Source organism: Miscanthus floridulus, chromosome 17, assembly GCF_019320115.1.
Source record: "Miscanthus floridulus cultivar M001 chromosome 17, ASM1932011v1, whole genome shotgun sequence".
Classification (NCBI taxonomy): Eukaryota; Viridiplantae; Streptophyta; class Magnoliopsida; order Poales; family Poaceae; genus Miscanthus; species Miscanthus floridulus.
The window spans coordinates 95,127,077-95,197,983 of record NC_089596.1 but is presented as its reverse complement, the minus strand read 5'-3'; the positions used below and the strand labels follow the sequence as shown (position 1 = coordinate 95,197,983).

Genomic DNA, 70,907 nt, shown 5'->3' with positions numbered 1-70,907 from the left:
TTCTATGATTTACTGTGATTTTTCAAAGATTCACCGAAAATAAAAAAGGAAATTCAAACCCACCATTACTGTAGCAGACCTGCTGTTACTGTAGCAAACCCGTTGTCAAAAACCGCCTGGGGGGTAAAATAGACGGTTTTAGAAAATTCAGGGGGTAAAACAGACGGTTTCATAGTTGGGGGTGAATTAGACCATGTATGAAAGGTGGGGGGTTAAGTAGACTTTTTTCTGTTAAGATAGTTGGGATGAACAGTAAAAACTATTTTTCTTTAAGAGATGGCATCGGTGCATCTACTCACGCTGCTCCTCATTTTGCCGGCGCTGGCATCGGTGGTTGTTGTGTAGCGAGTGACGCTCCAATAATCTCTCTCTTCTTTTAGCATCACTTAAACGATATGCCTGGGAGGGTGAGTATCTCTAAGAGTTTCTTAATTTTTTTCTCCTAAAAACTTGTAGTTTGGCAACTCCTAAAAAGATATTAGAAAAGAAAAAGATAGTCATCTCCAAGAGTTTCTAATAAATATCATCTAAAAAATCAAATTTGAGGCCCACATCATCTCCACGCTGGTTCATGGCCGCTATCGGCTCAGAGGTGGGCACGAAGTGGGTCTCCATGCCGGTGTTGGCGAACCCCACGCCCGCCTCCGTCCTATCCAGGCCTTCGCCTCAGCGTCCCCCACACCGGAGCTGCTCGGCAAGTCCGTGCTCCACCGCATCTCCGAGAAGCTCCGTAGCCTCAGCTACCTCGAGACTGGATCCGAGACCCCCACTCCGGCCCCGAACAAGAGCAGGGACGCACACCCTCCCCCGGCAAGATATTCGTGCCCACCCCGGCCCAGCTCCCGCGCCACCGCGTCGGCTCCACCCTCGACCCGAGCTGGGCCACAGGCGACGGTGAGGCTAGCTCCGCGGCGCGGCAGCGGCGGAGGGGCCACGGGCAGGATGCATCGGGGTCAGCTTCGGCGCCGCCGTCCACGACGGAGCTGGCACTGCTGCAGGACGAGCTGCGGCGGCTGCAGGAGATCGTGCCAGGCGCGTCCGCCATGAAGGCCAAGTCCAGCAGCAAGAAGGATCAGTACCTGCTCAAGCGCCGGGACGTGCCCGAGGCCTCCTCCTCCACCGCCCACCGCCAGCCGCAGCTCCCGGACGCGCCGCCGCCCGTGCCGGAGTCGCAAGCGCGAGCGGGAGAAAGGTGCCAATATGGGAGCAGCGCGTAAAGTTACGTGCGACGGGAGCAGCACGTAAAGTTACGCGGAAGGGGGAGGAATTTCCCAAGTCCTAAAAGATTAGGAGTAAATATTAGGAGTTGTTGGAGAGGGTTTTTTCTCAATCTTTCTAAAAAACAAGGATTGGGAGGATGTTTAGGGAACTCTTAGAGATGCTCTAAGAGCATCTCCAAGAGTTTGTCAAATTTTACTTGGCAAATCTTGTGATTTGCCAACTCCCAAAATTATACGTCAAGTAAAAAAACAATCCATCTCCAAGAGTTTGGCATTTTTGACTTGTAAAATAAAAAAAAAACTCGTTAACAAAACGAAGAGGCCCGCTAAGCGAACGAAGAGCCCCGCTAAGCGAACGAAGAGCCCCGGATGCCAAGCCGTATACGCGCGCGTATATTTGCGCGCGCGGAGGGAAGATTTGCCAAGTTGCTATTGATGCCAAGTTATTTTGCCAAACTGTTGGAGACTATTTTTTCTTGTTTTGCCAAAATTATATGGATGCTAAGTTAAGATAGCAAATTCTTGGAGATGCTCTAAGTATCTAATCAAGTGCTCATAGGACTTATGGCAATGTTTCCAACATCCTCCTTATAATGACCTATTAGGTTCTTGAGAAGGAAAATAATAAAAAAAACTTGTATATATATGTCAAGCACAGCTAATGCACGGTCAACCAAATATTAGACTAGCCACGTGCACACTCCAAAAACAGAAACATTTTTATTTTTTGCCATTCTCCACATTCACAATCTAATTTGAGAAATAATAGGACAGAGCTGCTTACAGTCACTGTTGCTCCATTACTAATGAGTTAAAGAGTCCATAGAGCCATAATCCAGCTCAAAAATTGATTTTGAAACTATTTGGCCATTTGCACCCCCTCGATTTTTTACTAACAAAGATGTGTACATGATGAAGGACGCTCTATAACAACTTGGTGCAGTGGGCCAATGAGTTTCAACTTTCAAGCCATGTCGTGCTTTGCTGTGTTACAACTATGCATCTAAAAACTCAAAAGGAAATTAAAGAATGAGCTTCAAAGTATCTAACCAAGTGCTCATAGGACTTATGACAATGTTCCCAACATCCTTCTTAGACTGACCTATTGGGTACTTGAGAAGAAAAAGAATAAAAACTAGAATTATATATGTTGGTCAGTTGTGCATTAGACTAGTCATGCACATATCCCAAAAATGGAAACAATTTTATTTTTGGCCATCCTCTCTCTCTCTCTCTCTCTCTCTCTCTCTCTCTCTCTCTCTCTCTCTCTCTCTCTCTCTCTCTCGTCGCAGTTGGCCTCACCACCCTTGTTGGGACCACTACCAACCCTAATCCTAACGATCTTTGTCAACTTTCGACATAAGTGCCTCCCCCCCCCCCCCCCCCCATCTCGCATCCGGACTCCAGCAATGAAACATCGTCTCCACAATCAGCCATAATAACAACATCTATCTCCACCCTCTCAAGCCGATGCCCCTACCATCGCCACCGTCGAACCGAGCTCTCCTACCACCTACGGATATGTCCTCGCCACTTGCCCCACTATCATCTCGACACCCACCACCACTGGTTTACCGGCCTCCCCAAAGTTCCACTTACCATAAAAAAAATAGAACAACCCTAACTCGAGATCTGAAACCCTCACCACTAACCTTGCTCGGGGTCGCTGGTCATTGGATCTCTCACTTGAGGTCACTGGATCCGCTTGAATCGTTGGAGGAGACCTTGGAAGCCATGGATCTAAGATAGAGAAAGACGAGGTGGGTGGAGGACAAGAGGAGGACAAGGCGTGCAGTCGCTGAGTGTGAATATAAAGACCACCCATGAGCCACCGACGAGGTGGGCCCACATGTGTGCGTGCGTTAGTCGCACGCACCGTCTAAACAAGCCTTTACCATATATGTCAGCTTGAAGTATTTCAAGGATGATAAAAATCATTGTTTTCAAGGAAGTGCTTAAGCTTTCGAGGAAGCGAATTAGGTTTAGGCCCTGCTTGAAAGAGTTCATCTTCACAAAACGGCTTCGGCTTCTAGGGAATATTATGTGTTGTAGTAAGGTATCGTTTTTCTCCTCTTTCATTATTGAACTAGGAACCGATAAAACCATCAGGCTTCTCCATAGGAGCCAGAGCCCAAAGAAACATTGCCAAACAGAGTCTTAGACAAAAGAAACCTTACCTACAAAGAGATTAAAATTCAAAATATCATAAAAAGTATCGCATGACGGATCAATGTTTGTCTTGTATTATATTGTAGAAAATATTTTTTTGTTAATTACTCAATACTATAGGTTGGTGCTATAGAATATTGTATATGATTATCGTTCTATTTTTCTAGACCATTAGGGACTTAGGGCCAATTTTGGTGTTTAGAACAGGGCCTTAACTTTTGCCTGCACGGCCCTGATCTTAGTATATCTTACCATGAAGAGGTATGCAATCAAATTCGAGACTGAGGTTAAAACTTCCCTGTGCAAACAAACGTCATCACGACCACTATCAAATTCTGATGGATTATTAATCATGTCTCGACAAATATGAAAAGCACAGAATTTAAAACATAGATGATGGGTTTATTTATGCTTCCGACATGAGAAATAAAGTAGAACTGTGTTAACAAAAAAAATGTAGATATATATAAGCAAATAGAGTAAATAAGTATGTCCGCTGAAATAGCGCAGCAATACCCATGGAAAGGATCTGCATACATGCTTTCCTTTGAGCAGGGGCATGGGATAACCAAAGCGGAAGTAGATTTATATGACCTGTCCAAAACCACGAGACCAGCTGCCAGACATCACGATCAAGTGACAAGAATCTTGTGGATGGATTGCATGCACCGCGTAAGACTCTGCAGACTCTATGGGTGCAAACGGTTTGGTGGTATGCTTCAGGATCCACTCATGTCCACCGACCACGGACCACCGTAGTCCTCAAGAGCCCAAATCGATAGACGACAATCATCTGCATCCCTGAGCACAGCATAGAAGCAGACCTAAGACAGCCCGATGAACTCAAAATTCCACGGAGCAGGGATCGGTCTCCATGTCTTGCCGTCCATGTCCACCGTGACTATCGAAGGTGAAGAACCATTAAAGAAGGCGGCTCTTGTCTGGGGTGGGGGGGTAACTTCTGGGTCCAATCTCCACATCGGTTCCATGTCCGGCAAATCGATCCAGTTTTCGGTGGTAGGGTTGTAGACGAAATAGCGAGATCCATGTCCATTGTGAAAGTAGTGGTGGCTATCGAATAGGAGAAGACCATTGCAGCTGTCGACGATGTCAATCCCTACGCTTTCGAGTGGCAAGAAAGAGAAGAGAGGGCCCTCCATGAGCGGAAATCTTCTTCCCAATGCTGACGAAGCGGAAGTGGGCGGCAAAGTGTCTGCCAAAGAAGAGGCCGGAAAGAGTCTGGCGGATCATCACCTGTTCGCTCGATCGTCTCTGTAGCTTATAAGTCTGGCTGATGTTGTTTTGTTGTGAGAGAAAAACACCGTATCATGGCTGATACGATCAAGCATACAGGGTGATGCATATGGGGACAAGAGCAGAGGGCAAGCCATGACCGGGAGACACTTGAAGCCGCAGAGCGACCTGTAGAGAACCCGCGCAAGAGTCTCCGAGATGTGATCGTCGGTGAGCGGCGGCCCTGGCGCCCACCGCGGCGGCTGCAGCGGATGTTGCGAGCCGAGACGGATGATGGTATATATATGGAGAGAGTTTAATTACATGATTGGGCCAAGCCCGTGCACAAGTCGTAATCCTAACAAACTCTATCGTCGTCGTGATATATACTCAACTATCCAGTGAGTACAATGAGCAATTCTGCACAGCAAGTCAGCAGCACAAGTCCGACTACCTGCTGCACAGATAGCATGTACTGCTAATCCGCCGTTTGTGTTTTTGCAGAGTGTGCGTGCCGCACACAAGTCAGGCTGTGCTTACAAGAGGAGCACAACACGTACTGCTAATCAAACAGACAAGCACAAGCACAGGGGCCAAGGCCACACAAGCTACCGACTTCTTCAGGGCAAATTGCAAATTACTGCATACAGACATCTAAAAGACATTCAGAACAATAAATCTGTAGATGTAAGAAAATGCATAGAGTAACCAAATTTTGCTCATGGAAAATAAATAGAGTACCAAAGTAGGTTCATTCCAATAGTTAGGCAGTAGAGTACAGGTACACATCGAAACTCGGAAGGCTTGCATACATCCAGTTCACTTATATATCTCTGTGATGTGATGATAACTTTAATGCCCTTCTAACGGCCAATCTGAGAAGCAAGGCACGTAAGGGTGTGCGGATAGATTGCTCTCTCCAAGAGTCCAGATAGAGAAAGACGAGGTGGGTGGAGGACGAGATCAGGACAAGGCGTGCGGTGGCTGAGTGTGAATATAAAGACCACCCATGAGCCACGGACAAGGCGGGGCCACATGTGTGTCGTGCGTCAAGCCTACGCACTGCCTAAGCAAGCCTTTACCATATATGTCATCTTGAAGTATTTCGAGGATGATAAAAAATCATTGTTTTCGTTAATTAACCGAGCTGGTTTATTAATTAAAAATTCAAATGAGCCGAGCCACTAACGAGCGAATCAAGCAAGCTAACGAGTTACAAGTTTTTCGTCAGGGCTATGCTTGAGGCAAGCAACTGAGGACTAGGACTAGACTTAAGAGGTACACATTGTTACATATTTTCGACCATAGGCAAGGCGCTCGCTCTCAACCAGACGCCGACGCCCTTGCCCCGTGGTGGGAAACAGCTCACTGAGTGCCTCACGTTTGACAGAAGAGAGTGGCGAACGGATGGTTTCGTGGAATCTAACCGATGTACCGGCAAGCGACTGTTGCGTTGGAGATTGTGCTATGCACTATAGTAAGGAGTCAATTTTTCACGCTCTTCCAGAAATGGACTAAGGCCCCGTTTAGTTCCCAAAAAATTTTGCATAGTAACCGTCACATCAAATCTTGCGGCACATGTATGGAGTAATAAATGTAGACGAAAAAAAAACTAATTACACAGTTGGTCAAGAAATCGCGAGACGAAACTTTTGAACCTAATTAGTCCATAATTAGACACTAATTACCAAATACAAACGAAATGCTACATTGAGCCAAAATCCAAAATTTTTTGAATCTAAACGCACCCTAAAACTGATAAAACCATAATTCTTACTTCACCAGGCTCCTCCGTAGGAGCCGGAACCAAAAGAAACCTTGCTAAACAAAGTCTTTGGCAAAAGAAACCTTGCTTACAAACAAATCAAAATTCAAAATCTCATAAAAAGTATCGCATGACAGAACAATGTTAGGCCTTGGAGGTCTGCTATTATATATGATTATTATTGGTCCCAACAAAAACTATACCATGTTTTTTTAGAGAATATATATATGACGTAATTCGCCCTATGTATAAGAAAATACAGTGGCGCCTCGGAACGCTTGCTGGTGCTCGCAGCCGCAAGCATCGTAGTCTCCCATGCCCTATTTTTATCAACGACAACGGAGGATCAATAGGCCTTGGCTTGGCTTCGGATTAGCGAATTATGGAGCAATTATTTCTGGTGTTTCACTGGAAAGAATGGGCTATGGTGTTTATCTGTCTCCACCATGTTACACAATATGTACTACAGAATGACACCTCTAGGTCGCTGCTACAATTACAGAGAATAAATTGTGGACGCCCTACTAAGTTAGCTACACGTAAAATCTGGGGCGATTGACTCCTAATGTTTCATCTTGGAGATCTCACTGAAATACACCTTCCGCACAAGGCGAGCCTTGATAAAGCTCGCGATCTTCGTGTCCTCATCTTCAGTGCAGACAGCTGCAGGGGAAATGATTGTGCCGGTCAGCAAGAGTGGAAAATGTCAGCACAAACACAAGAAAGGAAAATTATATGTCACGCAAGGGGTCCGACACCCTATTTAGCTAAAAGATCATGTTGTAATGTTTCAAAAAATCATCACAAAATCATGTATGTATTACGCCTAAAGTTAAGTGTAGCCACGACAATTCAGTTTGAAATTCATCTTTGATGTTGAGATTAAAAAAAAAAGTGTTACTGTCAGCATACGATGAACAGTGCCAGGTTGACTGCTTGTCTATTTTGTTTCTTGACATCTAGGATGAATTTCAAACTGAATTGTCGCAGCTTATTTAACTTTATGTGTGCTAAATCCATGATTTTTATGATATTTTTACATTGCAACATGGTATTTTAGCTAACAAGGATGCCAGTGTCCCTGGGCACTAAAAATCTGCACTCCACAAGAAAAACATGTTGACAATGTTTACAAATAATCCATGGCATACAACGTTTGCAGTCTAACTAAAAGAGATACAACTGCTTACAGTTACTGCAGTCTAACGAAAAAATAATCTTGACTATTTGGCTCAGGTTTTTCATATGTATCAGAAGATCGACAATAGAGAAAGAATATACATGAACAATGAATACAATAATACTCTTCAAGAACAGTTAGAGCAGCAGGGACCAGCCAACAAGTATCAAACCACCCCGCATTTTTTTTGGCCATATAGCCAATTAACCATGTGACTTGTGACCATATTTTTTCATTTTATTATCATGGCACCCGATTAAGATATGATAAACGACACCTGGTCACTGGTTCTTTAAGGAGAGGAAAATAATAAAAAGATATGTTGGCCTAAGGATGGCTACAAAATCATTACCTTCCGTCTAGAAGTGCTTGAAGCTTTCCAACAAAGCAAACTGGATCTAGGCTCCAATCTCCTGCAAACAGATCAACATTCAAAAATTTCGTCAGAAGTCATCTTCTGATGATTGAAAACTATGTTGCTTCACATACATAATTTGGGTGCAGAATAGTAGCACTTGATAGTATTCCACATGGCATGGATATGTTTGCACATACAATGACTCTTGTGACATTATTCCACATAGCATGGATCAAAGTTAGGCCTCACTGGTCTAATACTTATCACTGACTGTGTGGTATTTGTGGCCATTTTCATTTGCAAACTTGCATTACACACGTACTAGATACCAACCACAAGTGCAGTGGATGGATATCTATACCTACAAATAGCATAAGAGAGTTGAACAAACATGAATACTTACAAATTATCTTGCTCCAGCTTTTCTGCAATTGATATAGCTTTGTGTCTAGACCAGCCACCTTGTTGGGAACAAGCATCTGCCTGGTTAATAACATGAGCAAGAGATACCTTGCCTCTCACAATGTTCTTTTGTCGACCATCTCCATTATTCACCATTTTTCCTCCTTGAGAAATTTCTTGATTCTGTGATGACAAACCTTCTCCCGAGACAGTCTCTTGTCTTCTGTTTGCCATAACAATGCCACTATCTGGTTCAGCACGCCAATCCATTTGAGATCCAATTTCAATAATTTCGCCTTCGGTCAATATATGTGGATCAGATTGCATCCAGCGTGTCTGATTTGAGCTACCAACCTGGACCACACTATCTTTCTGAAGCCTTCTAGTTAAGTTCTCGCCTCCCGAAGAAACTGAACTATGTTTAGTAAAAGACCTCCTTAATACCATATTTGAGGAACCATCCTCAGGGTAGGGAGTAATAACTGGAGCATGGCCTGCTGCCAGATCATCCTTTGATTCATATCGGATTTCAAGTATTATGGTAGAAGAAAGAACAGATTCAAATGCCTGCAGAATTTGGCCCCTATACTTCTCGGCTTTAGACTTATTTACTCGAGAGCTGAATATTAATTGTACAGTTGGAGCTGCATGACGACATGAAAGCAAATGTCAGAAGACATCTTTGAAATGTTACAGTCATAGAGGGCTAACTTTTTTAGTCAGTCTTAGTGTCTTACCTGTGCCTAGGCTGACGGATATCAGTCGACCCTCTCTAGCTAACAATCTTCTTAATGAATCTGACTGAACATTCTCTAGCACAGCCTGCCAAATCATTTCACTGTCAGTTTTGCCATACCTAGATCCTTCATTTACTCTGGTAGCACCTGTTGGCGATACATGGCTGTCTGGAGTATGTTCCCCAGGTCTCCTTCCAGCATGGCAATTGTTTGCCATGTTGTTGCTGGAACCAGCCACTAGATTAGCATCTCTGTACTGCTGATTTCCAAGGTCAGATGCTCTTGCCAAGCCATGGGCACCAGCGTATATATCACTATGATCCATAGCAGAGTTCCTTGCTATGTCTCCCTCGGGGCGGGTAAACAGACCCTGATTAAGACTTGTACTCGGGGATGAACTCGGCAATACATATTGTTTATCAGGTGCAAGCTGAAGAAGAGCAGCTGTAAGCCATGTCATCTTGTCATTAGAGACCCTCAACTGTTTTTCAGCTTCAGAGAGTGTTTTCAAGGCTTGGCGTAGCTTTTCCATATCATCCTTTGATACTGAAATCAGAATATAAATCTTTTCACAATGATGTGGGGGATACAAATATTTACACTGGAAAGACTGATTGTAAGAAAGGAGAAACTTGATAGACAAAACTAGTGCAGCAGTGTTACTAACACTGTATTTCATTCTTGTTGCAAAGAAGACATTTAACTAAACAGGTAAATTGGGGAAATATATTCTTAAACAAATAAACAATCTATTAGTAGTACTAGAAAAGGTTGGAGTATGAATTTGTTAATGAGCAATAGCAATGTTGCTTACAGGTTGGACGTTTGAAGAATTTTCTCCGAACTCTTTCTCGTGTGAATATATAGGTGCCAGCAAGGATGTCAGTGATTATTGTAGCAAGTTGAGACATCAGGGCCAGTGGCTCAACACCTGTTTCTGTGATATCTCGCAAGGTTTTCACTGTGTTCACTGTGTCAGCAGATAGTGCTAAATCAAGCAAATCAACCAATTTATCATCAGAAACCAAGCCAACCTGTGGAAAAGGAAACAATGTATTGCTTGCTGCTGTCAGGTAAATTTCAAATGAAGAATTCAAGATTGCATTATAATGCTTCCTGTTGTGACCCTGGTTTTTCTTCTATACGGGTGAGAACCCTTTATATAATCTTAAATGCATTCCTGGCAGTTATTCTGAAAAATGCAGAAAGACAGTTTTTTCACTTTTGGGCCATTTGGATCCTTTCATTTTGGAGGAATAGGAATCTACTTAATGGACTAGACTATTTGGCTAGGAATTTGACATTCCACAACTTTCCAAAGTTCAGATATAAGCCTATCTTAAATTCATAGGGTGGAAGATGGAAATTGATTATATAGATCACCGTGCAAGGTTTCTACTCTACAACTTATAGCACGCTCTTTGGCTCGCTCTCCTAAAACAGAAATGCAGCACATAGGTATCTCCCTCATATGATCATTAGCTTAATTGAGCTGCGCCTAAATTATGATTATTAGAATGGATTTCAATTCCAAGGACCCAAACATGGCCTTAGTAAATTTGTCAAAATAGTCATGCACTCAAGCATGTCAAGCGGGTATGTGGGCCAATACCTCAAGTACATTCAAAACTATATCAAGCTATAGTTACCCCTAATTAAAGATTGTTGGGTTGTTTAGTAATTTAAAGTTCTTCCATGTTATAAATGTTTAGCAATGAAGCAAAAAAAAAGAATTTCAGGGAACAAAGAAGTATACCAAGCTATAGTTACCCCTAATTAAAGACTGTTGTTGGATAACTTACAAGTTCTTGAACAACTGACATCGAAATTCTCTGCCCAAGCAAGCTGAGTTGATCGAGAGTCATCTCGGCATCCCTCAGTGACCCATCTGACCGGGAAGCAATAAGTTTCAATGCATCTCTATCAACATCCAGGCCTTCACTAGTAGAAATCCATTGCAAAGTGTTGATAATGTCGCACTCCTTTAGTTTGGGGAAAATGAACTTTTGGCACCTCGACACGATTATATGAGGGAGATCAAGATTGGGGCTGATGAGAACAAAAACCACACGCCTAGGTGCACGTTCGACGACCTTGGATATGACACTCCATGTATCAGGCGGCAATGTGTTGCAGTCATCAATTATAAACACCCTGTGCTGGGATGGCACCGGCGAGAGCATCACATTGTCAAGGATATCCACAATGCTATCAAGGTCTATATTACCAACTGGACCAATCTCCAACAAGCTCCTACTCTTGCCCAGATTGTGTGCAATACAAGAGGCACATGAATCACAGGGCCTCGGGTGCTCAGCTGAATGGCAATTCAAAGCCTTTGCAAATACCCTGGCACACGAGGTCTTGCCTGTGCCATGTGGCCCATAGAAGACATACACCAGCCCAATCTTCTTCCTCAGAATGGCATTGGACAGCGCCTGCACGACCAAGCTCTGCCCGACGACGTCTTTGAAAGTCCTTGGAGCATACTTCTGTGTCAAGCTCCGGTGTCTGACACGGTGCGAGCCCCGTGACTTCTGCCCCGACCGTGCCTCGGACGCGAGGTCAGAGTCCAGCTCGCTACTCTTGGAGAAAATCCCGAGCTCCCCAGAGAAGCTACTAGAAATGTCGACGGCGTTGCGTATGCCGTCGACAAGCAGAGGCAGAGAGTCGGAGTCTGAACTGCTCGAGGAAGTGAGCCTCGCGGTGACCGGGAAATGCGGGTGCGAACGCGACCCGTTGGCGTGACCGCACGAGGCGGCGGAGGTGGCGGCTTCGGACCTCCGCGCCGCCGACGTCGACTTGGGGTCCGACAGGCCGCACGAGAGGCTCCGGCCGGCCATATCGAGGATGGACTTGCCGCGGTGGTGGATGCGCGACCAGTTCCACGGGATGCCGCACACGTTGCGCGACTCCTGCGACACCTGCTGATGCTGCTGCATCAGCTCGTCGCCGTCGGCTGCTCCGCCGGCGCCGAAGAGGTACCTATTGCCGCAGACGGCCTCCTGGGAGCTGGAGTTGACGGAGACGCGGGGCGCGGCGGCGCGGCGATCTAAGGCGGCCGCGGGTTGCGCGGCGGCGGCGCGGCGGGCGGCCCCTCGCTTGAACCGGCGCCGGGGCCGGCGGCCCGGCTTGGGCTGCGGGTTCTCCGTGAGCTGGTCGAGGAGCGTCTTGAGCGCGCCGCCGCCGCGGGGGTGGTCGGGGTCGTCGGCGTCCGGGTCGGCGGCGACCCTGTTGTTGTTGTTGGAGGGGGCCGAGTCGACGGAGCGGCGGGTGGAGGGGTCCCGCAGCGAGCGCGAACGCTGCAGGGCCAGGAGGTCCCGCATCAGCGCGGCCGACGCCGACGCCGAGGACCCCGTCGGGCTGCGCCTCCGCCCGGACACGCCGTGCGGGCCGTGGTGGTGGCGCAGGTGGATGCAGTTGGTCAGGTGCGCATGGCCGCGGAGGTGGTCCCCGCCGCCTGCTGGCGCCGGCATTGCGCTGGTTCAAACTCTCCCCCCGCCCCTCCCTCCGTCTCCGGCTAAACCGTCATCTCGGTTGGGGACCCGTGTCGGGTAATCGTTTCGCGACAGGCGAGGGGGCAGAGGCGAGGAGAGGAGGCCGAGATGGGGGGAGTGGACAGTGGAGTGGAGCCGTGGTGGTGGTGGTGATCAAGTTGTGGGGGAAGCGTAAGGTGGGCGCGGCCTCCCTCGGGACGGGCTGTGCATGCCAGGCGGCGACGTCGCGTCCGCGGCGTAGGCGTCAGTCGAGGGACAGCACGGCTGCCACGGCCGACCTGGCCCCTGGGGATGGCAGGGCCCCGGGCCGTTTGCCCGCTGGGTCTTTGGGAGGGCAGGGCTCGGCCACGATTGGGACTCGGGAGAGGCTAGAAACTCTGGCACTCCTGCCTTCTGAAATCTGGAGGGTTCTCTGCTTGCAAGCGTGGTGCTAGGCTGCTAGGGCTCACAACTCACATGTGACAAACTGAGGGTTCCTGGCACGTTTCCATGCTTCCCACTTCCGAGTATCATGAGAGCAACCACAATGTATATGGACTAAGTAGTCCATATGGGCAGCTTTTATGTAAGTGGACTATAGCTATTGTTGTCTCCACAATGTTTCATCCAACAAGTAGTCCATAAGGTGGGTCCCACATGAGATAAAAAATTATTTCTCTTTACAATCCTGTGTAGAATCAAGAAAGAGAGATGGAGGAGTGAGAAAAAGTAATATTTTTTATTTCTTATGGGTAGTCCATAAGCTTATGGGTACCTTTTGCTATGGACTACCCTATAGACTGGTCTTACAATGTTCCAGCTACCTGATAGCAAATATTTTAATCCTATGGACTACCTTATGGCAAACATTGCGGTTGCTCTCAGTGGGCGTAATGAGTGGTGCAGTTAGCTCTGTCTTTTGTCCATCCTGATCCATGCATGTAGCAGGAGCAAAACCGAATTGATGCGGCTCCAAAAAGGAACGGTGTCCTGCGGGCATGCCTTTATTTGATTCTACTGTGTGATTGTTTTTGTTTCCAAAGTTTGTCTCGTGCAACACTTGTTTAATTGCCTCTTTCTCTGACCCCTCACATGGCAGGGGTATGGGCTGAAACCAGCATTTTATATCAGCGAATCACGAAGACTACAGACGCCGTTCAAAGTTTCACGAAGAAGATCGCAGATCCCTTTTAGGCTTTGTTGGGTTAGTCCGGATTTAGCCAGAAATCATTCCAGCTCATCAAATGTTATACAAATTAGACAAGTATCTGACTAGGATTTGTTCCAGGCCACTAATCCCTGCGAAACCGAACACGCCCTTAGGGCACGTTCGATTTGCACGGGCCAAGCATCACCAAGAACGGTTCCGGTCAGGATTGGGCCTAACTGAACGGGCCCTTACAGAGTTCCAGGGACCAATTCCTCAATCCATTCTGCATTCATTCTATGTACGTACTTTGTTAATTCTTGCGTTTGGTGTCTTCTCCTAACTTGCCTCTGCCGTGTCTACGCTCTTGTGATGCCATATACGGTCACGCCATTAACTTGCTGCATCTTAACCAACCAGAGAGAGAACCAGCAGCGTCAGCGTCACCGTACGATTAATGGTCTGTTCCCCATCACTGTGCTTGGGCAGCAGCCGCGCACAGTACCGCACGGCGCAGGGGACTGTAGACTGTAGTGTACGGGCAGGACGACGACCCCCATGTCTCGCACGCGGGGCCTCGGCCCGCAGATCTTCGTCGTACCCGTCCTCGCCCACGTGTCCGGTGTCTCCTTCCTCCCACGGGAATCGAACGGTCCCCGGGAGATGCTCTCCGCTTCCGGCGGCGAAACCGTCCCATCGCCGCCCCCACCCAACGTTCCTAAAGAATGCCGACGGTCCCACGGGGCAGTGAGCGCATACGTTGCCGGTGGGCGCCGCGGAGTGACAGCGTTGTGCTACAGTAACATAGGCTAATGATAGATTAATTAGATTTAAAAATTCGTTTTAAAAATTAGCCTCCACCTATATAATTAATTTATAATCCATCTATATTTAATACTCTTTATAAATATTCGAACACCCGGCGTGGCACGCGCGTCCATCCGGAGACGGCGACGGGCGACAGCGAGGGGGCGCAGCCCACGTGTCGCGGGGCAGAACGGCTAGGAGGGGAGGGAAACGCTAGACCCACGCGACGTGGCTCACATCTTGTTTAGTTCGAAAAAGTTTTCCAAAAAAGTGTTATGGTAGCTATCTCATCGAATTTTGCTATACAGTCATGGAGCTTTAAATGTAGATAAAAAAACTAATTGCATAGTTTAATTGGAAATCGCGAGACAAACATTTTGAGCCTAATTAGTCCATAATTGAATACTAATTATCAAATAAAAACGAAAATACTATAGTATCCAAATTTTCAAATTTCACCCAACAACACTTTGGTCTTTGCGATAGTGGTACTATAGGTCTCTGACGAGTGACGAAGTGCTACGGCATACCATACCATAGGCCCATAGCCCAGGCGGCCAGGCCCCAGTAGCCCCAGCGTGATTTGCGTCCGCCACTCCGCTGGCACAGCACAGCGTGATCAATCAATCGTGTCGGGCCGTTGGGGGCGTGCAGCAAAAATTTCTGCAGGGGGCCAAGAGGATAGCGAAACGGTAGGATTCTGGCAGGAGCAGGAAAGGCCAGAGAGTGGGGTAGTAGCCTGCTCCCAGCCGGCTCTGCACGTCGTCTGGCATCGCTGGAATGGCGCAGACAACGAGGGACGTCACCACGCCGCTCTGGCCTCTGGCGCTCTCTCTCGCTCCGAGGGTGTTTGGTTCTAGGCCACCAGCTGCCACGCCACAGCTTGTGGCAGCCACACTTATTACTTTGCTGTGGCACGGCCTGTTTGATTAGGCCCGTTTAGATCCAAAAATTTTTGGATTCCGGTTACTGTAGCATTTGTTTGTATTTAGCAATTAGTGTCTAATTATGGTCTAATTAGGTTCAAAAGTTTCATCTCACGATTTTCTCACCCAACTATGCAATTAGTTTTTTTTCGTCTACATTTAGTACTCCATACATGTGCCGCAAGATTCGATGTGACAGGTACTGCGCAAAATTTTTTGGAATCTAAACAGGCCCTTAGTCCCTCGGAATCTTGCCTGGCGCAAGTGCGGCTCCCAGGCCGTCGAGCACCTAGAATGGCTGCCTAGGCGCGAGTATACTTGGACAAGCAGTTCGAGGCACGACGGCACGGCACGAAACCTGCTTTTTTAGTCCGACACGAGCACAGCACGGCCCGGTGACATGCGGGTCCGGGCTGGCCCGGCCCGAGGCAGCAGGCCATGCCTGGGCCGCTGCTCAGGCCCGTGGGCTGGCACGGCACGGCACGGCCTGAGTCAGCCGGCCCGGCAGCGGCCTGATGCAAGCCATGGCCTGCTAAAAGGCCCATCGCCCTAACCCTAACTCCCTGTCCCCGCACCCGCGTGGCCACGCACACGCCCCTCCTCTCCCCCACACCGTCACGCCCCTCCCCTCCTCTCCCCCACGTGGCCACGCCCCTCCTCTCCCCCACGCCGTCGTGCGGCCGCACCCGCACCCCTCCTATCTTCTAGCGTTTCCCATCGAATCCGGTGTGGCCACCGGGGTGTGCCCGTCGATCGTCGCAGTCGCCTCGCCTCGACCCACGCCCGTCCTCGTCGAGCCCCATGACGATGGAGTCCACGGCCGGATCTCGGGCGTGCGGTGGAGTCCACAGCCAGATCTCTGACGCGCGGTGGAATCCACGGCCAGATCTCGGGTGCACGGTGGAATCAGCGGCCGGATCTCACCCGCCCCACCTCCGCTTATGCACCGGTGGAGGAGAAGATGGACGGTGCTGGCAAAGAAGTGGAGGGGCACCGGCGGCCGCTGGAGGAGGTGATGGAGCAACAACGACGTGGTGGGGCGACTGGAAGTCGCCTCGAGCTGTCTATACTTGGCCATCGGGCGCCGCCATCGCCTCCCGCAGTCTCGCTTCGGGAACGAGCGCGCTGGCCCCAACCTCTGCCCCGACGCCAGATCCGGCCACGAGCTCTGCCCCGACACCAGATCCGGCCATGAGCTCCACCCCAACGCTAGATCCAGCCACGAGCTCCAGCTGCTCGCTCACGCTTCCTCCCCTTTCCCCTCTCTCTGGCTGCTCGCAATTCTTCATGGGCCCCGGGCTGGCCCGGCACGCTGAATGGTCATGCTTCTCGGGCCGGCCCGGTACAAAAACAGCCCACAGGCCCATGCTTGGGCTGATGGCAAGGCACGAGGCCCGCAGTGACACGGCACAGGAGGCACGGCGTGCCGTGCCGGCCCGACATCCTTCGGGCCGTGCCTGGCCCATGCCCGGGCCATGCTGAGCCGGCCCGGCCCGATGGCCAAGTATAGGCGCGAGGTTGCCTGGAAGGCCTCAATCCAAATAGGGCCTCCAGGCTACAGGCTGGCATCCAAACAGCCTCCACAGCGAAACTGTGGAATGCCAGTGTAATAGAACCGACCAATTATACGAGATTAAGTAAGAAAATCATCCGCCAGAGCAGACGATTTAGCAAACTTAAGCCCGTATAACCCGGTAGTCCGTGAAATCACGAAGGATTTCAAACCAACTTACATCCCAGCCAAGATCGTAATAAGTTTAGCGGTCACCATCACATATTACATAAAAGTTCACATCACAAATACATCAGAGTTTAAATATAGTTATTACAAAACGAGTTCAAATAGAAGTAGCGGAAGCCATTTGTTTAAAACCTCACACACTCACACGAAGTTCAAATACAGTGCCAGTTAATGATCATCTCCAACAAAAGCATCAGACGAGACGTAAGGAATGACCATGCCCATGGTCCTAAGCATCACCCATCGCAGGATAAAGGCAGTTGATACAATAGCCGTAATACATCTGCCTATCTACAACAAGTGGGAATAAAACCCTGAGTACGAGAAGGTACTCAGCTAGACTTACCCGACATAACAAAAAATAAGTGACACCAAGGATTATGAAGGCTTTATAGTAGTGTAGCTGACTCATTTGCAAAAGAAGCATTTTTAGCATTTCAAGAACCTTTCCAAAAGCATTATTGTTAAGTTAATTATTATTAACCTGTCGACTACATTTGCACCTATACTAGAGCAAACATGTGATTAAGCCAATAATGATAACCAATGATCATTAACAACTTCCATATTGTTATATTCATTATAACTGTCCAAGTGTTACATCAACATTACTACGATGAAGTCACTCAAGTCAAGTGCTCACTATCCAGGAGCGATGGCGATTCGAATCGATTCCTAACCAGCTGGTGATTTATTCCTTACACAAACCTCACTCACCCGCTAAAGTGAGGTATTGATCACCGAGTCAACTATCCAGATATCTCGAGTTTGCCAGGAACCACATGTACCCGGGGGCCAACCGACTGCACTTTGGTCTTATCATCTCGCCCTCGTGTCCTACCACACCTGCTCCGACATAGTGCGCTGCGGGCAATCTACTCGGCCTGAATAATCTCCCAGCTTCGTGGTCGGAAGGTACTTTATCCGGCCAGCTAAATGTAAGGCATGCGTTCAACATGACTCGAGGCCCAACAACGGTCGGTCCTTAATCGACACAGACGAAAAGCACTACAGTTCAAAACTCTGTAAGTCTCCGTCCGGTCTCAACTTCATTTAACACTTAGTTATACCATGACTACACAGTTATCCAAGCAGATCCAGGTAACCACCTATAGCTCGCAGGTGACAGGAAATCACTCGACTTCTATCGGTCTAAGCCAGCTAAGCATTGACTCGACTACGGATACCAGGGTAACAAGGATATAGTATAACAAAGGTAGACAAGGTATAATGCAGCAACGGTTGCAAACAACTCCTGAACGTAATGCATCAATTAAAGTAAAGCATTTAATTAATAATTGCAAACCGGGGAGAAAATGCTCCGGGGCTTGCCTCTCTCGAAGGAGCTCGGGCGGTGATCGGGGCACTCCGGAAGTTCCTCAATGTCCTCCTCGTCGGCTTCGGGCACTTCCTGCGGCTGCACCTCGAGCTGCTCCTCGGGCTCCTCGGGTATAACGACTGAGTTCTTGGTTTGTGATCCTGTATGATGCAATGTGCGTAACTGCTTATGTAATCGGTGCATCGGATGAGATGAATACAATGGATATGCTTGAATGTAAGGTAGTCAACATCATCCAAGAACATATACTACAAGCACATGTCATTTACTGCATTCTCTTCTATTACTAATATGCTAAGTCAACACATCTTATTAAATGCTTCAAAGATACACCAAAGCTTCACTAATTTCTTAATCACACATAAAGCAACACTTGATTAAACCCTAATTAATAATAGGTTTGAATAGCAACATCTATTTTTATTGCTTAGAAAAATCTTAGAAAATTATCATAGCACAGTACTACCCTAAGTAGTCTACCATCAGATTTTTATGGTATTTGAATGAGTGGATTAGCCTACACAAAAATAACAAGCTATGGCCTGATTATGAACATGAAAATACTTTGTACTATGAAAAGTGTCAAACAACAGAGTTAATATTTTTCCTATGATCTTCATAGCATACAATCACTGTACAAAAATTATCACATGCATGTTTTATACAATCTTTGCTCTCTAGCAAAAATAACAAAAATCAGCCATTAAAGGCACTTGAACTACACCTCATAATTTTTCTACAGTACATGCATGACACATATTTTCCCTAGGAAGTACATTACACAAAAAGAGTAACAAACTTGGAAATCATATTTTTCTGATATATATAGGATTTACTAACCATTTTACAAGATATCAGCAATATCAAGAATTAATTAAAGCTCTACAGAAAAGTATCTCAAAAATGACATGCAATATTTTTATCATGTAGATCTGGTGACAAGGAACCTAACAAAATTTGTTTCAACAGATTTGGAGAAAATTTGAGTATACAAACATTTTTCAAATCATTTCTCTTTCCAAATAATAAAAGAAAACTAAAAACGAAATTTTCCTATTACTACTGGGCCGGCCCGTGGAAACCAACTGGCCCACGGCCACATTCGGCCTGCTCAGACCCGAGCGAAGGGGAGGGCGGTGGCCTGGCTCGGGGCTTCGGCCCAAGCCAGCCTGGCCTAGCTCGGCCGGTGAAAGGACCTAGGATGCCGCCTAGAGGGGGGTGAATAGACGTTTCTGAAAATTAACACCTTTTAATGCGGAAACAATTAGAAATGAGAGTTTCCAAAATGGAAACTCCAAATTAAGAGTACTACCACCCCTCACAAGTTAGCCACAAAGTAAACAAGGTATAAAGTATATATCTAGAAGCTACAACCCTGCAACACCAAGTTAGAGCAGAGAATAAATATTTTCAGTGCAGGCAGGAAATACCGGACGTGTCCGGTATGAATACCGGACGTGTCCGGTATACATGATTTCTGCAGATCGGCCTCGAACTTGCTCCTTTCGATTTCTATCTTCAAACCAAACTGCAGGCACCTAATGCAGATGACAATATACACAGAGAACCTACAGAACAGCTAGAGCAACACAAATATCAAATGAAATGTGAATTAAGACACGATATTTGTTTTACCGAAGTTCGGACTTGTTTGAGTCCTACTCTCCGTTGAGGGGGCTGCGGGCGACCCAGCGAAGGTCAGCCCTAGAGGATACCACGAAGGTCACTCTAGCCAGAGTCTTTTCCAACTCCTTTTCCTCCTTCCACTAAATGATTCCGAGGCGGCGGAATCGACCGTTACAAACTTTCCGAAGCAACCACAATCTCTCGGTTGCTCTCCGGCGACGCCTAGCCGTCTAGGACCGAAGAGTCCAAGAGTAACAAATGCGAATCACGAGATTGACAATATGCACAAGTGCTCAAGTGGTGGCTTGCTCTCTTTTTCAAATTCTCTCTTAACCCATAAATTGATTTTGCAATTTGGATCACACACTCACTAAGAGAGGGTTTAGGAGAGTTGGCAAGGCTCAAAAACGTATGTCTATCTCAGCAGAATCAGCAGCCTCCAAAGGTGGAGGCTTGGAGGTATTTATAGCCCCCAAGGAAAACTAGCCGTTTTATAGCCGTTGCAATACCGGACATGTCCGGTATGACCCATACTGCGCCAACGGTAACTAAGTTACAGTGAAGTTGTGAGGCGTCGGAACTCCCGAAGAACACCGGGACTTCCGACCATCGAAACTCCCGACTCAAGTCGGAACCCCCGACCCTTAGTAATTTTGAAAAACATGTAACTGAGTTAAAGTTAGTGAGGTGTCAGAACTCCCGACATATGTCGGAACTCCCGACCGTCGGAACTCCCGACTTACGTCGGAACTCCCGACTTACGTCGGAACTCCCGACCCTCACGGCTTTTTGAAAACTAGCCATTGGCTTCTGGTCATCCATACCGGACACGTCCGTTATGACCAAAACAGTAAAACCTCCAAGTCTGTTGAAGTGCGAGACGTCGGAACTCCCGACCCATGCCGGGACTCCCGACCGTCGGAACTCCCGACGAACCAACCCGAGAAGAACAATTTAACAGCTGCTGGGCAAATACCGGACACGACCGGTGTGAATACCGGACACGTCCGGTATTGCCAGACCAGCAACAAATCAGTTAGCTCTTTTGTCGCTCAAATTCTCAAAACTCATATGGGTTGGCTTGAGCACTTATGAAACATTATCTATCAATATGATGCATCCCTCTTAATAGTACGGCATACCTATTAAACTCAAGATCAAAGGAAAAATGAATTTATACCACTTAAGTTAATTTCTTTTGAATTGATGCCGTCCCTTCCAATCTTCATCAAGTAAGGGTGCTAACAAGTTGATGTTGATCTTTTTACTTGAGCATAGCCATCTTAAGCATGTGACTTGATTCCATTCATCAAATTTGAATAATCCCAAATATATCAAGTCACTTCCATCAAATACTTCATTATAGATTTGATTCTTCACATCAATATGACCATCTTAGCTTGATTAGTACCTCAACTAAATGCAAGTACTTTCTTCTTCACCCTAGCTAGGTTCTTCGGCCGCCAAGCCGTCGCTTGCCCTTCACCCTTGCTTAGTACCTCGAAGCCTTTCCTTGCTATCTTCACCATCTCAAGCCATCAAGTCACATCTTGTTGTTGAATCATCCATTCATATGTATTATTATCTTTTTTATTTTAATTTAGCAAGCTTCAAATATAAGACCATTCCATATGCAATCCCTCATGTCTCATTAACTAATAATCATGAGCTTGCTTTCACATAGTACATGGAAATCCCACAAGAAATAAGCCTTCACATGAATTCCATTTGCATTGTTGTCTTATGCCTGAACTAGATTGTTTATACAACAACACATCATTTTGGCTTTCATTAAGTACCTGTGAGATAACCTATTACCTGTTCACACTTAGCAAACGGGTTAGTCCTTTAATCACGTTGTCATTCAATCATCCAAAACCCACTAAAGGGCTAGATGCACTTTCAGCCGGGCAAAGAGCCACGCCACGCCGGCGTCAAGACGCCATGGCGGCACAGGCTCTGCCAGCGGGCCGGTGGCTGTTGCCGGCCGGGTCCGGGCAAGCGGGTGAGCGCGCGGGGTTCCCAAGGAGGTGACGAACCCGAGCAGGCAACTAAAAAGGGGTGGAGGAGGAAAAGAGGATGCGTTCCACGGCGGCCGAGCACGGTGGCGCCATGACTGACGGCGGCGAAACGCGCAAAAAGCTCTACCTTGGCTAAAAAGACGTCATAGCCGTGAGCACCAGGTGCCGGAGAGCGAGGCGGAGCTAGGTGCGCTTGATTGCGGGCAGTGGTGGACTATTGGCGGTGAATTTCTCCGGCGGGGGCTGCGGTGGCGCTCGATGGCGAGAGAGCAGAGCTCGTGCGGGCGAAGCAGAGAGGCAGCGCGGGAGAGTGGAGTGGCGAGCGCAGCGGCTTTAACAGATGAAGGCGGGCGCGTGGGAGCGGAGGCAGGCCGTGACCGCCGCGCGGCGGGCGTCGTCGGCGCATGGTCACCACGCGGCGGTCGCGCCCTGGCGCGGTCGGGATGCGACGCGCGGGAACGGTACGGCGCAGCGCTGGGGCAGGCCGGACGCGGCGCTAGGCTGGGCCGAATGCGGGGCGCGCGAGCGGCGGGCGCTGCGGCAGGCCGGGCCGGCTTCGGCCGTGGGCCGAGAAGGGAGGCGACGGCCCGTGAAAGGAGAAAAGCATTTTTCAATTTTTGATTTTCAAGGAAATTTCAATTAGCAGTTTTCAAATACCCCTTTTTAGCAAGAAAATGACTTCTTTTGAAAATAGCTCAAAAATAAAAGTTGCTTAGAATTTAATCCTCTACAACTTTGCTTTTATGACCAAAGTCCAATTCTAGCTAGATTTTGAATTATAAAATTAAAGTCAATTTTAACTCAAAACCCTAATTTTGGAGAATTATTTTTAAAGCAAAATTTGGCAATAATTTGAATACAAACTTTGCTCCAAAAATTATGCTAAATAATTCTAGATGATTTACAATGATAGCCAAACATGTTTTACTAACCTAGCAAGCATAATTAGGGCAAAAACAACTCTAAACAAGTGTATGCAACATTCATGTTTCACGAGCATGTTTCGTATGTTTCGAAGCAGTGTTTCAGTTATTATTTATATGATTAGGCATGTATGATTAGGATGCTTGATGATGCATGATATGCATGATTTGCAGTGCCTAAATGATGGCATAACACCGGGGTGTTACAGCCAGCTGTCCACGTACTCCGCGTGCCATAAGTTTGACTGATTTATAAAAAAATATGAATAATATTTATATCTCTAAATAAATTTATTAAAAAACTAGATTCAAAGATATTTCCAATGATACTAATTCTGTACCATAAATATTAATATTTTTTAATATACATTTAGTCAAAGTTATTTCTTGGAAAACGAAAACAACGGATATTCAGGGACATAGGGACTGCTTCGGGTCAACAGGAGAGCGATTGGATTGCATGGGTTTGTTGATGTCAAATAAATACCTAAATAAATCAAGGCTAATTGTTAACTAAGAGTTAGGAAAGCCCAATGGATGATTAGTCTTTATAAAAAAAAACTACTTTATACTCTTAGCAAAAAAACCCTATTTATAATTAATATATATTTAAGTTATGAGAAAATTTTTTATTTAACACTAAGAAAAGTACTACTTTCTTATTTGGCACATAAACTTCAAATTCTTTCCTATTCATCACTGTCTCAAGTTTTTCTTTCTTATTTGTCATTTTCCGTTAGCTCTGTTAGGTAGTACTGTTAAATCTTCTAATGGGACAACCGGAAAAGACTGAAATACCCTTTGTGCAAATAGAAGACAGGCTGTGTCTCCGCGTCTCCGTCGACCTCGGCCTTGGCCTCTCTCACGGCCTTCACCTCGCTCTCGCTCCATGACGGCCCTACGCTGGTGCAGCTTCTTCAGGCTGTCTCATCGAGCATTCGTGACAGCATGGCGATGTACAGGTTCTAGCTACAGTCATCATCCGTGGTCTACTCTTGAGCCATGACGTCGTGATGATGCCATATACACTATTTTTTCCATTGAAAATTAAAGAAGAAATGTCTTAAAAAAAGAAGTATACGTGCAGGTTATCCAGAACCGTCCATCCTTTAATTTGTGGTATTAAACTCTACATGATTGTAAGTAATTGTAAGATGATGTTGGTTCCTCCTTTATTCTACAGAAGCAACTAAAAAAGGAAAACATAACCGTTGAAAATAAAAGCATCCAGAAAAAGACACCAATAGGCAGCAAAAGGGAATGACATAACTTGGAAAAAAACTACATGGGTAAAATGATCTTTTCCTCTAAGACTTAACATAGTTATAACTCTAAACCAACGGAAGTGTAAGATAGGAAAGAAAAACTTGACGGTGACACATCGGAAACCATTTGAGTTTGGATGTCAAATAAGAAAACACTATTTTTTCTAGTGACCAGTGTCAGATAGGAAATTTTCTCATAAATTATTGTCCGACGGCACCCCTCAGGACATGCCCAACAGTACACGCTCGATGGAAATCTTAGGCTATCTCCAACAACAACACCTAAAATACAAGACACATTTGTCCTTTGGGTAGCGCTACAGGCAGAAGGTTCAATACATATTCGGCATCTTCTCCAACAACAAGATCCAAAAGAAAATCATTTCTGCAAATGAGTTTTCAGGAGAGATGATGCTCATATTTGGGTTGTGCCTCTCAGGCAACCCAAAATAGATCTTCTGTATAGGTATTCTGTTGGAGACTGATTTTAGGTCTCTTGTTATCTATTCTAGATTTTGATGTCCATATAGGTTTTTTTTTTTTTTTTTTTTTGTAGACAGTCTTGGCTTCCACGTCTCCATCGGACGTCCAAATGAGCTCGCATAGTGATGTTGCAGACGATCGGAATAACTTGCAGAAGCAGCGATAGCCTGCTCTGACAAAAGGATAGAGAGCATCGTGAAACACGTGTTGTAACCATGTTCATCGGACTTTTGGGACCGAAAAGGTATTTAGCGCGTGTTTAGTTGAAGGGAATTTTAGAATTTGGCTACTGTAGCATGTGTTTAGTTGGAGGGAATTTTAGAATTTGGCTACTGTAGCACTTTTGTTTTTATTTAGTAATTAGTGTTCAATTATGGACTAAGTAGGCTCAAAACGTTCGTCTCGCAATTTCCCATCAAACTATGTAATTAATTAATTTTTCGTCTATATTTAATACTCCATACACGTATCGCAAGATTCGATGTGATGGGTACTGTAGCACTTTTTGAGAAGTTATTTTGAAACTAAACACGGGCTTAGAAGATGAAATTTGACTTGCACTAATAGTCTGCGTCGAGAGAATTACGACCTCAGACGCTGCACGCAGATGCAGTGCAGAAACGTGCAGTGCAGCTGTCACATAGTACACGAAGCGTAGATGCCACACTACCGCCGCCGCAAGTACGAGGGCTACCGGTTGCTCGTCCTTGTTGGACTAGTACGCTGTTAATCACTGTGACCTGCCCTGTCCCGAGCAGCTAGGTCCTACTACTCCATGTACTGGCACGGTAGTACGAGTTCTAGTTTCGTAGCCGTTGTTTAGAGTTTCGGGCATATCGGACGTAACGTGGAAGTATCCTACGAGGTGGTTGGATACAAATAAAAAAAACAAATTATAAAATCTATCGGTAAATTCCGAGACAAATTTACTAAGCATTATTAATATATGCGTACTGTAGCATTATTGTCAAATTATGATTTAATTAGACTTAAAAGATTCGTCTTGTAAATTAGTCGTAAACTATATAATTAGTTATTTTTAGTCTATATTTAATACTACATACATATATTAAACATTCGATGTGATAGGATGTAAAGTCTTTGGATGGGAACTAAACAAGGACTTAATACTCACTCAAAGTCTCTAATGACTTTCACAACCCTCAAGCTGGCTGGCTCAAAAACTTTCACATCCCTGGGATGTGTGCACAACACGGACCACGGTAACAGTCGTGTCTGAAAGATGCATCTGGTCAGCCCGGTGGACGGAAGACTGATGAATACGCTTGGATTTATAGGGGTCATCAATTGGTAGTACTACTAGCAAACAACCGCCTAATAATAGCTCGGGCCGTACTTGGCAATGATCAGTCATGGTAAGAAACAGTTGGGTGGAGTGGAATCTCTGCCTATACCGTACTGTACCTCCTTGCTGATAACTGATAAGTGGAGTATAATCGAAGTTCAGCTGTGTTTCCGTGCACAAAGCCAAACTAGATTAGGTCATGTTTAGTTCCCCAAATTCCAGAATTTGGCACTATGCAAAAAGAAGATTCTCCGTCACATTAAACTTGCGGTACATGTATGGAGTACTAAATGTTGACGAAATCAAAAACTAATTGCACAGTTTGGTTGTACTTTGCGAGACGAACGTTTTGAGTCTAATTAGTCAACGATGGGACAATTATTACCAAATAAAAACAAAATGCTACAGTGCTTATACAAAATGATCATAAATTTCCAGTCGTAACAATATTTTTCTCTCACACAAATCAGCCAGCAGTATTTCTTCACGAATCAGCCGGCAGACTGAACTACATCTATCTGGCTTGGCTTATCAGCCAGCCAACAGTGTTTTCCTCTCACACCAAACCAGCCAGCAGTACTTCAGCCATGGGCTTATAAGCCAATCCAGCCGAAACGAACAGGCTGATAGTCCAAGCCCAGTAGCCCACATATACGGATTAATCTACATGTTAACTTGTATTCTCTCGATTTAAAATTATAGGCCTCTTTGACTTTTCTAGACATACATATTTAGTTTTTACTATGTAATTAGAACAGAGCAATTTACAATTTAGAACGGATGGGGTGATAAGTTCAGTAGTTGATAAAAGAGAAGTTAAAAAGAACTAATGACATCCTTATACCCAAACAGTTCAATACTAAATTGTAGTCATCACTAAATTTTTTATGTGAATAGTAGTCGTCACTTAATAATCAACTATACGCACTCTAGTGGACTAGTAACTAATCCCACGCGATCCAAACAAACCCCAGACGACTCTGCATCCCGCTCGACTCGGCTTCGCGTGCCTCGCGCCGTTCCTCACGTCCTGGAATACACCATCACGAATTCCGGCGTTCCATACACTTCGTCATCAGGAATGCAAATGCATGAATATTTCAGTACTAGCAGTACATCGCTACAGCGCGGTACAGTACAGTTTACTCTATCTGGTCACGTAATTAGAGCCAAATTTGTCATAACTTCCCTCTGCATCGAGATTGCTACGGCCTTTCTGCATGTTCCAGACGTTGTGAAAAACACGGGAGCTTCGCTCTAGAAAGCAGAGAAAGCGAACCCAGCTATCATGTCCCAAGCCACTGTCGTCCATCCAGTTCTTCCGCTCAGATTTACCAGGTCATTTCGGCCGATCCGATCTCAGATCCGACACTAGCATACTTGAGGCAGGATTTGATTCTAAGAAGCCTTAGCCTAATCATGCGCGACCATGATTATTTAGTTTCTTTGGCGGCTTCACGTTAATCTTATCCTGCCAGCTTACTCTCTTTGGCAGCTTCCTGTTACTGTTGTTCTTGTCAGGGTCTTTCACCCCCAAACAAAAAAAAATGTCGTTCTTGCCAGGCATTTTTTTTTCACCTGGAATTTCTTTGCGCCTTCGAGCAGCTGGGCTCGTTAATTTTCAGTACAGACAACGGCAACGATGCAAATTGGACATAAACAGCACTGTATTTTGCAAACAGGCACGTGTGTAGTCTTTCTCCAAGTGCAAAGGATGGACTGATGAAGTGATGATTACATAGATACCATGGTGGAAGGATATAGAGGTAGTCAAGAAGAAATCTGGATTCACAAACTGTTGGAAACTGAAGGATGCAATACTTTTCTTTAGTTGGCGGCAAGACCAACTTACAGCACATTTTTTTTGTCCGCAATTCACAAGCAAGATTGTGGATGCATGGCTCTTTGCAGAACACGGAAAAGGAAAAGGCAAAATTAGTGTTCACAATTATCTACGTAGACTGAGCAAAGTTACCATTAATTGAACACACTATTTCTGTTGCTGAAGTTATGAAGCACAATAACGAAAAATTATTATGCAAATTTCCAATAGTGAGTATAAGTACTTGCATAGAGTATCATTAAGCCTTTCCTGAAATGTATCGGCTTAATAAAGTGCTTTAAACTAGATAAGGCGCTAGCTATCAAAAAATGCAAATTTGCTCAATCCATAAAAAAGGTTATTTTGTTCTATGATGAGCATTACCGTCACTTCTGTAACACCCCCGGTGTTACGTATCTGTTTAACAATAGTTTAAGGCTTAATAAAACCTAATAAATAAGTTTTCTATGTCTGGTGATAAATTCTTGCATGAAATAATATGATACATGTTTGTTTAAATCACCTTTGTGAATATAGTCAACATGTGTGATGTCAACCAACCTCGATTTTATGCTTAAATATCTCTAAATGAGTTTGCAAACAAAAGTTATTTAGGGTTCATGTTGGGAAAATGTGGAGAAAAATATTAAAAATGCCAAAAACCTTACCTTGTTTTAATTGCTCAATAGCTTTTTAAAGAATAAATAAATAATTATTTTATATAAAAATTGTAAAATATGTTGGTATGAAAAACTTAGTTTAAGTTTTGTACTTTGTGGTAGAGTGCTTGTTCATGCCTAGTTTAATTGTTTGGTAGATTAATTAGTGCTTTAAAGTTTGAATAAAATATCATTTCCTGGGAGACTTGAAAAGTTTCCAGGTGATTAGTATTTTTACTGACACTGCTAACTTTGCCCCTAATTACCCACTAATCCGCTGCTCTAATGACCTTGGTCCCTTAATAAGAATGGACGTTTATCGTGAGGTGAAGCTTTTGTTACAGTAGCCGACTCCGAATCTGGACGGAATATGCCAAACAGCCCTAATTACAGTAGCCACGCCCTTTCCCTCCTCTACCGTCGCCCACGCCCTGTTCTGTGCGCGCCAGTGCGCCCAGGCCGCCATGCTGCGCCACGTCGCCTCTGCCCGCCCCTGCTCACGCCCAGCACCCATGCCGCGCTACTCCCTCGCCCCGACCTTATCCCGCCGTGCTCACCCTTCTTTTTATCGCTCCCTCCCCTTCGCTTCGCTGCTCATACCGCCCGCCATGCCCGAGCTCTAGAGCTCATGGCCACGCCGTTCGTTCTCGCTGTTGCGTTCGATCGTAGGCCGAGTTGATATCGCCCCCACCTCCGCCTCGCTCCTCGCTGTGCCCCCGTGCGCTCGTCGTAGCCCGCGTTGCTGGGAGCCGCCGTGGCCCATGCTTGGACCGCCGCCGCGCGAGCACGTGGCCTGCCTGTTGCGCCCCGCCCCGACATGAGCGAAGCTGAGCCGCGGGCGCGCTGTGGCCGCCCGGTTCCGCGCAGCTCGCCCTCGCCGCCCGTCGCGCCCCACAGCGCCGAAGCCGCCACTCTGCGCGCGTCCAAGCCGCACGCACACGTGGCCGGCCCTCCGCACTCCTCCTTCGCCCGAGCTGCCGCCGCCCACGCATGCGACCGGGGCCGCTGCTACCCTCGCCCTTGCCGGTGGCCTCTGCCGACCAAATCGGTCCTGCCGCGGCCCTCCTCTGCTCAGTGAAGACGAGGAAGAAGAAGAGAAGGACCTCGCGCTGAAATAGAAGCTTTTCTAGGGTTCTAAATGTAAATCTCGTGACTCCCATGAATAGTGCTGCTAGACTGCGGGTTGATTTAGAAGTGTTTGTCTTTTATGATTTTTTCTTTTTCTTTTATGTTTAAATTGGCTGAAACTTTGAAAATTCATAATAAATCGTAGAAAATCATAAAAATACAAAACCAGTTTTGTTACACTCCACACAACTAGATCTATGCAGTAGATACATAATATGACATGTTTTAGTACAAAAGTTTTGCTATAGATATTTGCCTATGCTTTTTAATTTTAAATTAATATCTGTTGTTGTATGAATCCAATTGATGTGAATTTTTTACGGTAGGTTAATTGTTGCACGCTGGTGTTGTGGTAAAAAATTCATGTTCAATGGATGTTTATTTATTGAGTTATTGAACTATCATGTGTCACATGCTTTTCTTGCCATAAAATCTTAATTAACTGTTAGTAAATAATATGCTTATCCAGAAATTATGAAATTCATGCAATAGTTATGTTTAGTTAATATGTATCGTCGATAAATTTTTCATGTCCAAAAGAGAAGTTTGGTGCGCCACCTTTTTATATGTTAGGTGTTTAGGTTAGGGTTAATATACATTTGTCTACACTACTTGTTTTACATGATGACTAGGCAAAAATATGTTTAGTAAGTAGAAGTGTGCTTGGCATGTTATGATAAGCTTTCACTTGTATGTTAAAAATGCAAATGGTAGTTTTTGCTCACTTGTGTTAGGTTGATAATAGTAACTCGCAAGTAAGTCGCTAGGAGAGGATGAGAGTCGAACCTCCAACGTTTAGTTACCTTTCACCGTGGTGACGTGATGCTTGTATTGTAGTGTTTGTAAATGTCTTGTTATGCTTGTTTAACTTAAGCATGCATTGCATTATTGTATATCATTTAGGAACGATGATCGATCGATGGATCAACTAAAGGATATTGGCGTCAAGCAAGAGAGGGTGTCATAGTTATCAGTCCTGAAGATGATGGTTGATGATGTTGAAGATGGAGCTAGCTAACTCAGTGTTATAAGTTACCCAAGCTAGCCCCGGTGCATAACCCCTATTTTTTCAGCACTTATTAATATGTTGTTTGTACATTAAGTTACATGAGTTGCTTGAAACCCACCTGCATAAATATTTTATCCTATGAGTCCTACTAGTATGACAGAAGTGTAGTATGCCATGCTATAGGGCTTACGGTAGAAGTCGAGTGATGGATGGTCACTCGCAAGAAATAGGTGATGGTTATACTGTTACTATTATCACATGGACTTGAGATGCTGGATAATAATTGGAGACTGGGCGGGAAGTGAAAATGGTTTTTCTGAATGGTTGGCGGGTGCCACAGAGCCGGGCTCTGGGTGCCCGTTTTCCCGCTTGTGTCGGTTAAGGACTGTACCATTGGTAGCTGTCGCAGAACCGACCAATTTATAAGAATACAAGTATAATGGCAATCCGCAAGCGGTTGCACTGTCATACTTGAACCCATATAAACCCGGTAGTCCGTCAAGTACCACGACGGGTCTCGATAAACGATTTACAACAACCAAGATCGTACAGGATTCAACCTACATGCCACATATTACATAAAGTTCACAGATACTTTTCATCATCAGAGTACGAATAGAAAATTATTACAAACCAAGTTTGATAATTAAAGCGGAAGCAAATAAGTTCGAAGATAAGTGACCAACGTAGTTTGATACAGTGCCATGCCAGATCACGATCCACAAAAGCAAGGATAGGAGTTACAAAGGAAGCCTGCCCACGGCTTACTCCTCATCCACAGCGGGATAGAAGCAACTCTTGCAATAACCATGATACACAGTGCCATCTGCAACAATGGGAAAAATAAACCCTGAGTACGAGAAGGTACTCAGCTAGACTTACCCGTCATGAACCAGAAATAAAATGACTCCAAGGATCATGCAAGGCTGTATAATTGGACGTAACTTGACAACATTTTTTTTTTTGCAAAAAGGCAATTAATCTTTGTACACTTGGGATTCCTTTATCAAGTTAATTATAACTATCCATTTCTAGATTTGCAACTACCCTGTGCCAAACATGTGGTATATTATTTAGAATCATACAATAATAACCATAGCAGGTATTGTAATTCCATATTCATCCGAACCACCATGTTTCATAATATAGTTGCTACGATGTTGGGACTAGCCAAGTTTCTCACTATCCGGGAGAGACGGCGATTCGAATCGATTTCAACCAGCTGGGAATTTCTTCCTAACACAAACCCAGACCTACCAGCCACGATAGTCTTAGGTCACCTTTGGTACAACTCAGGTACACATTTCGCGGGTTCGTACCGCGCCGCACAATCTGGAACACCAGATGCCAGGATGCTCAGGCCAAACCTGCCCTTGGGCTCAGTCTGATCGTTCCCCGGAAGGAGCGCACAACAGAACGATTCCCGGCCTGAGTTGAATTACTCGGCTTCGCGGTCGGAACGAGTTATCCGGCCAGCTAAGTGAGAGGCATGCGTTCAATCTTGTCAGAAGCGCCAACAACGGTACGGTCCTTAATCGACACAGACGGGGATAAGTCCACACCCAAGACCTCCATGCCTTGTTGCTTCCCTATCGACCTCCCGTCCGGTCTCAATTTACTTTTACCTCATGGTTCTGTTCCACGATAGCAGATATAGCCAACCGTGCTCCGGTATCCACCTATATCTCGCAGGTGACAGGACATCACCCGACTTCTACCGGTCTAAGCATGGCTAAGCATATATATTCGATCCTGGACCTATACCGGTTAAAGGTGTAATATCTGGACAAGGAATGTACATGCATCAAGTGGTTTCATTCAACTCTTATAACCTAATGCATCATTCATAAATACGTAAGTAAACATTTGTAAATTACTGGGAGACTTATAATGCTCCGGGGCTTGCCTCGCAGAAAGGAAGTAGGACGGTGGTCAGGGCACTCTGGAAGCTCTTCAGGGTTCTGCTCCACGCCTTCGGGAGCTGCGGCTTGCGGATCCTCCTGCGGGTTTCCTTCCTCTGCTTCTTCGAATTCCAGCAACGTGATCTCTTCCTCCGATCCTAGATGCATGAGTATGGTATAAGTAGTACGAATGCATATATGTTAACAAGTGCATCACGTTGTTGAGTAGGTGCATATCTCTTCTCGATTACTACTTAACTACTTCTACAATGCATCGACTATGTCATAACCAGTATCTACTTGTTTCACTCATAACTGGAGTTCTACAATTTCAAATCTAGTGATCCTGGACTTTATGGAAAGCTTATCAAATTTTCTACAACTTTGTTATTAACCATTTTTACAGTCTACATCAGTTTCAACATGCAACTCATCATTTTCTAGAATCAGTCCGGAAATGACTTAACATGCAATATAAAGTAATAACACCTCTACTTCATGTAATTATTCACAAATTGACAACCTAGAACCTACCAACAGTTTAAGCATACCAAACATAGTTAGGATAATATAATGGCAAAGCCCAAACTATTTATTAAATTGCCTTTATTATTTTATTTAGATATCTAGGTTAAATAATAAATATATATCAGATGTGCTTAATAAATTCTCAGAAATTTACAGAGCCTTAATAATGCTATCAAATGACCACTATAAAAATTTCAGGTCATTTTACTAAGTAAACCATCCTATACAAAAATGATAAGGAAGCAAGGCTTGAAATAGCATAAATGGAAAATCCTATTGAAAAGTGTCAAGCAACAGATTTCTTATTTTTCCTAACATCCATATGGTACTAGTATCATCTCCAATAAATTTCATGAATTTTGGACTCATAATTAATTTATAAAAATTCATGCAAGGATTAACTATTTATAAAAGAAAAATCTATAACTATAGATCTACACATGCACTGGTTCTCAAATTTTTATCCAAGCTCATGTATAACAAGAATAGCCTACCACAAAAATTTCATAATTTTTGGAGCACAGGAACTCTAGATATAAAATAAACAAATTGAAATGCATTCAAAAGCACATTTGAAATCCCTATTTAAATATCCAGAAATTTCTACTGTTGAACCCAAGAACACATTTTTCCTAAATACTACACTTCCTAAGGAACACAACCATATTTATTTCAACATTTTTGGAGCTACCAATCTAAAGATACAAAAATAACAAGATACATGAAATCAGGGTTCAAATCTGTAAAAATGAGCTAGCTCTCTATTTAACCGACACTGACAGGCGGGACCCTCCAGCCAGTTGGGCCCACATGTCACTGAGACAGAACAGAGCAACGGCGTGGGAATGACGTGGGAACGGCGGAGCTCGCCGACGGCGAGGTTGCCGGCGGTGAGGTCATTACTAGACGTTCTACTCGACATTGCGCACACAAGGATCTACTTGGTGGGTCTGCTCGTCGGTGCTAGCAACGGCGGCGGCGGCCATGGCGGGGCGGAGGCGCGGGACGACGGCGTTACGCCGGTGACGACCTCAGCGGCTCAATCAAACGTGCGGACAAGCATCTACGAGCTACTGGAAACCTAGCGCATCAACTAACGCGTGGAGTGGTAGACTAAAACGGCGTGGCCACGACGACGAGGTTGGCGGCGGAGCTCCGGCGAGCTAGCGCACGGCGTTGGGGCTTACCGAGTGCTAACAGCGGGCACGGTAGGGCGCAGGGGGTTGCTGGGAAGACGGTGGAGGGTTGCGGTGATGGAGAAGCGGCTAGGCGAGGCTTGTGCCGTCAACGGCGACGGTGGCGCTGCTGCTGTGCTTGCGGGCGCTGCGAACGGAGAAGGAGGAGCCGGGGAAAACGAAAATGCAGGCGCTGGGCGTTGCGGGCGAGCTCGGGCGACTTGAAGGCGTGCCCAGACGCGGCGTGGCCTGCGCGGTCAGGGCGCTGGCGACGCGCGGCCGCCGCCGGGGACACGCGGCGCGCGGTGTCTGAAGCCGGTCGGCCATGACGCCGCGATTCAGTTTCGTCAGTCGCGCGATGGCCGAGCCTGACAGCGTGTTTTCTCGTTGATTTTCTAGCTAAACCGTGGCTCCTTCGTGCAAACGTACTGAATAGAAGTTGTAGAACCATGTACCATCTCCAACTCTTGTTAAGGCAGCATACTCTAATTCGCAACCTAAACCGAGAAAAATCATGCTCAAAGTCGGCTTGTCAGGCTGACAGTGATCATGACATAGCGAAAATTTGCTAAGTGTAGAAGTGGTGATTTCTCAGATTTTTGAAACTTAAATTCACACATGTTAGGAGCTGAATCAGTCAAAGGCCCAAAAATCAAAGTTGTTCCTTATGTCAAACACTACAACTTTGCTTTAGTGAACTCCTCCATGCAAGGTCCCTAACACCTAGTTCAACTTTAGTCAAACATGTCACTTTGAAATCATGATACATACACAAACCATGGCTAAATGACCAAACTAGCCTTAGCACTTAATACCAAAGTTGTTCATGATGATACTCTAAGCATGTTAAAACAATTTGCAAGGTCATTCAAGCATTTCATGAAGTAGTCACACATATAGCCATTCAGGTCAACACATGAAATAACACTTAAATGCTTGATCAAGAAATGTGGTCTTCATGAACAAGGTTCCATTTGTTAACCTAAGTGTAGCTAAGGTGTTATAGTGACCAACATTACACACTAGCATTTATTTGCACATGATCATATGCATATGTTACAAGGAACATGAAATAACAAGCAATGTTTCATATGTTTCGATCAGATGTTTCATATGTAAATGATGATTTATGAATGCTTGATGCTCATGCTCATGTTATGCAAGTCAAGTTATGCAAGGCTAACACCCGAGGTGTTACAGCCCCTCCCCCTTATAAAAATCTCGTCCCGAGATTTGCAAGACCTACCATTCTTGGAAAAAGGCGGGATAAACTTCTTGCAGATAATCTTCTCTTTCCCATGTAGCATCTTGTTCACTGTGATTGTTCCACACCACCTTATAGAACTTAATGATCTTACTCCTTGTTACTCTCTCCATCACTTCTAATACTCGAATTGGCTTTTCCTCATAGGTCAGATCCGATTGGAGCTGCACGTTGGTGGGTGCAATAGCTTCTTCCGGTACTCGAAGACATTTCTTTAGCTGAGAAACATGGAACACATCAAAGATTGCACTCATCTTTGGTGGTAGTTGTAGCTTGTACGCAACATTTCCTTTTCGTTCCAAAATTTTGTATGGCCCTACATATCTTGGTGAAAGCTTCTTTTTCATCCCAAATCTCTTCACACCTTTCATGGGCGATACTCTCAAGTACACATAGTCACTTACTTCAAAAGTTAGTGGTCTTCTTCTTCTATCGGCATAACTTTTCTGTCTTGATTGAGCCGCCCTCATGTGTTGTTGGATGATACGTACTTGTTCTTCGGCTTCATTGACAAAATCAATACCAAAATATCTCCTTTCACCAGGCTCAATCCAATTCAATGGAGTTCTACATTTTCTACCATACAAGGCTTCAAATGGAGCCATTTTGATACTCGCTTGATAACTGTTGTTATAGGAGAATTCAGCTAAAGGTAACCATTTCTCCCATGAACCTTTTGAAGATATAACACAAGCTCTAAGTAAATCTTCTAGGATTTGGTTCACTCGCTCTGTCTGTCCTGAAGTTTGCGGATGATAAGCGGAGCTTCTGATTAGCTTGGTTCCCAAAGCTTGGTGTAAGTGCTCCCAGAAACGAGCTATGAACTGTGGTCCTCTATCTGAAATTATGGTCCTGGGTACTCCATGCAATCTCACGATCTGGGCAACATATATTTCAGCGTATTTCCTAACTATATATCGCGTGTTCGCGGGTATAAAGTGTGCTGACTTGGTGAGACGATCAACAATGACCCAGATTGAATCGTGACCTTGTGGTGTTGTTGGAAGGCCTGTAATAAAGTCCATACTGATCTCCTCCCATTTCCATCCTGGAATAGGCAGTGGCTGAAGTAATCCAGCGGTTTTCATATGGACGGCTTTCACTCTGCTGCAGTTATCACACCTAGCAACATAGGCTGCGATCTCTTTCTTCATCTTAGTCGACCAAAAACGGGTTTTCAAATCTTGATACATCTTACTACTACCCGGGTGGATAGACAATTTGGAGGAGTGAGCTTCTTCTAAAATTTGATTCCTTAGCTCACGGTCTTTCGGCACCACTAGTCGGTCCTCAAACCATAATACACCTCTTTCGTCCAATCTAAAATGTTTGGTCTCTTGCTCTTGCATTTTTCTCTTGATGTGACTTATTCCTACATCAGTCTGTTGTAGCTCTATGATTTTGCCTTCAAGCGAACAACTGATTGTGATATTGTGTAATACAGCAGGATGTAGCAAGTTGAATCCATCTTCCAATAGCGCTTCCACTGTGTTGCAATGGGACTTTCGACTAAGTGCATCGGCTACTACATTAGCTTTACCCGGATGGTAATGCACTTCCAAATTATAGTCCTTAATCAATTCCAACCATCTACGTTGTCTCATGTTCAGTTCTGGCTGGGTAAAGATATACTTGAGGCTTTTGTGATCAGTATAGATATGACATACATTGCCCAACAAGTAATGTCTCCATATCTTTAGTGCATGGACAACGGCTGCAAGTTCCAAATCATGTGTAGGGTAGTTGACTTCATGTTTCCTCAACTGCCGAGAGGCATATGCAATTACTCTCCCTTCTTGCATAAGTACACATCCCAAACCTATTCCTAATGCATCACAAAATACATCAAAAGGCTTTTCAATGTCTGGTTGTGCTAGCACTGGCGCTGTCGTCAACAAAGTTCTAAGAGTGTGAAAAGCTGTTTCACATTCTGGTGTCCACTTATATTTCTCATCTTTCTGAAGTAGTCTGGTCATAGGCTTGGCTATCTTTGAGAAATCTGGAATAAATCGGCGATAGTATCCTGCTAACCCTAGGAAACTCCGAACTTCATGCACCGAAGTTGGGGCTTTCCAATCCATGACCTCCTGTACTTTTGATGGGTCTACTGAGATTCCATCTCTAGATAAAATGTGACCTAAGAAAGGCACTTTGCTCATCCAAAATTCACATTTGCTAAACTTGGCATATAGCTTATGTTCCCTCAGTCTGGATAGGACAATCCTCAGATGCTCTTCATGATCGGACTCATTTTCTGAATAAATCAATATGTCATCGATAAACACGACTACGAACTTATCAAGTTCGGGCATGAATACCGAGTTCATTAGGTACATGAAATAGGCTGGAGCATTTGTTAGTCCGAAAGACATAACCAAATACTCGTATAAGCCGTACCTAGTAGAGAAAGCAGTCTTAGGTATATCCTCCGGTCTAATCTTTATCTGATGGTAACCTGATCTCAAGTCAATTTTGGAGAATACCTTTGCCTTCGCTAGCTGATCGAACAAGATGTCGATGCGGGGTAACGGATATTTGTTCTTGATGGTCACAGCATTGAGTGGTCTGTAATCTACACACATCCTCAGTGACTTATCCTTCTTTTTCACAAATAGTGCTGGACATCCCCACGGAGATGAGCTAGGTTGGATAAGACCTTTGTCCAATAGATCTTGCAATTGAACCTTAAGTTCTGCTAACTCATTGGGTGGCATTCTATATGGCCTTCTGGATATGGGTGCAGTACCTGGCACTAATTCGATCTTAAATTCCACGTCCCTATCCGGTGGTAGACCTGGTAATTCCTCTGGAAATACATCCGGAAACTCACAAACCACGAGAATATCACATATGGTGGTGGCTTGGATAGCACAGGCTAGATGTTGGGGTTCGAATTCGCGGGAGAGTGGAACTAGAAAAGCATTCCCTCCCGTGGGTTCTCTCAACATAATGGTACGGGTGCTAGTGTCAATAAGAACACCATGATCCTTCATCCAATTCATGCCTAAGATTACACTTATCGACAATCCCGGCAATATTATCAAATCTGTTGTGTACTCCCTCCCTTGTATCAAAATGAGTACATTTTTGACTATCTTTTTGGTAGTAACAGTTCCCCCTGCTGAACTTATGTTAAAACCCCCTTTGCTTACTTCAATTATTTCTTGATTATGTCTAGATGCAAATGCTTGACTCATAAATGAATGAGAAGCTCCTGAATCAAATAAAACAACAGCAGGGTGCTTGTTGACAAGAAACATACCAGCCGTGACAACTTCTCCGGCGGGCACTTCCTCCACAGCGGTATAATGCACTTGTCCCTGACGTGCCCTGGCATTCACCGGCCTCTGATTGTTCTGCGTGGGGTTGCCATTCCTCTTGGGGTGGGGGCACTCCTTGGACCAATGACCCAGTTGGTTGCAGTTGAAACAAGGTTGATTGCTTCTGAATCCGGCTGAGCTGTCCTGATTGCCATTTCCTTTTGGTAAGGCAATAGTGAACGCCTTACGAAATGGTTTCTGTGGCCTATTATTCTGAGCTTTCGGTGGTGGAGGCCTGAACTTGGGTGCAGGTGGACGGAATTGTGGCCTAGCTGTGATAGGTGCTTTCGACTGGAAAGATCCGGATGCACCGGCCTCATAGGCCCTCTTGCGACCTTTAGCAACTGCATGCATGTTGTTGTGGTTTTCTTGGGTCAAGGCATCACTAATGAATTCATTGTACGTGGCACATCGGGAGTTTGCCATAGTCTTCATTAATTTGGTACCCAGACCTCGCTTGAAACTCTCAATCTTTTTCTCTTCAGTATCCACGAAACTGGGAGCATATCTTGACAAGTTGTTGAATGCGTGCATATATTCTGTGAGTGACTTGGTTCCCTGAGTGAGCCTCATAAATTCTGCTGCTTTCATGCGCATCAGGCCCGGGGGAATATGGTGTCCCCTGAAAGCCAACTTGAATTGATCCCATGTAACTCGTGCGTTAGCAGGTAGAGACGACAGAAAGTGCGTCCACCAGATTCCTGCTGGTCCTTGCAATTGATGGGAAGCATATTCTGCTTTCAGGTGTTCGGTGACCCTTAGCAGACGGAATTTTTGCTCGATTGTATTTAGCCACTCATCGGCCTATAGTGGTTCCTCAGCCACCTTAAAAATCGAAGGCTTTGTGTCCAGAAACTCCTTGAATGAACTGTGCTGATTTGGCTCGGCCCCTGGTTGCTGTGGGTGGCCACGAGCAGTGTTTTGCGCGATGAGGCGCAAGGCTTCTTCCATTGTCCTCTGGCTACCCAGGAACTGGGCAAAGAACTCCTGAGCAGACGGCGGGGGTGGGGGTGGCAAGTCATCATGGTTGCCATCCTGGCTGCTACTAGCTCCTGCACGGGTGCGCGTCATCTGCGAAGTTGCAACAATAAGCGATTATTGGTCGATGCCAAGAGATTGCAGATGAATTAGATATTCATGCCAAACTGAAATTACTGGAGAAATTCTCAAAATCACAATAAAAACAGAGGCATAATAATTCTTTCTCGCAACATGACATCACCAATTTGACCACTTATCGTGCTCATAACGCATGCAATTTAAAGCGTGATTCACGACAAAGAACTGGAATTGCATTGACGTTCGTCCAAACGTGCGATTAATATTACATGATAGTCTGGTTACTAATGCCAACTTCAAACTACATGTCCATTACATAAATAGAGGTGATACATTAGTCTTTCCCCTAAATGCTAAGCGATCTAATCCTCATCATGATCACTATCGAGGTCAGACGCAGAATCATCTCCTTCCCCAGGTTCTACTTCTTCTTCAGGTGCCACTTCTTCTTCTTCTTCGTACCCCTCTAGATCCATTTCTGCGGCTCCAGGTGGCACATAAGGGTGGAGCTGATTGTGCAGTAGATGAACCTCTTCATGCAGATTATCGTTGTATTCTTCAGCATTGGCCAGCTGCTGTTCCAGCTCAAACTGTCGAGCTCTCAGGACATCTTCCCTAGACCAAGCTGTATTCCGTTGGTGAGTTAACCGAGTCATCTCTTCGGTGAGCCTCTCAACCTCGATGTCATGCTCCCTCTGAAGTTGACGTCGGTCTTCACGGGCATGACCAAGAGCACTAGACACACGTCTGAGGCTACCCTCAACTCCATCTAACACTCTCATCGTTGCGAACATAGCGCTCATTGCAGGGTTATCGCTGTTCTGCCCTTCTGCTGCACCAATTTCCAAGGGTCTTCCTCTTGCCTGCTGCCATGAGTCAGTGGATGGGTTACCTCTTGGAAAGACTCCAACCAAAGCGGCTGCCAGCTCCTGAGGAAAACGATCCATGATATCCCTCAAGATTCCAAAGGCTGCCCTGCCAGCTGCTTCTTCAGCGGTCCTGCCAGTCGACTCATAACACCAGCCGGTCCACTCAGAATCGTCACCTCGGGGACGAACAACGGCCTCCACAGTAACTAAGAGACCTTCTCCCAACCGCTCATTCGCCCAGAAGTAGCGGGGTTCCATTCCATCAGGATAGCCTACATAGCTGAGCACTCTCCATAAGAGTGTAGGCATCCCAAACTCTCCAAGGAACGTGTGACGTTGACGGGTACGTGGAGCAAGCTGACGGCTAGGAGCTCTGCCTCCGGTGGACTTGCGAGCAGTCTGCTTGGTGCGTGCCATCTGTACCATTAACATGTATCCTTGGTGAGACAATGCCATATTGGATAAGAGTTACATAAACGAGTAAGAATTTTATAAGGGGAGGAACAATTGTAATTATGTGAATGGTATTTTAACATGATGCATGCTCGTGCCGTACGTCCTCACAAACTTAGGAAAAATTTGTCTCTAACGGTAGACACGGTGGCATACATACGTTCTCTCATAATATCGTAACTAGTCGATCTACACGTTTCGTTATTAGTGTACCTGCATAAAATTTCATTTCAGCCCTAAACCCATAAAGAATATGCAGAATGTAATTGTAAATACTTCCATATATGTATACCCATACATATACTTCCATATCAATCTACCCGTTAAGAATTTAAACCCACAATTAAATACGTACCATATACACATGCAAGCATGCATACATAGCCGTACCAAAGCTAACTCTTCCCGACCGCACGCTCACATCTTGCGGTCATACACTCATCTTACCTTGGCGTAGAGGCATTTGATCCATACATTACCACTCAAGTGAATGGCATCCATACTATAGCACGCCGTATGGACGACGAAGTAAAAACCCCCATGTTAGTACTTAAATAGCCACCTAATAGTCCTTAATTTGGGCATAAGGAAAGTGATCAATGGCACACTTTAGATTTCAAATACCTATTATATGACTATTAGTTGCTAGAGAAGGGTTTTTGGAAAACAAAAACTTTTGTTTTAAATACACTTGTGACAATTAACGTTGAATCTTGCTCTGATGCCAGCTGTCGCAGAACCGACCAATTTATAAGAATACAAGTATAATGGCAATCCGCAAGCGGTTGCACTGTCATACTTGAACCCATATAAACCCGGTAGTCCGTCGAGTACCACGACGGGTCTCGATAAACGATTTACAACAACCAAGATCGTACAGGATTCAACCTACATGCCACATATTACATAAAGTTCACAGATACTTTTCATCATCAGAGTACGAATAGAAAATTATTACAAACCAAGTTTGATAATTAAAGCGGAAGCAAATAAGTTCGAAGATAAGTTTCCAACGTAGTTTGATACAGTGCCATGCCAGATCACGATCCACAAAAGCAAGGATAGGAGTTACAAAGGAAGCCTGCCCACGGCTTACTCCTCATCCACAGCGGGATAGAAGCAACTCTTGCAATAACCATGATACACAGTGCCATCTGCAACAATGGGAAAAATAAACCCTGAGTACGAGAAGGTACTCAGCTAGACTTACCCGTCATGAACCAGAAATAAAATGACTCCAAGGATCATGCAAGGCTGTATAATTGGACGTAACTTGACAACATTTTTTTTTTTGCAAAAAGGCAATTAATCTTTGTACACTTGGGATTCCTTTATCAAGTTAATTATAACTATCCATTTCTAGATTTGCAACTACCCTGTGCCAAACATGTGGTATATTATTTAGAATCATACAATAATAACCATAGCAGGTATTGTAATTCCATATTCATCCGAACCACCATGTTTCATAATATAGTTGCTACGATGTTGGGACTAGCCAAGTTTCTCACTATCCGGGAGAGACGGCGATTCGAATCGATTTCAACCAGCTGGGAATTTCTTCCTAACACAAACCCAGACCTACCAGCCACGATAGTCTTAGGTCACCTTTGGTACAACTCAGGTACACATTTCGCGGGTTCGTACCGCGCCGCACAATCTGGAACACCAGATGCCAGGATGCTCAGGCCAAACCTGCCCTTGGGCTCAGTCTGATCGTTCCTCGGAAGGAGCGCACAACAGAACGATTCCCGGCCTGAGTTGAATTACTCGGCTTCGCGGTCGGAACGAGTTATCCGGCCAGCTAAGTGAGAGGCATGCGTTCAATCTTGTCAGAAGCGCCAACAACGGTACGGTCCTTAATCGACACAGACGGGGATAAATCCACACCCAAGACCTCCATGCCTTGTTGCTTCCCTATCGACCTCCCGTCCGGTCTCAATTTACTTTTACCTCATGGTTCTGTTCCACGATAGCAGATATAGCCAACCGTGCTCCGGTATCCACCTATATCTCGCAGGTGACAGGACATCACCCGACTTCTACCGGTCTAAGCATGGCTAAGCATATATATTCAATCCTGGACCTATACCGGTTAAAGGTGTAATATCTGGACAAGGAATGTACATGCATCAAGTGGTTTCATTCAACTCTTATAACCTAATGCATCATTCATAAATACGTAAGTAAACATTTGTAAATTACTGGGAGACTTATAATGCTCCGGGGCTTGCCTCGCAGAAAGGAAGTAGGACGGTGGTTAGGGCACTCCGGAAGCTCTTCAGGGTTCTGCTCCACGCCTTCGGGAGCTGCGGCTTGCGGATCCTCCTGCGGGTTTCCTTCCTCTGCTTCTTCGAATTCCAGCAACGTGATCTCTTCCTCCGATCCTAGATGCATGAGTATGGTATAAGTAGTACGAATGCATATATGTTAACAAGTGCATCACGTTGTTGAGTAGGTGCATATCTCTTCTCGATTACTACTTAACTACTTCTACAATGCATCGACTATGTCATAACCAGTATCTACTTGTTTCACTCATAACTGGAGTTCTACAATTTCAAATCTAGTGATCCTGGACTTTATGGAAAGCTTATCAAATTTTCTACAACTTTGTTATTAACCATTTTTACAGTCTACATCAGTTTCAACATGCAACTCATCATTTTCTAGAATCAGTCCGGAAATGACTTAACATGCAATATAAAGTAATAACACCTCTACTTCATGTAATTATTCACAAATTGACAACCTAGAACCTACCAACAGTTTAAGCATACCAAACATAGTTAGGATAATATAATGGCAAAGCCCAAACTATTTATTAAATTGCCTTTATTATTTTATTTAGATATCTAGGTTAAATAATAAATATATATCAGATGTGCTTAATAAATTCTCAGAAATTTACAGAGCCTTAATAATGCTATCAAATGACCACTATAAAAATTTCAGGTCATTTTACTAAGTAAACCATCCTATACAAAAATGATAAGGAAGCAAGGCTTGAAATAGCATAAATGGAAAATCCTATTGAAAAGTGTCAAGCAACAGATTTCTTATTTTTCCTAACATCCATATGGTACTAGTATCATCTCCAATAAATTTCATGAATTTTGGACTCATAATTAATTTATAAAAATTCATGCAAGGATTAACTATTTATAAAAGAAAAATCTATAACTATAGATCTACACATGCACTGGTTCTCAAATTTTTATCCAAGCTCATGTATAACAAGAATAGCCTACCACAAAAATTTCATAATTTTTGGAGCACAGGAACTCTAGATATAAAATAAACAAATTGAAATGCATTCAAAAGCACATTTGAAATCCCTATTTAAATATCCAGAAATTTCTACTGTTGAACCCAAGAACACATTTTTCCTAAATACTACACTTCCTAAGGAACACAACCATATTTATTTCAACATTTTTGGAGCTACCAATCTAAAGATACAAAAATAACAAGATACATGAAATCAGGGTTCAAATCTGTAAAAATGAGCTAGCTCTCTATTTAACCGACACTGACAGGCGGGACCCTCCAGCCAGTTGGGCCCACATGTCACTGAGACAGAACAGAGCAACGGCGTGGGCTTGTGCCGTCAACGGCGACGGCGGCGCTGCTGCTGTGCTTGCGGGCGCTGCGAACGGAGAAGGAGGAGCCGGGGAAAACGAAAATGCAGGCGCTGGGCGTTGCGGGCGAGCTCGGGCGACTTGAAGGCGTGCCCAGACGCGGCGTGGCCTGCGCGGTCAGGGCGCTGGCGACGCGCGGCCGCCGCCGGGGACACGCGGCGCGCGGTGTCTGAAGCCGGTCGGCCATGACGCCGCGATTCAGTTTCGTCAGTCGCGCGATGGCCGAGCCTGACAGCGTGTTTTCTCGTTGATTTTCTAGCTAAACCGTGGCTCCTTCGTGCAAACGTACTGAATAGAAGTTGTAGAACCATGTACCATCTCCAACTCTTGTTAAGGCAGCATACTCTAATTCGCAACCTAAACCGAGAAAAATCATGCTCAAAGTCGGCTTGTCAGGCTGACAGTGATCATGACATAGCGAAAATTTGCTAAGTGTAGAAGTGGTGATTTCTCAGATTTTTGAAACTTAAATTCACACATGTTAGGAGCTGAATCAGTCAAAGGCCCAAAAATCAAAGTTGTTCCTTATGTCAAACACTACAACTTTGCTTTAGTGAACTCCTCCATGCAAGGTCCCTAACACCTAGTTCAACTTTAGTCAAACATGTCACTTTGAAATCATGATACATACACAAACCATGGCTAAATGACCAAACTAGCCTTAGCACTTAATACCAAAGTTGTTCATGATGATACTCTAAGCATGTTAAAACAATTTGCAAGGTCATTCAAGCATTTCATGAAGTAGTCACACATATAGCCATTCAGGTCAACACATGAAATAACACTTAAATGCTTGATCAAGAAATGTGGTCTTCATGAACAAGGTTCCATTTGTTAACCTAAGTGTAGCTAAGGTGTTATAGTGACCAACATTACACACTAGCATTTATTTGCACATGATCATATGCATATGTTACAAGGAACATGAAATAACAAGCAATGTTTCATATGTTTCGATCAGATGTTTCATATGTAAATGATGATTTATGAATGCTTGATGCTCATGCTCATGTTATGCAAGTCAAGTTATGCAAGGCTAACACCCGAGGTGTTACAGTAGCGATGTGACAAGCTTAAAGGTACCAAACACATAACAGGGGCCTGAGTTACAATTGACCATAAAGCTTAGTACTTTCTTACGACTAAGGTGCGCAAAACATTCACTGGAGTGTTTCGTTGGCCATCTAGTGGTTGTTTTAGGATGGGGAATGTCCATGGACCAAACTTAGGAGGGGAAAACCCATCCGGGATGGGCCTCCTAGGGTGGGTTCCCTAGGGTGGTGAGGTCATTTCGGGCCTTGGTCATACGATTGGAATGGCTGCCTGGTACTTGCTCTTTTGACAGAAGTACATGCGTGTGTTTAGGATTGCCCAGCTGGATGTACATCGATTGCAATCGCCGCCCTCCTCGGATATGGATACCACTTGTCGCACCACTGCTATTGTAGTTAATGCAACTAGAACATGGAGTTGATGATGAGGCTTATGTCGGATGATGAAATATATTCTGATTGCTTACCACATGCATGAAAGTAGTTCAGGTGCTTACCTAGAGTGGTTAGATAATGAACTTGATGTGACTGCTAAAACCTTGAATACCAGGATACACTATTTGTAATGCTTCTCTACAAAAACAACTAAATAGCTAGCCAAATACCCCCTGCATATCCTTGAGAGTTGGGAGACTACTCTCACCTAGTTAGGTAAGTCTTGCGAAGTATATTGTGTACTCAGGGTTTTATTCCCCCTGTTGTAGGTAACAAGTGGATGGTGGAGTTAACTGTCGCTGTCGGTGCGAAAACTGATCAACAAGTAAATATTTATCGTTTTGTCGTACGTTGTGATTGGATGTGGCCTAGCACTCAATGACACAGGGTTTATATTGGTTCAGGCAACATGCCCTACGTCCAGTTTCAGTCGATCAATGACTTTATTCCTAAGCCCAGGTGCTCAAAGTTTACTATGGAATTACAAACGAGTGAGAATAAGATGGGAGTGTTAGAGGTCTAGTCGAACTCTAGACTAAAGGGCCAAGAGTGACGGGAGCTCCTATGTGCGCTAAGTATTGGAACGTATGCTCTGTGTATCTTTAGAGCTCTAGAGTCATGGAGCTGTTCGAGTGTTCAGAATGTCTAAAGCTTAGCAGAGTGAGAGTCGGAATCACCGTTCTTTTTTAGGAGAGAGCACATCCCCTTTTATAGGTGAAGGGGGTTTCCTTATAAGTGAGTGAGAGAGGGTGTGTGTGTTCCCTAGTCTTATTGCCCATATCGTCGGGTACAAGATAGTTTATCGGCGCCCACAATACTATTGACGCCCAAATGCATGTGGCAGGCTCCATCGTGTTCTTCTGGTATGGCAAATGTCGACGTCTACCATACTGTAGGACAAATGTCGTCGGGTACAATAATGTCGACGCCTACCATATTATTGGAGGAAAGAGAGTGCGGTGGATTAATAGGTGGAAGCAGGAGGGAGTAGGAGACGCGAAGCATCAGCGGCATGTGAGAGAGAGGCTGTGCAAAGTGCAAGCCAGAGGAAAAAAAAAAAGAGCCGGCGAGATGACGTCACCGCGCAGGTGAGGTGCCGGCCACGTCACCTCTGCTCGCTGCCCCTCGGCGGCGTCCACACCTCGCCATCTGTTACTGACACGTGGAACCCACAGCAAGTCCGCACCGAGGCCCACGCGTCGCTTGCGCACCTCCCTCTGGACCTCTCTTGCTGCACCAACTTTACTGGACCATGGGTCACTGCCATGTGGTCCCCGCACTCCAGACTCTGTCCACACCGGCCCACGAGGGTGCCACCTCCCTCCAGTCCTGGGGTCCTCTGCCCACCTCTCCTCTGATCCTCTCCGCCATTTCCCTGCGCATCTGGAGCTGTTGTTCTAAACCCCCAAACCCTAACGGCCTAACCTCTGCGCCGCCGGCGCCGCCACCGCCGCCACCGCCGGAGCCGCAGCCATGAACGCCTTCCGGTTCCTCGGGGACATGACCCACCTCTTCTCGGTCCTCGTCCTCCTCCTCAAGATCTACGCCACCAAGTCCTGCTCAGGTAAGCCGTACCAGCGATAGGGTTTCGACCGCCTGTTAGGGGGGCCTTACCACTTACAGATCTGGGCGCCGCCGCGCAGGGGTGTCGAGGAAGACGCAGGAGCTGTACATGTTGGTGTTCGTCGCGAGGTACCTGGACCTCTTCACGGACTACGTCTCGCTCTACAACTCGGTGATGAAGGTGGTGTTCATCACCAGCTCGGCGGCGATCGTGTGGTTCATGCGCCGCCACCCGCATGTGCGGAGGACGTACGACAAGGAGCAGGACACCTTCCGCCATGCGGTGCTCATCGCCGCATCATTGATGCTCGCGCTGATGTTCCACGAGCGGTTCACCTTCCGCGAGGTGATGCTTTCTCTCTATTGGATCTGTCCTGTTTTACTCATTGCATTATTGAATTGACGTGGTGTTATGGGATCCGTGATGAAATTTTAAGCTGTGTTCTGGTAAAAAAGAGAGAGAAAATATATTATCTTTTGCATTGTTAGAGCAAGCCTAATAATACAGCCGGCTTGCTGGCTGTAAAGACCTTACAGCCTTCTCTCAGCTCACTAGTTGGCTCTTTACTGTTAATACATGGCCCACTTGTCTCTCTCACATATTTTCTTGGTTCTTGTGCCCAAGCCGGCTGTAAGCTTACAGCCCGCTTCTCCTCTCTCTCCTCCCCTCTCTCCTCCACCTCAACATTTAGTCGGCTTACAGCCTTCTATTATACTTGCTCTTAGTTTGCCCTCCATTTTGTTACTGCTAGAATGGTAAAAGCTACCTATTAATTGAATAATGATTCCGTGTCTGACAACTGTGCTAGTGATGTGACTGCTGTGTATGATTGACATGGGTATGAAATTGGATCCACACCACTAGTTAAAGTTTGTTGACCCATCAAATAGGACCATACTTGATTCTTACTTGCATGAAGTCAAATGTGGTCTGCCTCATAATTGAATAATGATTAGTAGGCAGCAGGAGATTGTATATGTGTTCATGACTAGTAGATATTATTTTATGTTGGTCAAATTTTCAGATTCATGTTGTATGTGTATCTATGTTACAGTAGAAAACTTGATGATTAGTTTACCGAAGGGCAATGCAATGCCTAGAATGTAAAACTGTAAAAGGGATGCGAAACTAAAACTGCATCTTACTCAACGAAGTTCATTTATATTCCAAATTTACAATCGTTTGCTCAGTTCACACCCATATACTTTGATCAGAATCTCTTCACACTTTTGCAAATCTATTAGTACAGTTCAATTGCTTTTACATACTTTATTTTATTAGTAATTGCCTAAGAAGGATACCTTTCGGTATCTGGGATCGATGCTATAGAGGGATGGAGATATTGATGCGGACGTTAGCCATAGAATCAAAGCAGGGTGGATCAAGTGGCGACAAGCTTCTGGCATTCTCTGTGACAAGAGGATACCACAAAAGCTAAAAGGCAAATTCTATAGAACGGCGATTAGACCGGCTATGTTGTATGGAGCAGAATGTTGGCCTACAAAGATTCGACATGTTCAACAACTGAGTGTTGTAGAAATGCGTATGCTGCGATGGATTTGCAGTCACACAAGAATGGACCGAGTTCGGAACGATGATATACGTGATCGCCTAGAGGTAGCACCAATTGAAGAAAAGCTTGTCCTACATCGGTTGAGGTGGTTTGGCCATGTCCAAAGGAGACCTCCAGAGGCACCAGTGCATTGTGGAGTCCTAAGCCAAGCTAATAATATGAGGAGAGGTTGAGGAAGACCGAAATTGACATGGGGGGAGGCAATAAAAAAAGATTTGAAAGCTTGGGATATACCTAGAGATCTATGTTTGAATAGGAGTACTTGGAAAGCAGCTATTGAAGTGTCTGAACCGTGATTTGGGGCTGTTGGTGGGTTTCAACTCTAGCCTACCCCAACTTGCTTGGGACTGAAAGGCTATGTTGTTGTTGTTGTTGTTGTATTTTATTAGTAATTGCCTATTTGGCTTGAATTGTCTTACCTTATCATAGTTGCTGTGATCATTAGCTACTAACATGGAAGTTAAATGATAGCATATCAGAATCCTCAAAATATTATAAGCTATGTGTATACTGAAGTGTTACTAATTGTTCCAAAGATTCATTGATGGAGACAGAGTAGCCTAAAAGGCTAAAATACTGTTCCTTTGCAGATATGCTGGGCTTTTTCAATCTATTTGGAGGCAGTGGCCATTCTCCCACAGTTAGTGTTGCTCCAGAGAAGCAGAAATGTGGATAACTTAACTGGACAATATGTTTTCTTCCTTGGGTACATTTTTTTACTCCTTTGTCGGCAAATTTGCTATTTTTCTGAACACATCTGTTGTATTCATAGCCTGCTATCCAGTAAAGATGAAACAATTTATGGCATTGAACATGCTGCAGTCTTGAAATATACCAGCATTTAATAGATATGCATATCCTCAATAAGTGGCACAAACCAATATATAAGATTTTCAGACGCATATAGCGTAGTTAATATCTGATTGATGCTATAGAAATATAGTAATGGATCATCTCGTGTTATTTGGAGTTCATATTTTAGAGGGAGGGATAGTGTTGGCTTGTACAACCATGTCATTGTCAGTGCATCTTAAGTTGTACTTATAGTCTCGGAGTCCAAAAATCCAAAGAAACTTAACCTTTTATCCTGGGTTTCTAGCTTAATTTCAGGCATGCACTATATGCAACTATGTTTTTCTTTGTTTACCATTTTTGAATTATGCTTGGATTGTCTTTTTTGGTTAGTTTTCAGTTTAGTACTACCTCCATATCTGAATAAATCAATTCTGTCTTAAGTCAAACTTTTCTAAGTTTGACCGAATTTATAGAAAAGAGCGCAAAGATTAATAGCACCAAATTAGTATCATTAGATACACCATAAAATATATTTTCATAATGTGCTTATTTGGTTCCATAAATATTTGTGGTCTTTTCTATAAATTTGATCAAACATAAAAAAAGTTTGACTTAAGACAACTCTAGGAATTGATTTATTTAGGTACTATCTTTCCTAGAGTGGACAAAATAGGAGTATGACATATCAAGTTTGCATCATGAGACGAGAACAAATTCTCTAGAAGATTAAATTCTCTTCACACTTTTCAGTTCTCTAGCTACTTTGTCTCTTTATAGTAACACCATACTTGTTTTCTCAGGGCCTACCGTGCATTTTACATTCTAAACTGGATTTACCGTTATTTCACGGAGGGTCATCACAGCAGATGGATCCGTAAGTTGTCACTTTTGTATGGTATAGTGTTTTATCCCCCATGTTTTATCAGAATTGTTGTCCACTAATGGTCTATCTCTTTCAGCTTGGCTTGCTGGTTTGGTGCAAACAGCTCTGTATGCAGATTTCTTTTACTATTATTTCTTAAGGTAAACTGCATACCGTTGTGAAATGTCACATACCATTAACATCTATCATCATATTTCTTTGTTACTGAGTATTGACGCTTCCATGTCGATCATTGCAGTTGGAAGAACAATGTTAAGCTCGAGTTGCCTGCATGAACATGCTTCATTGTTCCAGAAAGTGTGTATGCTGCGTGACTCAAGTTTTCTAGAAATTAGTTGATTATATGGGCATGGAGACTTGGTAATGATGTGAGCAGTTGCAGTTGATACCATACCCATAATCTTGCCTGCGAAAATTGATATTTGTGTTTCCCATGGCGAAGGCGATACGATTCCAAAGCTAACAGTAGACTAGTTCCTTTTTGTACCTCAATACTTTTGATATGGAAAATCACATACAGTTCAGTTGGTCTGTTGTTTAACATGCTAGTTCAAATGCGAAAAATGTGATATCCAGTGTTCTTGCGAGTTCTCTGTAAAACTGATATACTTTTGACTGTCCTGAACTATCCAGTTTTTTTATGTCTTGGTGCTATTTTGGCCTATACCCTGTTCGGCTGATGGTTTTTAGCTGATAAGCCGGGCATTCTCAACCGTCCATTTTTTAGCTTTCACCAGTTCTAAACTACACAGATATACAAATGGGAAATGTCGAGTATAACCATGCAAGGAGTACCCAATACTGAGCTTTTTATCCAGCTGGCTCTTACAGTTGAGTTGTATTATCTTTACTTTGGTGGTTGGAAGTTTAGCACTGCTCCATGCCCAACCTATATACTCAATACGTCCTACCATGTTAGATCGACCTGTTCACTTATCAGCTATGGTACTGTGTTTTTCTCTCACAACAAATCAGTTTCAACTGGCTTATAAGCTAAAGAATCCATCGGTGGAATAGTTTCTCTGAAAGTCTATACCTGTCTACTGTGTGCAGGGGTGAAAACGGTACGGATATTTTTCGATTATATTTGAGACCGAATCCGTTTAGACGGATTCAGATATGTCCATATCTAAATCTTGATATTTAACCTTCGATATCGTATCCGTATTCGAATATTCAAATTGTATATTTATGATGTCGATGTCTAATCGTATCCTATCCGGTATGATTGACACTATCTATATTTGAATCTAAATCTGAACAGAAATATAAAAACAAATATAATATCAATGATATCCGTCCGTATCCGATCCGTTTTCATCCCAGGTACGTTGTTACACTAGCCGGAAGCCAACCTGTTCGTTTTGGCTGGATTAGCTTATAAGCCATGGGCTGAAAGTATTGTTGGCTGGTTTGATGTGACGAAAACACTGTTGGCTGACTAATAAATCAAGTCAGATACAGACAGTTACATGTTGCCGAACATGCTGAGGAACATACAAGGAACGCAGCAGCATGTTTGTGGAATCTGGACTCACGTTTATCTGCTGCTAAAAGGTACCCGTCTATGTTTAACACTCGCTGGAAGCCAGGAACATACAAAAAGGAATGCAGCAGTGGGATCTGGACTCACGTTTATCTGCAGCCGAAAGGTACCCGTCTATGTTAACACACGCTGGAAGATAGACAGATTAGCCTAGGAGTGACACATGAGAATAGTAATCCCCCTCGAGATCCCTAAAAAAACATGTTTAGTAATCTGGACCGCGATTACCTGCTGATAATACTTATCTATTTAGCTGTCCCCAAACGTTTGTGTGAACGTTGCGGCACCATCGTGGCAAACTCTTGCCTCTTCCGTTCCGTCACCATTTCAACCCCCTACTAGAGTCAGAAGCTCCAATCCGTATCCGTAGCAAATTGAATAATCTCGCGTCGTTGGAGCGTACGTCTGCTGCCACTACGACCAATCTGGCTGCCTTGTGAGTTGCGACTTCATCCGCAGTTCATCGATCGGGCCGGCTAATCGCGCTCCTTCATCGCCTGCTCTGCTGCTGAAGAGCGAAGAGCCGAAGACCACACACACGGCCTCCACGCTCCGCACCTACCGCGAGAGCCGCACCAATCCCCATCCGCCGGCACGATGTGCACCCTGCAGCAGCGCGGCCGCGTCTTCGTCCTGACCCTCACCGGCGACGGCGAGCACCGGCTGGGCCACGCCCTCATCTCCTCGCTCCGTTCCGCCGTCGCCTCCGCCGCGGAAGCCGCGGCCAAGGCGGGGCCCGGGGCCGCGCTCGTGACCGTCGGCGAGGGCCGCTTCTTCTCCAACGGCCTCGACATCGGGTGGGCGGGCACCTCCCGCGCGCGCCTCAGCGAGCTCGTCGCCGCGCTCCGCCCGCTCGCCGCTGACCTCCTCGCGCTCCCCATGCCCACCGTCGCCGCCGTCACGGGCCACGCTTCCGCCGGCGGGTGCCTCCTCGCGCTCTGCCACGACTACCGCGTCATGCGCGGGGACCGCGGGGTGCTCTACATGAGCGAGGTCGACATCGGCCTCCCGCTCCCGCCCTACTTCGTGGCCGTGCTCCGCGCCAAGATCACCGCCGCCAACGCGCTCCGCGACGTCGCGCTCAGGGGTAAGAAGGTCAGGGCCGCCGAGGGCAAGGAGATGGGCATCGTGGATGCCGTCTACCCCTCCGCGGACGAGACGGCGGCCGAGGCCTTCAAGTTGGCCGAGCAGCTCGCGGGCAGGAAGTGGGATGGGGGCGTCTACGCGTCCATAAGGATGTCCATGTACCCTGAGGCCTGCAGGTCAGTTGGAATTGTCGAGGAGAGCGATGAGGAGAAGCGGAAGCACTTCGCTTCTAAGCTCTAGCTTCGTGATTGGCGAGAGGTCAGTATCCGCGCAGATGCAGTCTCCTTGGAGTCCCTCTCTTGCTGATGAGAAAACATACGGTTTCATCTGTGCTGGTTTTACCGATAGTTTGACTGTGCTGTACCCATAATCCCATATCAAACCAGAATCAAATAATTTGGCTGATGTTGTTGGCTTCTAGTAAGAATATGCTTAGTTTCAGCTGCAATTGTGATCCAGTTCAGTCGAGGTTCATCTTTATCCATGGTTAGTGGATTCCAGGAACTTTTCCGAATTAACCAACTTTAGACATGCGCAAACAGTGGCAGAGCTAGGGGTAAAATAGAGGAGTAATTACATACTACACTGTCAGAACATTAGTAACTGAATGCAACCTTAGAGAAGAATAAATCCAACTATAAGATCAATCTAAGGGTTCACGGTTATTGTTTTAGTAATAACAACCGTAAATAACTGAAATATGGGGATTTGGCCTGGCCTTCTCCATCTCCCTGTCATGGTACTTGCTACAATTTTCAAATTGTTTGTGCTTTTCTATTTGATTCCATGAGATCTTTGTATTGTTTTTATATGCAACTGATTTTATGAGGATTTAGTTTAAGCTGGGAGCATGAGTCTAACAAGGCTTTGAACCACTGGCATCTATCATATTTTTTGCTATTCCGGACTCGTGGTTGTTTTCTTAGGGCCAGTTTGGATGCCAAAATTTTTGGCAAAACGCTACTGTAGCGTTTTCGTTGTTATTTGGTAATTAGTGTCCAATCATAGTCTAATTAGGCTTAAAAGATTCGTCTCGTGGATTTCGTTTAAACTGTGTAATTAGTTTTATTTTTTATTTATATTTAATGCTTCATGCATGCGTCCAAAGATTCGATGTGACGGGGAATCTTGAAAAATTTGGCATTTTGGGGTGCAACTAAACAGGGCCTAGAACTATTCCTCAAGAAAGACCCACAAGTTTGGATAACTACTACTCTGATATAATAACCTAAAGAGCAAGTAGTATAGGTGTATAGCTGACTTATTAGTATTTTTAATATCATGCTTGCCAATCATGATACAATCATATTTTTTTATCATGATTGTGAATTATTGGTCCATCAGACCTTCATGAAGATGCCTATGTTCTCTCTTGTGAATTTGATTTGAAGGTGACCTGCAAACCTGCGATTTGCATCACTATGTAGATGTTCTCGTCACTTTTGACTATGCATTTCTTGAAAAGAATTCAGTTTATTTCTTCTGGTTTTGGTTAATTATGTAATTGCGCATTCATGATGGACCTAACCTATTCAGTATTTTAGTTTCACCATACCTCAGATAAAAAATCTACCTAATTTGAGTATAGCTCTGGTCTCTGAGAGAACCATTTTTTTTGGGATTCATCTTGAGCCAGATGTTGCTACTTGCTAGTCCATCTGATGTCAATCAGCTAACTCTATTTGTTGTTTTATACAAAGTTAATCCAATGGCCAATTCAAATAAACAGCTATTAAGTTCATTTGAAGGTGGGTATAGCTGGTACTAAGTACTAACTACTGTTTTGACAATAAAAAGTTCAAAAGAAAGAAGCAGGCATTGATCCTGCCCTGTAATCATATGGTCTTAGCTACAATTTTCAATTTTTTAACACTTAACACGTTTGTCTATTGAGTAGTTTAGCATATGAATTAATATCTTATGACCCAGTTCCATCAACATGATACCAAGCCTTTCATACTTGCAGTATTTAATTTATCGATTTTTAGGGAAATTCGCATCTGTGCCACCAACCTAGAGCTCGTACACAATAGGGCATTGGTAGTGTATACCATAGACCTTAAGAAGGGGTGATGTGTCTAAGATCAATTTGCTGTTATGTATAAGGTCTAGATGGACTATAAGACGGGAACCCACATATATATCAGTTAAAATAAACATGAGTCCTAACTTCTTTTCTTTCTCATACATGGCAGGCATCAGCAAGGATTACAGTCCTCCCACGCTCTCTCTCACTGTGTCAGCTTACTTCGTTGCAATTTTCTATTGTGCAAGACCAGGTCTTAGGCCAAAGGCCAAGTCTCATGCTTTTTGAGACTATAAGACTGGTGCCGTGGTGTATAGGGTGTCGTTTAAGCAGTCTGACTGGACCTTTAGGTCTCCATTTTCAGTACAGTATGGTGTCCAAATACCATCACTCAGAATCGTTTCATGGTACCACCAAAATCACCTTCATGCGTTTACCTCTCATATCACAGATGGTTAATTTGTTTATTTGGTGCCAAAAATCCCGTCCAGATCATTGTCTACTATAACTTAGTTTGTAGTTTGCGTCAATACATAGATGATCTTAGGTCGCTGCCCGCTGGAGCTTAAAGCACGGAGGTTTTTTGGTCGTTTCTGTTATTTGTGTGGCGAGTCTGTAACTTAGTGTCCTGGGTGTGGGGTGTGTGAGTTGGGTCTCTTAGACCCTTGTAACATTTTTTCTACCTTAATGAAATGACGCGTAGTTCTCCTGCGCTGTTTGAGAAAAAAAAAATACATAGATGATCTTACATAGCATCATTGTACGATGAAGTAACCACTTCCTTTTATGCATTTGTGACCTTTTAATCATCACTTATTGAGATTCACAAGTCATGTTGGAACAAAAAGTGCTGGCGAAACTCGAATTACCTCCTGGCATCTGATATGTGTATATGCTATGCTTTCTAAGATGTTACTTTGTTCATATTCCTGATTTGTGATGATATAAGCAGCTGTAGTTCTCCTGTCTGGCCTATTTGGAATTGCTACAAACTTACAAACCAACTCTGTTCGAGTTTCTGAACCTTCTTTTCTGCTCTGCAGGGTTTCTGTGGAAGCATGGAGGAACCTGCACGTTCTGTATTTGTACGGCGTCCAACCATTGACGCTGTCGCTATGTCTGAAATACACACCGTGTACTTGTGCAAACCTTGTAGTTCAATACTTGCCTGGTAGTGGGAAATAAACTGAAGCTCCTGTCCCTACCTTGCTTGAAGAATTTCATTGTGTCTGCTAGACTCTATATATTCCAATAACATTATTAATATGTGTTGTGTGTTCATATGTCGTGCCTGGGAGTTTCGAAGCTTGGAACGCACGTTGCAAATGGTTGACCGGTATCTTTGCAAGGGGCAACTCCATTGGGTGCAGCCCGCCGAGGATTACCTCCTTCCGGCTTTTGGTTGACCGGAAGTTTTCCACGACGGAAAAGCCGCATCATGAGATGACGAGAGTGCCATCATGTCAGTGTCATGCTCGCTGTACTATTTAGGCTTGTTTCAAAGTAAAGAAATGTTGACATAAAATTTTGAGGAAGGCCATTTTCATCCAAGTTGCTTGCAAATTTGGACTGGAAGATCCTCTCCAACGAGATGGATGGAGACTCCCTACACACGTTGGTTGTGCACTGTTCAAATCAGTTTGGTGCTACTATTACCTTATTTCGGGAATTCAAACTTGCTGGAGGCTTCAGCCACTTTTTGTTAATTTGTTTAGAGCTCATTTGTTTATTTGGTGGAGCTAACTGTTTTGTTAGCAATCAAATCACACTCTGCTTCACCTGATTATCAATGACAGCACCCACCTCATTAACTGTCGCTTCGTCTCTCACGTACATGTGGGCCCCACGCCTCCAACCCACGGCGGGGCGGTGAGCGAGGAAGAGCGACTCGACAGGTGCCCACGGGACAGCAGAAGAGGGGCAAACTCTCAAAAGACTCCAGAAAAAAAAATCGAAAAATAGAAAAAGTCTCTTACCCCAGCGGCCGTGCCGAGCCGGCATCCCCCCCTTCCGTTCCTCCCAGCAGCGATCGCCACGACCCGAGCCGGCAAGGGTGACCGGTGGCTGACAGCCGCCGCGGCAGACGAGCCCCATGGGAGACAACAAGTCTCCGCTGAGCCTGAGCCCGATGGGCGGGCGCGACCGGGACCGGGACCGGGACCGGGAGCTCCTCATCCCGGTCTCCGGCGGCGGCTCGGCGCCCGGCGACGGGGTCGAGGACGGCGACAGGGCCTCCTCCGCCTCCGCCGCGCTCTCCTCTTCCGGCCGCGAGGTACGCCCCCCCTGCCCCCCTCCCTACTCGATTGCATAGTTTGTTTTTTTCTCTTCCCCCTTTTATTCAAGGGTCTGTTCGGTTAGTTTACGATTAATGTTGTTTCCGTTGTTTTAAACTCAGCTGCATCTTGTTGACTGTGATGTTTGTTAACGGCATGAACCGAGTAGCAGTTTATGTACTAGGAAATGCTTCAATGTCCCATTTGGGTCTTGTGGGTAAATGGTATTAGTACTGGATGGTGCATAGCTTCGATGTAGCTTAGTATTTCATTATTTTATCTGCTTAAAAATAGAAAGCTGAGAAGACTGTGACCCACTTGTTTTTGTGCGATGGCACACCTCTGATATTACCAGTTGAACGAAATGATGTTCAAAATATTTTTTATTCTGAATTTCTATGGAATCTCTAAACTGCCTAGAGCGCTTAGGATGCTGAGCTGCAATTTGGAATGACAATACTTCACAACAACCGAAATACATTTTTTTCTTGCTCCTACTCTTGCAGTCTTGCTTTTCCTATCTGATACTTGCCTTGCTGAAACTGAGAAAGCATGTTCTGTGTTCAAGCTAGAACAGCTCATGTTGATTTTTTTTCATCCCCTTTTTCTTTTTCTTGAAATGCAGGCTTTCCATAAGGTCGTCCGCAGTTGGGCTTCAAAGAAGTTCATGACTGGATGGTAAAGAGTCTTGCGAAATTAATCTTCCCTCGCCTCTTGATTACTGTTTAGCATTTAGCAATGGAACTGTAATAGGGGAATTCCTAGTAGCTAATTCTAGGTTCTATTTACATGGGTTTCATGTATAGCCTGGTTGTTGGGGATATGTACCATGGTCCACGGCTTAGTAGCCAGTAGCCACTTAAAAAGTCAAATTTCTTGGTGCAGTGCTATATGGTTGTGTGCTAACATCCATTCCCCTTTACACATCAGGAAGTCATTTAGGCAGGTGAGCAATGTTATCAATAGGGTTATCTAACTAGTAGTTACTAGGAACAGTGGGATGCTTGTTTATTTGGTTCTTGGTGCTGTTCCTTTCAATAATAATAATAATTATAAAAAGATAACCTTGTATAAATCCTGAGAAATATCAGAAGGTTCATGGACTTATGGTTGGAATGGAGGATTTACATGTTGCCACTTGACTGATAGCCCCTTTGTGATAACCCAAACATTCAAAATACAGCCATATGGAACACGAATTTGGATTTTAGAAGAAATACTCCACAATGTTCCGACAGTAGGATTACCATAAAGTTCTAATCACAAGGAATTTCCTTAGTCCTTTTTGTTCAGTTAATTTCACACCCATATGTCCAGCCTCTAGTTTAGGCATTACAAAATTACTGTTGTTTCTCCTGATTCCTGTAGTGTCACTCTGGGATGTATATGAACCATGATAAGCGATGACTGTGACTTTATATGCATCATTTCTATGCAATTTGCAATGATGCTACATGAATTTATCTTTCCATGTCCCTGCCACATATACTAAGATGTTTTTTTCTGTTATCATTTTATTTGCTGGTATTCTCCAGTGTAATTCTCTTCCCCATAGCAATAACGTTCTACATCACCTGGTGGTTCATTCATTTTGTTGATGGATTCTTCTCTCCAATCTATGCTCAACTGGGAATCAACATATTCGGTATGTGAACTAACTTCTTTTTTGTATTGAAATATCAGAATCTAGAAAAATTGATACTTCCTTCGTTCAAAGTTATAGTTCACTTTAGCTTGTCCTAACTCCTAAGTCAAACTTCTTCGACTTTGACAAGTTCATAGGAAAAAACTACCAACCTCTACGACATCGAATTCTCCATGAAATATGTTTTGATAATGCATATATTGAGCTCGTAGATGTTACTATGTTTTTTCTACAAACTTGGTTAAAATTAGAAAAGTTTGACTTAGGACAAAAGTAAAGTGAACTATAACTTGGAGCAGAGGGAGTATTATGTAATATTGTAATGATTTCCATTCATTCAGAAAACGGGTCACTTTCATTCTTCATTTAGTTCAGTATGCACCATGGGATTAGATTATCAGTTCTTTCAGAAATCTGAGAAAGTTAGCATGCAGGCCATTTAGGCAAAATTATTGTTATATGATAGCTTGTCATCAGTGAGAAGAACATTGTATTGCTTATCCAGCTTAAGTTTTCAGTTTGCACTCTGATGATTCTGCAGGTCTTGGCTTCATCACATCTGTTACTTTCATATTTTTGATTGGAGTCTTTATGTCATCTTGGGTTGGGGCATCTGTCCTTAGCCTTGGCGAGTGGATTATTAAGCGCATGCCTCTTGTTCGTCACATCTACAATGCATCGAAGCAAATTAGTGCTGCAATATCACCAGGTAATATCAATCATCAAACTGGTCAATCGAATTTGCTGAGGTGCTGAATAAATTCTGGTTGCTTTCTACAGATCAAAACAAACAGGCATTCAAGGAAGTGGTCATCATAAGGCATCCTCGTGTTGGAGAATATGCGTTTGGTTTCATTACATCGTCAGTATCCCTCCAGGTTTGCTCCAAATGAGGCTACTTTAGCTTTTTCATGCTAATGCTGTTTGTTTTATGCTTCTGCTTTTGTTACGCTACTGAGCAATTCAAGCTAAGTTTGATTTCTTGTATGGTTGAGACTTTACTGTCATGACATGGATGTGGGTAAAGTGAGATAATCTCACTGTTTCAGTTGCTGCACGAGAAGAATTATATTGATGACAGCATTTTTAGCTGTACTAATGTCATTTCTGATGTTAGCACATGGTTTTGTCTCTGTGCATCAATCGTGTTATTATTTTGCAGAGTTATTCTGGTCAAGAAGATCTTTACTGTGTCTATGTCCCAACGAACCATCTTTACATTGGTGATATCTTCATGGTGAATTCAAAGGATGTCATAAGGCCAAATCTTTCTGTGCGTGAAGGCATCGGTAAATTCTTACTCTCTGCCATTTCAGCACGGTTTGATATTCTGCTCAAGAAATAAGGATGGCTACTCCTGCAAAAAGAGACTTTAACATATTTGCACGCATGGTCTGCAGAAATTGTTGTATCTGGTGGTATGTCAATGCCCCAAATTCTGTCAACCCTCGACCCGCAGATGATCCTTGAGGACAGAACCGGACCAAGCAGAAGCTAAAGCTGCTAGGAGCCCTGTGTAACCTTTCTACTCGTTGCTAGTAACATTTTCATACAGGCTACCACGAGTACGGCAAACTAGACTCCGAGCACAAGTATCTGTATATTATGTAGATTTAGGTGACTCACATGGTTTGATTGTTTGCTGGACTCTGTACCATGGTTTGTACTCTGTACTTCCCCTATGCAAGAAAGAAGCATCTCATCCCTGTCTGTGATATCCAACTGTTGTAACATTCCTATCCTCTGTGTGGTCCTTGGCTTTGCTTGCAGCTGATCTGACGTTGAATTGGGTTCTCGACTTGTGGAGGTCGATGGTTGCATTCTTTTCTTCGATCAGTCTATGCGGAACCAACTTATTGTGCATCCTTGGAGCAACACTCTTGCATAATTTTTTGCGTGTTGTGATGCTCTTGTATATGTAGCCAATTTCTTCGAGTGGCACGTGGCAGTAGCAATGTCCTCGCGGTGCCATGTGTGAAATTTCAGACTCCTTTGCGTTAGCTGATTTTCATGCATTGGCTATTCTAGAGGATGTTTGTGCTTTTGGCTATTTTTTAGAGGTTGCTAATTCTGTTAGGCTTTGGATGCATTTATATACATCTTAATCCCCGTATCATGTCTGTATGTTAGAGTGGATTGAGTTAGAAATTAAACTAAGTTTCATCCTGATTCGCTCCAACACAAGTGGATTGAGATGAATATGAATGCCTTTTTTTCACAAAACAATGCAGATGCAAACTGACACTGTGCACATAAGAACATCTTTAACAGTTTTAAACATCCACTCTCAATTTTGCTTTTTTGGTAAAAACCTCACTCTAGCCGTCCCTTATCTAACTTACAATTTATCTACGATTGGGATCCATGCGAAAAGCAATGAAAATTTTGTTTTAAAGGTTCTAGGCGGAAGCTAGTGTCATGATGGCGAGTTCTCTGTTACGTGGTCGGCGGCTCTTCATGTACGGGAAGCGATATCGTGTATTTTTTTAATGAACAAATAATAGAGAACGGTCGGTAGAATGAGTTTTTTTATTCAATATTTTTTAGAAAAGTTCCAACTAACCGCTGAAGATGCTCTAAACTCACTCTATAAATCATTATTTGAACGAAAACCACTCTCTGTTTTCACCCTCCAACAGTTTTTCTATATCTTATACGCACTCTAGAGAAACCAAACCTGTTCTTCGTTTTTGACTAGCGAGAAATTTGAAAGGGAGGATGGCAATATTTAGAGATTGAATTAAGTAAGTTGTTCTATTTCTACGAATAAGAAAAGATATAAAGAAGCTCTTAGAGTTGCTCTAAAGGTCCAAACATTTAGGCTAAAGGTTGAGCTAATTTTTAGCCATCATCCTAACTAATTGTTAGCCTATTAGCTCTTCAAAGTTCTTACCCAGGTAATTTGTCCGCCTCCTTGGCCTCTGACAAAGGGTTGGCTCTACCGCCGGCCGCCTCCGCGCGCCGCGACCCTCGTTGGCATGTGACCTAAGTGAAGAGAAGGGGAGGACACGGGCACCATGGGGCTGTTACCGTATGTGTGGTAGGTAGAAAAATGAAGGCGACCGGGTGGGATTGTGGAGAAAGAAAGAAAAATAAGTTAAAAGGTACTCTAGTATATTTAAATATTTAAATAGAGGAATTAGCTCATGATTTAAATAGATATGTACTAACAACTAGTTAACAACCTTTAGCTATGTCTAACAAGTAGTCAACTAATTTCATCCAAAGTGTAAGCAAGCTAGCACCTTGTTATGGGATCCATATTGGTGCAAAGTTCAATGTGCTCCTGTTCTATCTTTGGTTCTTTCTCTAGCACACCAAAAAATTACTTTGTATTCCCACTCAGTCGATGCAAAATCCAGCAGTAGCTCTAAACAATTTCGAGCTAGCACAAACTCCTCCAATGTATTGCACCCCTTTGTCACTTTCTCTCGTATCTTCGCACCCTCTAAATCAACGTTAGAGCTAGGTACTCATAACAGCCTCGTATATATCGTTGAAAACTTGAAATCTGCAGACTTTTGATGGGGAAGAAGTGCTCCCCGTGAGCCTTCACGGGGACGGGGACGAGAGAAATTTGTCCCCGCGGGGACGGGGATGGGGCAGTAACCCCCGACAGAGAATTCCCATTTCAAGCCATGTTGACACATGACGGGTCTTTTTTTTTTTTTTTTTTTTTTGAGCAGACACATGCCGGGCCTGAATTAGTATTTTGGGCCTGGGCCCAAATTGCGGAAACGCGTCGTTTCTCGAGTGAAAGGTGGGCCTACTTGACATCGACGACAGACTTTGACGGACGGCTGGGATTGGCTTGACCCAGATAATCCAAGAACCCAGAAGCCCCGCCGCCCCCGTAAAACCCTAGTGCGCAAGGGGCCTCTATATAACAAACGCCCCCGCGACCTCCATCTCCCACGCCGCCGCCGCTGCCGCCTCTCAACTGGAGCATTTCCTTCTCTCTAGTTCTCCACGCCCATTCATTCCGGAGTTTGGATTTGGATCGGCGTTTGCGTTTTGCTTCTTTCTGGGTTTCTCTGCAATCGGCTTTTGATTTTCTGATTGGGGATTTGAGTTGCTTCTTTGACCGGGGATTTGAATTGCTTCTATGGTTGAGGACGATGAAGATTGTATCTAAGGTCTCGTTCGTCGTAACTGGCATCTGTTTGCCTTGCCGACCATCCTGATATATCACCACCCATATTCCGAGTCCGCTGCCATCAGTCAACAGTCTCCCTATCATGATTTTTATTTTCTTTTATCTTTTGGTGCTTGATTTGTTATTATGTTTTTTGGCCGATGATTAAATAAAAAAAATAGACAAGCATATGTCCGAATCCATCTATGTGGATAAGCCTAATCTTCTCTATGAGGTCGACCACATCTTATAATTTCACTGTTCTTTTAATTTCTTTTCTAACTAAGTTCTTTTCCTTTTGATTTGTGACTTGTGATTTTGATTCGTTTGGGGCCAAAGATGAAATCTGTGGATGTTATATTTGTATGATGTCTGATTACAAAACCATTACTGCCTTCCTTCTGAGGCCTCCGTTCATTTGGATCTTGTCATTTTGTATAGGAACTTGTTATCTTGTATATATGTATTACTTCAGTCGGTCTGTTTTGCGATCTCAGTGATTTGGTGCTTTTTTGGTAATAAGGTCGGGTGATGAGCATAAGTGCATAGTTCAGATGATCAACCCTCGTGGTTTTGATTACCTTGAAATAATTAGTCTTTCGCTCCTATCTGACGACCTTATCATAGCCCAATCAGTTGCAATTCTCTCTCTGGCTTCATCGTTTTTACTGGTAGAGCTGATATATGTTTTGTAATCCCGCTGATTGCAGTTTTGATAATCTCGGTTCTATCCTGATTTCCGAGTCGTTCTTTTCTGGTTTGATTGATATGCACATGTAAAGAGGCCCCGAGTTTTGATCCTGAACACTCGGGCTCCTAACCTTGGTGTGCGAGAGTTTACATCAGGTGATTCACCCTTCTATGAGAGCGCAGATGCTTTCCCATCGTGCTCTCCCTGTGATTTGCCGCACATCTTTGCCAAATCTCGCCAAATCTCTATACGTTTTTCGTGTTTGCATCAGTGCGTTTGCATCAGTGCGTTAAGTGGGCGTCTCCTGCTGAGAGGACGTTTGCTTAGCTCACTGTATCTGAGTTACAATAACAATTTAATACAAATTACAACTGCTTTAATAATGGTTTTAAGAACTGCAGCCTGCAAGTTTGTGCAATGAACTGAATTTTCTACTGATGACACCAAACGGAAGGAAATGTACAACAGAACAGACACAGCGGCTTCCAAGTTTGTGCAATGAACTGAATTTTCTACTCATGACACCAAACGGAAGGAATGGTATAACAGAACAGACATGAGATACCTTGAGACACCAAGCGGAAGGAATGGTATAACAACAGACAGGAGATACCTTGAAACAGATATCTTGAAACACCAAGCGGAAGGAATGTTATAGCAGAATAGACATGAGATGACCTTAAATTGAGGGAAGGAAAAGTCCAGAAATGGATTGTTTATAACATAACAGACATGCGGTGACCTGAAATTTTCCTGGACAATTCACTTGGTAGAGAGGGAAGGAAAACTGCAAAAGACCAGAAATGAGTTTAAAATTTTTCGACACGAGGTTTATACTGGTTCAGGTAGAAAGTCCCTACGTCCAGTTCGTCGCAGTTGCTGGTGTTACTAGCACTGAAAGTTTGTAATATGATTACAAACAGGCGAGAGAGGGACATGTCCCAGGTCTCTAGTGAAAGGGTGCTGAGAGCTGGATTACTGCTCTTATGTGTATCTAGATCTGATCGGTTCAGGGTTGGATCGGATCCCCTTCATAGGATGCCCTGTTTTCCCTTTTATAGGCCAAGGAAAAGCATGGGTTACAGTAGAGGAAAAGAGAATAACGAGAGAGGAGTCCTTCAGGATCGCCGGATCCTTCGTATCCTTCATGCGGGTCTCGCCGATAATGTAGATGTCAACAGGGACGGCTTCACGTCGTGGCCCTATCCGTCACTGGTGCCAAGCGCAGGCGTCGTCTGCCGGTCATGGCGTTATATTATGTCACGGCGGATATCATGGCCAGCTGACGCGGCTGTCAGCGTCCGTACGGGGGTTAGGCAGAACAGCACCGGTACGCCCGACGCTGTTCCTAATGTGAATCCTTAGGTATGGCTTGTCGTGGCTACGGGTTACATCGGGGCGTGCTGGTCTCTTCCTTGGTGTCATAGTTTTGACCCAGGCCCATACGCTTGGACCTGGAGTGGTTAGCGGTGGTATGGGTGTCCGTCGGACGAGAGGGAGCCCACGACCTTGGGGTATGGTGAGGCGGAGCCCGTCCCCAGAGGTCGGGCGAGGCGGAACACGAACCCAAGGGTCGGGCGAGGCGAAGCCCGTGGCCTCGGGGTTGGGCGAGGCGGAGCCCGCGGCCTCGGGGTCGGGCGAGGCGGAGCTTGCGCGCCTGGGGGTCGGTTGGAGCTGTAGTCGCGCTCTTGACAGCTCGGATGAATCAATGTTGATGGCCATTAGCTCCTCCTCTTCAGGTACTCTAGTATTGGTCCCCGACAGTAGCCCCGAACCTGCAGAGGAGTAGAATACTCCTTCGGAGGCTTTTTCGAACGGGAGGACTCTGAGGGCCTTGGCCTTCTTTTGTCGCCCACGGCGTGACCTAGGGATGGTGATTCCCTTTCGTCGTGATTGGACCCTTCTGGGGTATAGCCGTGAGATTTGGTGGGTCGAAAAAGGTTTTTTCCTGATTTTGACCCCTACGGGTGTCTGTCGTTCTGCGACCATACGTTCGGTCTCTGTTCGAGTCCAACTTTCCTCGAGCCCTCGCCCGTAGCAGGGGTTCGGTCGAGGGTCAGCTCGTCTTTGTGATCGTCTTCCCTCAAGCGTTTTTTTCTGATAAAAATGAAGGGGCTGAGCCGTGCCATGATTTTCCTCTATAGACGAATCATGGTGCTCGGTGAGCTGTTAACGGGCTAGTCCGAGTGGGGCCCCAACATCCTGTTTGCGGGGATCCGGCTTGGGTCAGCTGGTGACCGACTCCAGATTCTCAGCAGTCAATCCATATAGTTCTCGGGTCCGTTCGATCGGTCCCGATGGCTCTCTGCCTTTCTTCGAGGAAAAACCATGGATCGTATCCGCCCAAGATTCAAACGTGGTCCGGGATGCTAGCGGCGCTCGTGCGCCCGGGTACTGGCTGCTAGCGGGCCTATCCCTTTCCACCCCTCACTTTAAAGGTGCCCGGAGCGGTTGTCGAACCCATCGGTGGGCCAACCTTCGAACTCCTAGGCCTAGACGGGCCGTAGGAGTGTTTTTAGCTCCATATCCCTCTTACCTGTGACGGGTCGTGGCCTGTTCGGGGAGGCGAAACATCCGGCGAGTTTTCTAAGGGGACGGCCATAGGTTGCGTGCGCATGCCCCGCGGTGAGACGTGGTGACAGGTCACGGTAGGCACGGAGATCTAGGCAGGCGGTTGGTTTCGTCGCACCCGTCGCCTCTATAAAACCAAAGGGTTAGCCCTCCGAGTTCCATACGTTGCATCCTTGCCTCCGCAGCCATGTCGCCGCCACCATCGCTTAGGTTTCCTGCCTCTGCATCTCCGTCGCCGTTGAGCTCGCATCCATCCGCCCCACCTCCAATGGATCTGTGGTGCCATTCCGACATCACCTTCCAGCGCATGGAGGGCCTCATCCGTCGCGGTCTTCTCCATGCATGGACCTCGACCGAGGAGTGGTTGCTGCCCGGCGATGAGGATTTGCCACCACCGCCCGACGGCTACGTGGCGTCGTTCGCCCACTTCCACGAGCGTGGGCTTGCGACCCCCGCCCGTAAATTCTTTCGAGGGTTGCTGCACTACTACAAGATTGAGCTGCAGCATCTCAATCCCAACAGGATCTAGCACATGGCGGTGTTCATCGCGCTATGCGATGGATTCCTGGGGATCAGCCCCCACTTTGACTTGTAGAGGCATTTCTTTGCCGTCAACCTCCAGCAGAAGAGGGAGAAAAGTGGTAGGTTGGAGCTACACATGCCGATGGGGTGCGCCGGAATCCAACTTTGGAACAATCGGGTCGGCGAGTACCCGTCCATGCGGCTCTCGACGTCCAACAAGGGGTGGCACTCATAGTGGTTCTACCTCAAGAATGACGCCGCCACCTCTCTGCCGGAGTTCACCGGGCGCCTGATCGAAGAGGCCCCAGAGTAGTGGAGGAAGTGATGCGTCCTGGAGAAGGACAAAAATAAGATCCAAGACCACATCACCGGCATCCACATCCTGAAGGAAAATGGCCTGAAGGAGTCGGGTGTCATCGGGGCTTACCACGCAAGGAGGGTGGCGCCGTTGATGACACGGACGCTCCCGCTATACGCAATGGCGTCCGAGGTGTCGTTCGATGGAGCGGCGCTCACCGAGGGAACGCTCCCCAACTCTGAGATCACACAACGCATCAAGGAGGCAATTGAGCTTTTGTGGGACTATACGGGTGCCGCCCTCGACGTCGTCTACTCGGTGCCAGGGCATCCTTCGATGCGGCCGGAGCCAGGCTACGTCGTCTTTGTAAGTTTTCCTTTATCTTGCCTTCTCTTCAATTGATTTTCTGACCCCGTGATACTAACTTTAAGAGGGGAGGGACCAGCCGAGGGATCTCATCCTCACGGACCACCCGGCGTGCTGCCGAGGGATTCAGCCGTGAGGACGGTGAATCACGCCGAGGGCGAGCGACTGAGGAAGGCGAAGGAGGACAAGAAGAGGAAGAACTAGCGGAAGCTGTAGGCACGAGAACGAGGGGAGGACACTGATGATGATGATGATGATGACGACAGTGATGATGATGAGGTGATGGAGGGAGAAGAGACGGTAGCTGACGATATTGAGTGGGACAACCTCGAGAACGAGGATGCGTTGACAGGCGTCGGTTCGTCCTTGTAGGCGTCGGGACCCTTCCCGTTCCATGGAGGGAAGGGCACGTCTGGGGAGCCGACGGAGGCGGGCCATACTATCGATGCCCCCTAGGAATCGGTGGAGGCGGGGCATACCATCGGCCTGCTCTAGGAGCCAATAAAGGTGGACAGCTCTGCCGTCGCGACCAAGGTGCTAGAGGAGGTGGGCGGCTCCGCCGTCGTGCCTCAAAAGCTAAGGGGAGCGAGCCCCTCTACCTAGGAGCAGGGGGCGGGGTCAAAATGGCGTCGTGCGGATGAGGCAGAGCGAGGGTCGAGGGGTTCGCCCCCCAAACGCATCTACCGCCCGACGACGCTGAGGTGAGTTATTAGTTCCTCTATTTTTTTTCCTGTTTTAGTCAGATTTCATCGTGACTTATGTTTTTTATCCCTTGTAGCATCGGCAGGCAGTGGAATCCTTTGGCGCTGGCGCTGAAGAAGAGCATCACTGTCCAATCAAGGCAGCAGTCGTCGGCTGGTGTCACGCCCATTTCGGGTGGGAACAGCGCTGGTGTGATCGCGTCGTCGGCCGGTTGGGCGCCACCCACGGTGGCACCCATGCCCTCGACGAGATGGGTGGATACGGGCGCTCAAGGGGTGCCCTTGGAGGTTGCGGAGCAGCTGGTGATGGCCGTGATACCACTACTGACGGCGGGGTGGACGGGGCTACCGATCACGCTCGTGGCACCGATCGTGGTGGGCGCGATGCAGCCGGTCATGACCCCACCGACATAGGAGGAGGTGGCGGTGGCCATGACAGACGGGTCACAGTTGGGTGTAACCACAGCGGTGCCTGAGGCACCGATGCGACCCATGCCATTGGTGGCCCAAGTGACGGTGCCTGGCATGGGCCGGACAGAGGGGGACACGGCCGAGGGGTCCCCTAGAGTCATGGTGCTAGGAGAGAGGTTGGTGTCCGTACCGCTAACCCATTCCATCGCCGGAGGGGCCGTCTCGGCGGGGACATCATAGTGAGAGGGGTCAGCGACGCTTGGAGCTGGTGGGGAGTCATCCCTAGCCCTGACATTGGTGGGCAACGGGTCACCCGCATAGGGCGAGCCCCTGCTCCAGTGGGTGGATCCGTAGGATCCGACGTCGATGCTTTTCACCCTCAATGATGCCGCAGAGAGCAAGGAGCGAGAGAGCCTCAATGTAGGGATCGCGTCTGTGCATGAAGCCCTAAACCATGCTACGGGCGCATTGCACGACGTTGTTGTTTCCTTCGGCTGGTTATTGTTTGGTCCTGCTTCTTGCGCTTATCTTCCTTTATATACTTTTTGTATCCTGTCCATCGTCTTTCTGTAGTCTCTTATAGCTCGTAGCCAGGGGAAATCTTGGTTCCTTCATCAATAGAAGGAAACCTAGGACCTCCTCACTAAGGAGGCGCGGCTACGCAGGGAGGTGATAGCTCATCTTGTTGCCGCCCAGCAGAGGGTGGCCGAGCTGACTCCCCTCACCGAGGAGGCTATCAATCTTTAGTCACGGGTGGCCGAGGCCCATCAGGATGCTGACGAGGCCGAGAAGGCGTTCGAGGCCCTATTGGCGAGGTCACGGAAGGATGATGAAGAAGCTGCTAGGGTCTTGAAGGAGTAGGATGAGTTGCTCTAGAAGGACGCCGAGACCCGCCCGTGGATCCTTGACCTTCTGGGTGAAATTGAGAAGGAGAGGGATCTGAAGCTGTGGGCCAAGGAGAAGCTCGTGGCCCTAGAGAAGAGGTTGAGGCTAGATGCCGCGACGATCGCTCGGCTATGCAAGGAGCGGGATGAACTAATCCAAACCACGGAGAGGCTCCACTCGGAACGTGGCACGGCTCACGAGGAGCGTGACTAGGCTTTTTGAGAGCATGACCAGGCCTGCCAAGAGCGCGATGACATGCAGCAGAGGGTCAGCTCCCTCCAGGCCGAGCTCAAAAGTGCGACGACTCAGAGGCTGGAGGCCGGGAGCGTTTCTGCTAGGCTAGCTATGGATCTTGCCGAGGTGAGGAGGAATCTTGAGGCGGAGAGTGACAAGCTCGGTATCCTAAGCGCCACCCTCAGAGTGGTCTGCGACGACCTTGAGGTGGTGCATTCAGAGGGGACCAGCTCGCTCATAGCCCGTGTCGTCGAGATCAT

At 45.4% G+C, this 70,907-nt stretch overlaps 4 protein-coding genes and 3 non-coding genes across 8 annotated transcripts; 6 read left to right on the top strand and 1 right to left on the bottom strand.

Annotated features, from left to right (window-relative positions):
• Positions 1-6,759: 6,759 nt before the first annotated feature.
• Positions 6,760-12,846, bottom strand: LOC136517477 (protein STICHEL-like 4). The gene is made up of 6 exons (XM_066511044.1): positions 10,867-12,846; positions 9,879-10,098; positions 9,065-9,610; positions 8,329-8,971; positions 7,920-7,980; positions 6,760-7,050 (listed from the first exon to the last, which is right to left on the bottom strand). The coding sequence occupies exons 1-6, from the start codon at positions 12,538-12,540 to the stop codon at positions 6,958-6,960; spliced, it is 3,237 nt and encodes a 1,078-aa protein (XP_066367141.1). The 5' UTR covers positions 12,541-12,846; the 3' UTR covers positions 6,760-6,957.
• A 34,926-nt stretch (positions 12,847-47,772) lies between these two features.
• LOC136516964 (ER lumen protein-retaining receptor A-like) lies at positions 47,773-51,909 on the top strand. Its single transcript, XM_066510472.1, has 6 exons — positions 47,773-48,006; positions 48,086-48,351; positions 50,170-50,285; positions 51,175-51,248; positions 51,334-51,397; positions 51,496-51,909. Exons 1-6 carry the CDS (start codon positions 47,916-47,918, stop codon positions 51,530-51,532), a joined length of 648 nt encoding a protein of 215 aa, XP_066366569.1. The 5' UTR covers positions 47,773-47,915; the 3' UTR covers positions 51,533-51,909.
• A 1,158-nt stretch (positions 51,910-53,067) lies between these two features.
• Positions 53,068-57,194, top strand: LOC136516407 (enoyl-CoA delta isomerase 2, peroxisomal-like). 2 transcript variants are annotated; one of them, XM_066509797.1, is made up of 2 exons: positions 53,068-54,147; positions 56,085-56,922. In XM_066509797.1, exon 1 carries the CDS (start codon positions 53,401-53,403, stop codon positions 54,127-54,129), a length of 729 nt encoding a protein of 242 aa, XP_066365894.1. In that variant the 5' UTR covers positions 53,068-53,400; the 3' UTR covers positions 54,130-54,147; positions 56,085-56,922. The 2 variants fall into 2 exon arrangements, with proteins under 2 accessions (XP_066365894.1, XP_066365893.1); XM_066509796.1 differs by lacking the exon at positions 56,085-56,922 and adding an exon at positions 56,959-57,194 and having other exon boundaries at positions 53,070-54,147.
• Positions 57,195-57,848: 654 nt separating this feature from the next.
• On the top strand, positions 57,849-61,550 carry LOC136516406 (protein LIKE COV 1-like). The gene is made up of 7 exons (XM_066509795.1): positions 57,849-58,187; positions 58,814-58,866; positions 59,724-59,833; positions 60,375-60,542; positions 60,614-60,711; positions 60,996-61,122; positions 61,234-61,550. The coding sequence occupies exons 1-7, from the start codon at positions 58,008-58,010 to the stop codon at positions 61,329-61,331; spliced, it is 834 nt and encodes a 277-aa protein (XP_066365892.1). The 5' UTR covers positions 57,849-58,007; the 3' UTR covers positions 61,332-61,550.
• A 2,396-nt stretch (positions 61,551-63,946) lies between these two features.
• LOC136519274 (small nucleolar RNA Z43) lies at positions 63,947-64,043 on the top strand. Its single transcript, XR_010774827.1, has one exon. It is a non-coding gene; the product is annotated as a small nucleolar RNA Z43 (small nucleolar RNA).
• A 256-nt stretch (positions 64,044-64,299) lies between these two features.
• LOC136519278 (small nucleolar RNA U83) lies at positions 64,300-64,377 on the top strand. The gene has a single exon (XR_010774829.1). It is a non-coding gene; the product is annotated as a small nucleolar RNA U83 (small nucleolar RNA).
• Positions 64,378-64,487: 110 nt separating this feature from the next.
• Positions 64,488-64,589, top strand: LOC136519250 (small nucleolar RNA snR60/Z15/Z230/Z193/J17). The gene has a single exon (XR_010774805.1). It is a non-coding gene; the product is annotated as a small nucleolar RNA snR60/Z15/Z230/Z193/J17 (small nucleolar RNA).
• The last annotated feature ends 6,318 nt before the right edge of the window (positions 64,590-70,907 follow it).

Excerpts from the sequence above, each read along its gene's own strand:
- LOC136516964 (XM_066510472.1), top strand. The coding sequence starts at position 47,916 with ATGAACGCCTTCCGGTTCCTCGGGGACATGACCCACCTCTTCTCGGTC. Across the intron at positions 51,249-51,333 it reads TCATCACAGCAGATGGATCC|CTTGGCTTGCTGGTTTGGTG; the intron begins GTAAGTTGTCAC and ends TATCTCTTTCAG. Across the intron at positions 51,398-51,495 it reads TTTTACTATTATTTCTTAAG|TTGGAAGAACAATGTTAAGC; the intron begins GTAAACTGCATA and ends CGATCATTGCAG.
- LOC136517477 (XM_066511044.1), bottom strand. The coding sequence starts at position 12,540 with ATGCCGGCGCCAGCAGGCGGCGGGGACCACCTCCGCGGCCATGCGCAC. Across the intron at positions 8,972-9,064 it reads ATCCGTCAGCCTAGGCACAG|CTCCAACTGTACAATTAATA; the intron begins GTAAGACACTAA and ends GTCGTCATGCAG. Across the intron at positions 7,051-7,919 it reads CAAGCACTTCTAGACGGAAG|CTGTCTGCACTGAAGATGAG; the intron begins GTAATGATTTTG and ends TTTCCCCTGCAG.
- LOC136516406 (XM_066509795.1), top strand. The coding sequence starts at position 58,008 with ATGGGAGACAACAAGTCTCCGCTGAGCCTGAGCCCGATGGGCGGGCGC. Across the intron at positions 58,867-59,723 it reads AAGAAGTTCATGACTGGATG|TGTAATTCTCTTCCCCATAG; the intron begins GTAAAGAGTCTT and ends GGTATTCTCCAG. Across the intron at positions 61,123-61,233 it reads TTCTGTGCGTGAAGGCATCG|AAATTGTTGTATCTGGTGGT; the intron begins GTAAATTCTTAC and ends CATGGTCTGCAG.
- LOC136516407 (XM_066509796.1), top strand. The coding sequence starts at position 53,401 with ATGTGCACCCTGCAGCAGCGCGGCCGCGTCTTCGTCCTGACCCTCACC.